We start from the raw sequence: 72,089 nt of genomic DNA, 5'->3' as shown, positions 1-72,089 counted from the left end.
GCATCCCGTCTCAGAGGTTACTTCTGCGACTATTGCGCCACTACCGCCGCATAACTTTGGAGAGCCCATTCCTGCGTATGCTAGCGCAGCGCAGTTCAACCCTTTTGAGCCGACTTTTCCTCCCGGTTATGATTATACGGGAGATCCCTACTGGTTAGCTTCGGGCTACAACCCTCTCAATCAGGAGAGTACTTTTGGAGGTCCCTGGGGTACGGGACCATCAGCTTTTGGATTCCCACCACAGGGATACCAGCAGCCGCCTCCTCCACAACCACAGCAGTATCAGCCACCGCCGCCGGCGCCAATGATGTCGCCACCGCAAGTCCAAGAAATCCTGCAAGGGATACACGACGTGCGACGGGAGTTGCAAAATGATCGCCGACACAACCGCGGTATGTTCAAGAAGATGGTTGACTTGATTAAGGGTAAGAGAAAGAAGGATTATTAAATCCTTTGTTGTCAGCTCTTTTACTCATGTCCCTGCGTGGACATTTATTCCTGTATTCTACCCCTGCGTGGGTATATTTCTCTTATTCTACCCCTGCGTGGGTATGTTGTTCTGTTAACCCCTACGTGGGTTTGTTTTATTTTTATTGTTGTTATTGTTATTGGTTTAGCCCCTGCGCGGGCATGTTATTCATGTTATTTGGATTAAAGTCCCGTTTAGGGCAAAGATGTACTAGTTACTTTATTTAAAATTTGAAATGGTTAATTTGAATTTCTCATTTTATTTATGTGCATGAATATAGTATTCAAATAAATGGAAAATATCAATTATTATTTGATTTGCCATTTTAATAAGAATCTTAGTAAGGTAGAACCTAGCTTGAGTGCCTTATTTACAGGCCTAGCCAATATGGTAAAACCTGGTTGAAAAGATTCAAATCTCTGTTAACATCTGTAAACATGTTAACATTCCTGGCTAAACGTGATCTGTGGAATCACACAAGCCACCCTTTTTAATAAAATTATCTACAGATTATATCTGTACACAAGTCTGTTTATGACTTGATACCTACGGGTTATGACTATGTCATATAGTGGCAGTTGTGGTTTATGACTCTCTGTCTAGTAAAGGATTATTTGTTTAAATTATACAATGCTAATCCTATAAAAATCTAAATTTATAATTTAGTAAGTTGTCCGAAGTGACTAGGCCTATTGTGCCAATATATATATTTCATTCTATAATATAGTTGCTAATAAAAGCCTTGAATGAAATTAAATAAAATTAACTATTATGATTCTTAATATCATGGTTAATAAATCGTCTAGAACGATAATACTGTTAGGTTTCTAAATAAGACCTTGTCCTTTTATGTAGCTTAAAGCTACATGGCCAAATCGGAGGAGACCAACAGTCATTCTGGAGAACACCCAGATAATACCAGGATTCACGTCACTGGTGAGGAATTGCAAGCACTGATAGATAACGCTGTTGCCAAAGCTATGGATAGGCAATTCAGGGAATCTAGCGGTACTCGGAGTAGGACCCGAACAGTATCGCACGTAAAGCCCAAGACTCATTCTGAGGCTCACAGTAAGCCACCTTCTAAAAAGAGTGAGCCGAAGAAGGATGAAGAGGATATTCACTCCTCCAACCACAGCAGCATCCCAAAGCAAGAAGTCAAGCTGAAACATGATACGCACAGCAAGTCCTGTACGTACAAGTATTTCGTTTCTTGCAAACCCAGAGATTTTACTGGGGAAAAAGGAGCAGTTGATTGCATGACGTGGATTGATGAGATGGATACTGTGGTTGATATCAGCGGGTGTGCTGATAGGGACGTCGTGAAGTACGTGTCCCAGTCGTTCAAGGGAGATGCGTTAGCATGGTGGAAGTCACTCCTACAAGCTGCCGGTAAGGCCACACTGTACGGTTTGTCATGGGAACAGTTTGTGGCCCTGATCAAAGAGAATTTCTGCCCGCAGCATGAGGTCGAAAGAATTGAATCGGATTTCGTATCTCTGGTTATGAAGAATCTCGATTGTCAAGCGTATCTTACTACGTTCAACACTTTATCTCGGTTAGTGCCTTATCTGGTGACCCCAGAGCCGCGAAGGATTGCTCGATTTATTGGGGGTCTGGCACCGGAGATAAAGGCTAGCGTCAAGGCTTCAAGGCCTACGACATTTAGATCCGTAGCTGATCTATCCCTCTCCCTCACTCAAGATGTAGTCAGACTGAGAGCTATGAAGAGCTCAGAGGAGAACAAAAGGAAACGTGAGGATGACACCTCACGAAGATCTGAGAAACGACACCGAGGGAATAACGACCATAAGAAAGGGTCGGGGTTCAAGAAAGGAGATCAGTCGGGTGAAAAACCCAGATGCAAGAACTGCAAGAGACACCATTTTGGGAAATGTCGTTTGGAAGCAAAATCCCAGTCTTCCGAGAAACGCTGTGGAATCTGCAAGTCCACAGACCATAAGGCTTTAGATTGCAAGAAGATGAAGGATGCAACTTGCTTTGGTTGCAACGAGAAAGGGCATATCCGGCCAAATTGCCCAAAGAATGCGAAGAAGGCTGATGAAGGAAAGAAGACTAATGCGAGAGTCTTCAGAATGGACGCCAAGGAGGCAGTTCTTGACGACAACGTCATTACAGGTACGTTTCTTGTAAATGATGTTTTTGCTAGAGTCCTATTTGATTCAGGAGCTGATAAGTCGTTTGTAGATGATAAGTTTTGTAAATTGTTGAACCTTCCTGTTAAAACCTTAAGTGTGAAATATGAGGTGGAATTAGCCGATGGAACCATAGAAACCGCCTCGACTGTTCTAGATGGATGTGTTATATCCATTAGGAATCATTCTTTCCCGTTATCCTTGCTTCCCTTTAAGCTAGCTGGATTCGACATAGTGATAGGCATGGATTGGTTATCGAGTAACCAAGCCCAGATTCTGTGCAATAGAAAGCAAGTAATAGTTAAGACTCCGTCTGGTGAGTCACTTACTATTCAAGGAGACACCCAGCATGGATTGCCGGAGCAAGTGTCCATGCTCAAGGCATCCAGGTGCATGCAGAAAGGATGTGTCATTTATATGGCACAGGTTACCATTGATGAGTCGAAGCCGAAGATTGAAGATATCCCTGTTATCTCGGAATATCTTGAGGTTTTCCCTGAAGAGCTACCCGGTCTGCCACCGGATAGGCAAGTAGAGTTTCGGATAGACATCATTCCAGGCGCTGCGCCTGTAGCAAGAGCACCATACAGATTGGCACCAACGGAGATGAAGGAGTTGAGGACGCAGTTGGATGATTTGTTAGCTAAAGGTTTTATTAGACCTAGCTCATCTCCTTGGGGAGCACCAATCTTGTTCGTTAAAAAGAAGGATGGGTCGATGCGTCTGTGCATCGATTACCGTGAGCTTAACAAGGTCACTATCAAGAATAGATATCCGTTACCCAGGATCGACGATCTGTTCGATCAGTTGCAAGGAGCAAGCTATTTCTCCAAGATCGACCTGAGGTCCGGTTATCATCAGTTGAAGGTCAAATACGAAGATGTGCACAAGACAGCGTTTAGGACTCGTTATGGACATTACGAGTTCCTAGTGATGCCGTTCGGGCTCACTAATGCACCAGCCGCGTTCATGGATCTCATGAATCGCGTCTGCAAGCCTTATTTAGATAAGTTCGTCATCGTCTTTATTGATGACATCCTTATTTACTCGAAGAGCCAAACTGACCATGAGAAACACCTTCGTTGTATTCTCAAACTTCTGCATCAGGAGAAACTTTATGCCAAATTTACGAAGTGTGAATTTTGGCTTCGAGAAGTCCAATTCCTTGGACATGTAGTAAGTGAGCGTGGTATCCAAGTAGATCCATCTAAAGTAGAAGCAGTCATGAACTGGCAGGAGCCGAAGACTCCTACCGAGATTCGCAGTTTCCTTGGATTGGCAGGATACTATAGGCGATTTATTGAGAACTTTTCAAGAATTGTTGCGCCCCTAACTTCGTTGACTCGTAAGAAGATTAAGTTTGATTGGGGCCTTAAGCAGCAGGAATCCTTCGACATCCTGAAGAAGAAGTTGAGCAACGCGCCAGTGTTGACACTGCCCGATGGCATAGAAGATTTCATAGTGTATTGCGATGCATCGCACACTGGTATGGGCTGTGTACTCATGCAGAGAGGCAAAGTCATTGCCTACGCTTCTCGACAGCTAAAGGTGCACGAGAAGAACTACACCACCCACGATTTGGAATTGGGTGCAGTCGTATTTGCTTTGAAGCTATGGAGACATTACTTGTATGGAACCAAGTGTATAATTTATTCGGATCACAAGAGTCTTCAACACTTGTTCAATCAGAAGGAATTGAACATGCGTCAAAGGCGATGGATGGAAACTTTAAATGATTATGACTGCGAGATAAGATACCATCCCGGCAAGGCAAATGTAGTTGCCGACGCCTTAAGCAGAAAGGAAAGGGTGAAACCGATCAGAATCAATGCCAAGCGCATTGAGATAAGAAATAATTTGAATGAAAGGGTGTTAGCTGCACAGAAGGAAGCTGTGTTGGAAGCTAACTATCCTGCAGAGAAGTTAGGAGTAACTGAGGAGCAGTTATCCTACGAAAAAGATGGAATGCTACGACTAAACGGACGAATATGGGTTCCAGTTTATGGAGGACTTCGGGATGTTATCCTCCAGGAAGCCCACAGCTCTAAATATTCCGTTCATCCTGGAGCTGATAAGATGTACCAGGATTTGAAAGCAAACTACTGGTGGATTGGTTTGAAAAAGTCAGTAGCTGAGCATGTAGCTAAATGTTTGACTTGTGCGCAAGTCAAGGCTGAGCATCAGAAGCCGTCAGGTTTGCTTCAGCAACCTGAAATTCCCAAGTGGAAATGGGAAATGGTGACAATGGATTTCATCACCAAGTTGCCGAAGACGAAAAAGGGAAATGATACCATATGGGTCATAGTAGATAGACTGACTAAGTCAGCTCATTTTCTACCCATCAAGGAGACGTATAGCTCCGATATGTTGGCCCAATTATACGTCGATAAGATTGTAGCGTTACATGGTATACCTATATCTATTATCTCCGATAGAGATACTAGATATACGTCGCATTTTTGGAAAAGCTTCCAACAATCATTGGGCACTCGTTTGAACTTTAGTACGGCTTATCATCCTCAGACCGATGGTCAGAGCGAGCGTACTATTCAAACTTTGGAAGACATGCTTCGTGCATGTGCGATCGACTTGGGTGGTAGTTGGGATAAGAACCTACCACTGATTGAATTCTCCTACAACAATAGCTACCATTCCAGCATAAAGGCTGCGCCTTTTGAGGCCCTATACGGTAGAAAGTGTAGATCGCCCATTTGTTGGGCAGAAGTTGGAGATGTCCAGTTGTCAGGACCAGATATCGTTTTTGAAACGACAGACAAGATCGTTCAGATTCGCGATCGTTTGAAAGCTGCCAGGGATAGGCAGAAAAGTTATGCGGATCCTAAGCGCAAAGATTTTCACTTCGATGTAGGTGATAAGGTATTGCTTAAAGTATCGCCCTGGAAGGGTGTGATGCGATTTGGAAAGAAAGGCAAGCTAAGCCCGAGATACATAGGACCTTTCGAGATTATCGAACGTGTCGGGTCAGTTGCTTATAAGTTAAACTTGCCTGAAGAACTTAGCGCTATTCATAATGTGTTCCACATCTGTAACTTGAAGAAGTGTTTCGCTGACGAATCACTGGTTATACCGCATACGGATATACACATAGATGAGAGTTTGAAGTTCGTGGAAAAACCTTTGTCGATTGAGGATCGACAGGTGAAAAAGCTTCGAAGGAAGTACATACCTATTGTAAAGGTCAAATGGGATGCCCGTAGAGGCCCCGAATACACGTGGGAAGTGGAATCCACGATGCAAGAAAAATACCCTCATTTGTTTCAGTAAATCTCGAGGGCGAGATTTCTTTTAAGGGGGTGAGGATGTAACACCTCGAAAAATTTCGTCCAATAATGTCTTGACACGTGTCATAAGGTTCCGGTATGTGAAAACAAACTTTAGAGGGACTAAAAGTGACAAACAGTGAAAACTATGGAACGTAAGGGTCCAAAGTGTCAACAATGGATAGATAGACTCTATGATAACCCTACATAATGTTCATAACCTTAAACGGGTGGTTCATGGATCATACGACGCGGAAATTGCACAAAAGTGAGGAATTGCAAACTATAGGGGCCAAAAGTGTCAACATGTTTAATTTATACCTCTGAGTGAACTTTTGGCAGACCCGAAGCTTTGAGAAGCTAAAATATACTCACTAGAATATGTGGTTAAAATTTCGTGAAGTTTCGTCAACGTATGAGAAAGTTATGGCCAAAACCGTACTTGAGGGGTTAAAAGCGTCAACGTCGAATTTCATGGCTTTTCGGTTGAGCGCAAAGTTATCCGAGGACATTACCATGTTGGTAAATGTCCTAAGGTTCTTAGAAACCAAATTTGGGGGTTTACGAGTCAAAATAAGCAGCCGAAACATCGCGTGCAAGACCAGGGACCAAAGCTGCCAAGTTTGAAAGTGTTTGGCTGATCAGCAGGTCAGGCGACCCGCCTGGACAGACCCAAGCGGGCCGCGTGGGACTACCAGCATCAGAATTTCGCGAATTTTGCATTTCTGGCCCGAATTTGAAGTGTGTAACAGCTCATTCCACCTCCCTTTGCTCCAATAAAATCCCATGCATGCCTATGGTAACAGTAACCTCCTTCCAACCTCTGAATTCAGCTTTAAATCAGATCAAAGTTCATTTTCTTGGGCATTTGCATTTAGTAACAAGAGCTCTCAACTCTCAAGAACTCTCTCAAGACTTCTGGAGCTAATCTGAACGACAAGGCCACCTCCTAGTGTTAGATAAGCTTCAATAGGACCTTTGTAAGCTTCTAATTCAGTCTCTAATTCGTTCTTGCTTTGATTATTGCTAAAAGTCAAACTGATTGTTCTTATACTTTGACTTTCTGATTAAACGAGTTTTTCTCAGTCATTTCTCAAATTGAAACCACATATATGTTGGTATTTATGTGGGAAACAAACCCTCAAAAGGGTATTCTCTGATTCCCACTTTATGCATGCTAATTGTCGAGTCAAACTTGGTTCTAAAAAGTCAACAGAAGTTGTTTTTGCAAAAATAAGCTTAGATGGTAATGTAAAGGACATGCAATCTGTTTGATCATCATAAACAACTTATAATACATGTAAGAATATGTTTTATCATAATAAACTCGACAAATCTTTAGTATAAACACGAATCGGAACCGAAAGTCTTGTAAAACGACTATTTCGTAGACTATCAATTCGGATTCGTACATGCATGTTTGAGATCTGTATTGGAGAGTATTTTTGACCATTTTTATTTTGGTAAAACTCTCTGGAATTTTGTTGCTTGAGTCTATACTTAGCCGATTCATTTGCATGTTTCCGATTATGCTTAAAGTTGACTATTTTGCCCTTTTTGATATAAAACCTGATTTTTGGGAAAGTGAAAGAGTAGAAATCGTTATTTCTAATATATAAACTTGCACCGAAAATTTCGGATCAGTTGGTGGTCCAGATTTTGAGTTATGGCCATTAGCGTAAAACTATGTTCTTAAGTTACATAAACGGCACATTTCGCATATAACCCATTTCAGGCCACGTTTTGATACAAAACTTTTTACCCACTGATGTTATATAATGTTTTGGGATTTTAGATGATTTTTATTTAATTTTTGGCTGATCGTATCTTAGATCGCTTAGTTATTTCGGTTTATGTCGGTTTTGACCGTTTAAGCCATAAAATGAGTTTTATGCATTCTTTTGACCCGAAACCTTTTCCTACTGATTTTATATGTTAAATAAATTATTTTAAGTATTCTGGAAATATAAAAATCCCAGATTTATTTCGAAAACCCGGAAACGGTGTTAAATCGCATTTTAAGCATTTTTAGCGCATAGTAAGCGTTATACTCATTTTAAACATATAAGACTTATACCTACTGGTGTAATTAGCATATTTTCATATAATAACAGTAAGTATAAGTATATGAACTCAGATTTCCAGTTTTGGCATTTTAGCCCTTGTGAATTTACTAAAATACCCCTACGGTACATAGTTTGATTTTAAACACTAAGTTTAGTATATGGGTCATACCCTACTGTTATAACATGTTAAATTAAGTATATTTTCTGTATAAACCAGACCCGAAACTCAGATTCCTAATTTTACTCTTTTATAATCTTTTAAATGACCAAAATGCCCTTCTAAGGCATAAATTGAGTTTAAAATTATTCCGGGCAATCTAGATCATAACTTACTGATATTATATCATAATTTAAGCATATTATCTCAGGGAACTTGCATTTGACTCTTTTGGCTACCCGTAACGCCCTTCTAGCGTTCGGTTCGGTTTACGTAACTAGTTTGCGTAAATTGACCGAAACGGGTCAAACGTTATCATTTTTATCTCAAAATCCAGAATGTATTTAGTATACCCATATTATACAAGTATTCAAACTTGTCGGGTCTAAATCACATTCTATCCGGTCTTTCGCTTAACCGTGCGCTTGTACCGTATCGTCCTTAAAACTAACCGGTCAAAGCTTAGGCTTAAATAAAAGACCCGTTAGGAATCTAATAGGTTAATTATAAACCTTTGTTCCAGATTAGGAGGCCCAGTAAAAGCTACCAACACTTATCATTTGTGACTTATACTTGCTCAGGTAAATACATTTTGACTTATTTTCCCTATACGGGCTTGGGGTACGGTATTTAAAATACCGCTTGATCGGGCGCACAAGTCCTGCACCTTATGGGTGTACAGTCTTGAATAGCTTGTGCGACCCGTTTAAACAGTCTTGTCTTACTTTAGGCTTTGGGGGGTTATTGACCGTGTCCCGGATATCCTTGGCATTATCCTACGAGATGGCCACGACCAGAGCACGGGGTGTAGGCGTACACCCGGCGTGTATAACTCTTTAATGTGGTGTGTCATTTAATCTTTAGCCCGGACAGCAGATCCCGGGCCACCATAAGTACGGGTACATGTAAATCGTTCACAAGTTTATATTGCATAAATATCCCAAGTTAATAAAAATATTTATGCCTTGTGCATTTAAATCAATTTTCAATCATTTTCAAAATGAGTCAGTCGATTTGTATTTACCAGTGTAAACTGACGTATTTTTCCCAAAAGGTTAAGTGTAGGTACTATACGAAATAGGCTGGCTGTTTCCTAAGAGCGTCCACTATAGTCTCGCAAGCTCGGACGACAAATAACTGTTGAACAATTTATTCTTATTTTTATTTGATCCGCCTGTGGATCCGTTTCAACTACTTATGATGTTTATTATGTCATTTTAATTAAAGTTGAAATGCATCTATTCTGCTTCCGCTGTGCATTATTATATTGTGTTGTTTGTCTATGACGATGCCAACTACGTCACTGTTCCCCACACCGGGCCCACCGGTGACACGTGGAAATCGGGGTGTGACATACATATTGGCATGAAATCGGAATTCTGTTGCATAGTACAATTCGGGCAGAAGCATCAGAATCAGCAGGTAAACGACTCGAGACCAACGGTTGCGCCTCAAGACCAGGAAGCTGCAACTCGAGACCGCAACGGTTGCGACTCGAGACCTGTTCAAAACGGACTTCAGGGACTCGAGACCATCAAGGTCTCGACTCGAGACCACATCGTGACAACTCGATACGGGACTCGAGATCTCCGGGGTTGCGAGTCATGCCTGCACCACTCGAGACCAACCATTACAAGCCGAGACCTCCTGGTTGCGACTCGAGACCGCATGTTCTCGAGTCGAGACCACCTTGTCTCGACTGGGCTGCTCACTTTGGTTATTGGGCCACAACGTGATTTGTTTGGGCTGCCTGTTTAACTGAACTATGTGCTAGTTGATACTGTTGACTGATCCACTAGTAGAACATGCCCAATAACTCAACATGTAACTGTATGAATGTTATGTGTTAGATTATGTGTAAATATACGTGACATTCTCTGTACCCAAACCTGACCTATACTGGTAACCATGTTAGGACATGGTGACCAGCGTGTTTGACAAGTAACCTAACCTGCCGAGCAACCCAAGGTGAGTTCACACACTAAAAGCATGTGTCCCAAGGAGGGACACGGACAAACTGCCAACTTTGGGAAAAATACTTTTGAACTATTATTTCCGAGGGAAATCCGAATGGGTATTTACTATCTCCGGGAGAGATACGTTTGGATATTATTTATAAATCACAACTAGCCAAGCTAAACGAAACTCTATCACCTTAAGTCCCTGCTTACAGTACCGATTAATCGCCGGGGGCGAACGGGTTATTAGTTGATAGCGCTATTAGGTTTGACAACCTCACACCGTGACCGGGGGAGATCGGGCGTGAACTAGTAGACCTTGCATCTTGGTCAATGACGATAGACATTGACTCGGGGCACAACAACTTTCCGTCAACAGTTTCGGTATCTACAGTTTAGTGAGCTTACAGATGGGGTAGCTCCCCACAACGTGATTATAAATGCTTTATCTAAACAACTTATGTTTTCGAAAACTAAAACTGGACAACTAGTGAACTCGCTCAACATCATGTTGATACCCTACTGCATGCTTTGCAGGTACCCAGTGATTCAGGAGCTTGCAGCTGCGGATGTGTAGTGGTCGTCTAACTCGTGTGTTGGGTTCTAAACAAACTTGAACTAAGAATCTTGTTCTAAACTATTTTGTCTATGCTTCCGCTACTTATCTGAACTATTACTTAAACTTAAATACTTTTGAACTTGATTATGATATTTGCCAACCTTATGGTTGGTGAGTATTACTTTTGTTATTAATTAAATTGCTCAGTATGATTGGTGGTTGGATCCTGGTCAGTCACGCCCTCAAGCGGATGATACTCCGCAGGTGGAATTTGGGGGTGTGACAGATTGGTATCAGAGCCATTGGTTATAGTGAACTTGGTTTTTAAAAGGGGAAAATCTTTTTGAGAAAAACCAGACTATAACCCGTGACTCGCGACGACACTACACTCCAAGTGCAAGACTCAACACATTAGACCTCATAGCTCGGACTAGTGTTTACTTGCTTTATGTTTTCTGTTTTTCTATACGTACTAGTGTGCCTAGTTAGATAGATACACCTCCCTCTTCTATCTCATTCTCGCTACATTACAACATCACACTCATACTATGTTTTCTAATTATGAAGACAATGAGTGGACGTGGAAGAGGAAACATCAACATGACTCAGGCTCAATTCACTAACCTGCTTAACACGGTGGCTGCAGCTTTCGCAACTCACCCTGGAGGTAAACTCGTTATCCTAGGATGTTTAGATCCTACCGCCGCATCGTCTTTTACCCCTAAACCTATACGCTTCGCTTCTCACAACAGGTCAGCATGCACCTGCGCAACCACATGTGTGTACTTTCAAAACTTTCATGGACTGCAAGCCTCTCCATTTCAACGGCACTGAGGGTGCCATAGGTCTTCTGCACTGGATTGAGAAAGTCGAAGCCGTCTTTGCTGTCTGTGAGTGTCCCCCTGCGAATTGGGTAAAGTTTGCTACTGGTACGCTTGAAGGGAACGCGCTTTCCTGGTGGAAGGCGCAAATTCAGATGTTTGGTTTGGAAACTGCTAATGCTACTGCGTGGGAGGATTTCAAGGACATGATTAAGAAGGAGTATTGTCACAGGGATGACATCCACAAGCTCGAAAACGAGTACTATGAGCTCAAGATGGTTGGATCAGAGATCGAGGCATACACCAAACAGTCCAACGACTATGCTGCTCTTTGCCCAAACATGTATCGACCCATGTATCGAAGAATCGAGTTGTACATCAAGGGTTGGCTCCAGAAATTCGAAGCCATGTGACTGCAGCCAACCTCACTACCATTCAGCCGGTCGTTCGTCTTGCTCACAAACTCACTGATCAGGCCGTGGAACAGGGCAAGCTGCCCAAAAGGATCAGTGCTACTGCTGGAACTTCTAATGACAACAAGCGTAAGTGGGAAGGAAATCAAAGCAAGGATGCTAACCCCACTCAGGCCCCAACCCAGCAAAGGAAAACTGACAACAACAAGGGCCCTCAACAACAGGGTGGCTATCGCGGAAACCACCCCAAGTGCAACGAGTGCAATCGACATCACAGTGGGCCTTGTGGGAAAAGTCAGTGTCAGTGATGTAACAAGATGGGGCATGAGGCCAAGGACTGTAGGAGCCCACGTCCCGCGGGGCAGAACCAGCAGCAGCAGCAGCAGCATCATGGGAACGTTAAGGGTTGTTTCCAGTGTGGAGCTGAGGGGCACTTTAAGAAGAATTGCCCTGAACTGAACCAGAACCGCAACAACAATCAGGGAGCTGGAAACAACGATCAAAACAACAACGCTGGGAATGGTGCAAGGGGAAGGGCTTTTGTGATTGGAGCTGGAGAAGCGAGGAATGACCCCAACGTCGTGGCGGGTAAGTTCCTACTCGATGATCGTTATGTTTCTGTATTATTTGATTCCGGAGCCGATGCTAGTTATGTGTCCTTACGTATTAGTAAGAAGCTTAAGCACCCGCCTTCGTTACTAAGTTCTAAACATATCGTCGAGCTAGCTAATGGTAGAAACATCGAGGCCTCACATGTTATCAGCAACTGCAAACTAGTACTGTCTGGTCAGACCTATAGCATCGATCTTTTCCCTATCGTTCTTGGAAGCTTCGACGTCGTCATCGGTATGGATTGGTTATCCAAACATCGCGCGGAAATCCTCTGTCAAGAGAAAATGGTTCGCATTCCCCGCCGTTCTCGCAAACCCCTCATCTTGCAAGGTGACAAAGGCGGAGAAGTCACAGGCATCATCTCGTTCTTGAAAGGCCAGAAATGTTCACGAAAAGGGCACACCGCTATCTTAGCACTTGTCACCAACACGCAGGAAAAGGAAAAGAGGATTGGAGATTTTCCAGTGGTACGCGACTACCCCGAGGTATTTCCTGAAGAACTACCTGGACTCCCTCCCCACCGTCAGGTCGAATTCCAAATCGAGCTAGCTCCCGGAGCAGCGCCTATAGCTCGTGCGCCTTATCGACTAGCCCCCGCAGAACTAAAGGAACTCTCTACGCAACTACAGGAACTATTGGATAAAGGATTTATCCGCCCTAGTTCGTCACCCTGGGGAGCACCAGTACTCTTTGTTAAGAAGAAGGATGGCACTTTCCGAATGTGCATCGACTATCGTGAGCTGAACAAGGTTACCATCAAGAATCGCTACCCTCTCCCGCGTATCGACGACCTATTCGATCAGTTGCAGGGATCGAGCTACTACTCTAAGATTGACCTACGATCGGGCTACCATCAGCTAAGAGTCCGTAATGAAGACATCTCCAAAACTGCATTCAGAACTCGTTATGGTCATTACGAATTCCTGGTCATGCCCTTTGGAATGACTAACGCGCCTGCGGTTTTCATGGACCTCATGAACCGAGTGTGCAAGCCTTACCTCGACAAATTCGTGATTGTGTTTATCGACGACATCCTGATCTACTCGAAAAGTCAAGAAGAGCATGAACAGCACCTACGCCTTATCCTCGAACTCCATCGCAATGAGCAACTGTACGCCAGGTTCTCGAAATGCGACTTCTGGCTTCGAGAAGTCCATTTCCTTGGGCACGTGGTTAATAAGGACGGGATTCACGTCGACCCAGCTAAGATCGACTCTATAAAGAATTGGCCTACGCCCAAAACCCCGACCGAAGTTCGCCAATTCTTGGGATTGGCAGGGTACTATCGTAGATTTATCAAGGGGTTCTCAAAGATCGCTCAGCCTCTCACGGCTCTCACTCAGAAGGGTATTGCTTATAAATGGAATGAAGCTCAGGAATCCGCATTTCAGAAGCTAAAGGATAACCTCTGTAGTGCTCCTATTCTCTCGTTACCTGAAGGTACCGGCGACTTTGTGGTTTACTGCGATGCGTCCATTCACGGGCTCGGTTGCGTGTTAATGCAACGCGAGAAAGTTATTGCCTACGCCTCTCGACAACTTAAGACTCACGAAAGGAACTACACTACACACGACTTGGAGCTGGGAGCAGTGGTTTTTGCGCTTAAGATATGGAAACATTACCTGTACGGTACGAAGTGCACTATTTACACCGATCACAGGAGTCTCGAGCATATCTTCAAGCAAAAGGAATTAAACATGCGACAACGCCGATGGGTCGAACTCTTGAATGATTATGAATGCGCAATCAAGTAACATCCAGGCAAGGCCAATGTCGTGGCAGACGCCCTCAGCCGAAAAGACACTACACCCAAGCGCGTGCGAGCGCTACAACTTACCATCCAGTCTAACCTCCCCACTCAGATTCAAAATGCTCAAGTCGAAGCTCTGAAACCAGAAAACATCAGGGCAGAGTACCTGCGAGGATCGAGACAGCAATTAGAACAAAAAGAAGATGGCGCTTACTATGTGACAGGGCGCATTTGGGTTCCACTCTATGGAGATCTATGTGAACTTGTGATGGACGAAGCCCATAAGTCCCGTTACTCAGTACATCCTGGGTCGGATAAGATGTACCACGATTTGAGGACCACCTATTGGTGGCCTGGCATGAAAGCCCACATAGCAACATATGTCAGCAAATGTTTGACCTGCGCGAGAGTCAAAACTGAGTATAAGAAACCAGCAGGCCTACTTCAACAACCAGAAATCCCGAAATGGAAATGGGAGCAAATTTCCATGGATTTCGTTACTGGCCTACCTAGATCCCAACGCGGGAATGATACTATTTGGGTGATAGTGGATCGATTGACCAAGTCCGCACATTTCTTGGCCATTAAGGAAACGGACAAGTTTTCTACCTTGGAGGAGGTTTACTTAAAGGAAGTAGTCTCGAGGCACGGGGTGCCAACCTCCATTATTTCCGATCGAGACGCACGATTTACTTCCGAGTTGTGGCAAGCTATGCACAAATCCTTTGGCTCACGCTTGGACATGAGCACCGCTTATCACCCGCAAACGGATGGGCAGTCTGAACGCACCATCCAAACCCTGGAAGACATGCTTAGAGCATGTGTGATCGATTTTGGCAAGAATTGGGAGAAGCATCTACCGCTAGTGGAATTCTCCTACAATAACAGCTACCACACCAGCATTCAGGCAGCACCCTTCGAGGCATTGTACGGTCGTAAATGCCGATCACCTCTTTGCTGGGCGAAAGTTGGTGACAGCCAGGTCACAGGCCCAGAACTGGTGGTAGACACAACGGAGAAGATTGCCCAGATTAGACAACGCATGGCGGCAGCTCGTGACCGTCAGAAAAGCTACGCTGATAAGCGTAGGAAACCGCTAGAATTCCAGGTCGGGGACCGGGTTCTACTTAAAGTCTCACCCTGGAAGGGTGTGGTTCGTTTCGGTAAACGGGGCAAGCTTAATCCGCGATATGTTGGACCATTCGAAATTACCGAGAAAATCGGTAAGGTTGCTTATAGATTGAATCTGCCTGAAGAGCTGAGTGCGGTGCACAATGTCTTTCACGTGTCTAATCTGAAGAAGTGTCTGTCAGATGAAACACTCATAATCCCCTTCAAGGAACTCACTATTGATGAACAGCTACACTTTACTGAGGAACCGATTGAGATCACGGATCGAGAAACCAAAACCCTCAAACGTAGCCAGATACCTCTCGTGCGAGTTCGTTGGAACTCGCGACGTGGCCCAGAGTTTACCTGGGAGCGGGAAGACCAGATGAAGTGCAAGTATCCCCAGTTGTTCCCAAACGAAACCCCCAGCACTGAAGCTACAACCGAACTTCGGGACGAAATTCCAAACTAACGGGGGGATGATGTGACACCCCGTTGAAACACTCTCACACGTACTAGCTTGACAGTGGCTGCCTTAACTTTCAGGACGAAAGTTCTTAAAACTTGGGGATAATGTGACACTCTAGGTTTTCCCGAATAACCCTTTTGTATTAACATTGTGTGTATATACATTATTAAATGAAAGTGCGTGTTACCTTGATGTTCTATGTGATCCTTTTGCTATGTATGAATATGTAATATATATATATATATAAATACTAGTGAACCGAGACCACGAACCCGACTCGAGACCATTCTCGGTCTCGAGTAAACAGTAAACAGATGGGCCGGTTGGGCCGCAAACCCCCCCTTTGAGCCCACTCGAAACCCTTGTAGGGTGCACCACCCACCGAGTATAAAACCCCTCATCCACCTTCTCCCTTACACTCTCACACACTCTCTCCCTCACTAAAACTCTAGCAACACCACTCTCTCCTCTTACCTCGGATCAAGTGTAGCGAAGATCAAGCCCTTGTCCTAGCTCGAAGGTCCTCCTTTCGGTTGATTCCGTGCCATTCTCACACGAAACACCATTCGGTTAGTATTTCACACTTTTAGAATTTGTGAAGCTTGATTGATAAATGATATGCATGCTTTGCTTAAATGTTTTCCATGAATAATTTGTATAAGTAAATAATGTAGATGATCGGTTAAGGATGTCGAGTGATTATATGTTCTTGGTTGAAAATAATCTACATGTTGGTTATGTGTTAAATTGATTATGAATGTTGTTAATAATGGTGTGCAAGATTCATCTGACAAATGCATAAATACACTTGAATCTAAGGATAAAAATCGGTGGCTATGTGCTAGATTAGGACCGATGTTGATGATTGAATTGTGACCCGGTTTGGGGTTATGTTGGAATGAATGAACATAGGTTGATAAGATGAACATGTTTAACTTAAAATGATCAACTGTTTGAATGTGATATGAATATGATATGAAGATTTGAATTGTTGTGTTTGATCCATTTTGGTTAAGTGTTAGACAAGGGAACATGTTTGTGAAACCTTATTGGGTAGTACATATTGGCATGAAATCAGAATTCTGTTGCATAGTACAATTCGGGCAGAAGCATCAGAATCAGCAGGTAAACGACTCGAGACCAACGGTTGCGACTCGAGACCAGTAAGCTGCAACTCGAGACCGCAACGGTTGCAACTCGAGACCTGTTCAAAACGGACTTCAGGGACTCGAGACCATCAAGGTCTCGACTCGAGACCACATCGTGACAACTCGAGACGGGACTCGAGATCTCCGGGGTTGCGAGTCATGCCTGCACCACTCGAGACCAACCATTACAAGCCGAGACCTCCTGGTTGCGACTCGAGACCGCATGTTCTCGAGTCGAGACCACCTTGTCTCGACTGGGCTGCTCACTTTGGTTATTGGGCCACAACGTGATTTGTTTGGGCTGCCTGTTTAACTGAACTATGTGCTAGTTGATACTGTTGACTGATCCAATAGTAGAACAGGCCCAATAACTCAACATGTAACTGTATGAATGCTATGTGTTAGATTATGTGTAAATATACGTGACATTCTCTGTACCCAAACCTGACCTATACTGGTAACCATGTTAGGACGTGGTGACCAGCGTGTTTGACAAGTAACCTAACCTGCCGAGCAACCCAAGGTGAGTTCACACACTAAAAGCATGCGTCCCAAGGAGGGACACGGACAAACTGCCAACTTTGGGAAAAATACTTTTGAACTATTATTTCCGAGGGAAATCCGAATGGGTATTTACTATCTCCGGGGGAGATACGTTTGGATATTATTTATAAATCACAACTAGCCAAGCTAAACGAAACTCTATCACCTTAAGTCCCTGCTTACAGTACCGATTAATCGCCGGGGGAGAACGGGTTATTAGTTGATAGCGCTATTAGGTTTGACAACCTCACACCGTGACCGGGGGAGATCGGGCGTGAACTAGTAGACCTTGCATCTTGGTCAATGACGATAGACATTGACTCGGGGCACAACAACTTTTCGTCAACAGTTTCGGTATCTACAGTTTAGTGAGCTTACAGATGGGGTAGCTCCCCACAACGTGATTATAAATGCTTTATCTAAACAACTTATGTTTTCGAAAACTAAAACTGGACAACTAGTGAACTCGCTCAACATCATGTTGATACCCTACTGCATGCTTTGCAGGTACCCAGTGATTTAGGAGCTTGCAGCTGCGGATGTGTAGTGGTCGTCTAACCCGTGTGTTGGGTTCTAAACAAACTTGAACTAAGAATCTTGTTCTAAACTATTTTGTCTATGCTTCCGCTACTTATCTGAACTATTACTTAAACTTAAATACTTTTGAACTTGATTATGATATTTGCCAACCTTGTGGTTGGTGAGTATTACTTTTGTTATTAATTAAATTGCTCAGTATGATTGGTGGCTGGATCCTGGTCAATCACGCCCTCAAGCGGATGATACTCCGCAGGTGGAATTTGGGGGTGTGACACCGTCGGGTTTCTACCGGGTAAATACCCATCGGGTATACCCGCGGGTTTCGGGTATACCCGCGGGTTTCGGGTAAACCCGTTAAAGATTACTCGTTAGGTATACTCATCTCAAAACCCATTGGGTATCTATTGGGTAACTATTAACCGGTTACATTTTGTATTGGTATTATAAAAATATATATCAAATAACTACAATGTATACGGAATAGAATACCTATATGTGTAAAAAATGGATGTATCATATATATACATATCTATACTATATAATAAAATAAACCATTTTTGGGACACTTGTCATCATATTAGGCCATGTTTTATGGATAATTATTATTTTATTTTAATCTCTTCTAACTAATTATAGATAATTCTCCTAATAAATATTATTTAGTTTAATTATTAATTTTATATTTATCTATTTACATCAAATTCAAACCTAGTTATCTAATTTGATATTAGAGTAAATTACGACTTTAGCCCTTGTAATTATATCACTTTTACCATTTTAGCCCAAAAATGAATTTTTTAACATCTGAGCCCTCAACGTCTTTTTTCTAAGCCTTTTGAACCCCAACGCCATTTTTTCTAACTCTTTTGGCCCCTAAAATTAAATGGATGGGGTTAGTGTTTGGGGAGCAAAAACATTAGAAAAAAAGACATTGGAGGCTCAAATGTTAAAAAATTCATTTTCTGGCTAAAAAGGTAAAAATGATATAACCACAGAGGCCAAAATCGCAATTTACTCTTGATATTAACTATATATTTGAATGTTTTGTTTAGTTTGGTATCAAATAGATTTTACGAAACTTAAAATAAAATTAACTAATATTATATTTCATTTCTACATTTACAAGTTTTAAATAAATGGTTAAATTTATTGAGACTTCGTTACATTACAAGTTTTAAATAAATGGTTAAATTTATTAAGACTTTGTTAACAAATTTTTACTACAATATAATAATCTATTTATATCAATCTAAATATATATCTATACTATACTATATAATAAAACATTAATGTGTGACACCTATCATTCATTGTAAGCATTTATTTTAAGATTTTCTCGGTTCACTTCCAAACTTATCTTATATTAATTAAATAAATAAATGAATAATGAGCTAATATTAAATTTCATCCTACTTTAAATTTTGAATACCAATCTTCTATTTTTCTAATAAAATATTATTCTAAAATTTAAATTATTAATTTAAGATATTTTTAAATAAAACAAATCATTTATCACGAAAACCAAACTTTGTATTAATATATCAAATATTTTTATTTTCATTACTAAAAAAATTATTATATCAATTTTATTACATAATTTATAAATCAATTTGTCGGAATTGGTACCAACATTTTATCACTCAAATAGTTGCTGATTTGCTTCTTGAATAACATATCTTCTTTTCAAGAATCATCTTCACAATCACCATATCCATCGTGTATCGAGTATTATCTATTAGCATATTGAAAGATATAACTTTTATTATTGGTATATAAAATTAGATTTATTAAACCCGTGTAATACACGTAGTTTTTTTTAAGGATATACCTCTTTTATTATTTACTATACAAAATTACATTTATTCGATCCATGTAATACATGAGGTTTTTAAGATATAACTTTTTATTATTTGATATATAAAATTAGATTTATTCGATTCGTACAATACACGGGGTTTTTTAAAGATATATATTTTTTATTATTTAGTATAGAAAATTATATTTATTCAACCCGTGTAATACACATATTTTTAAAGATGCAACTTTTTTATTATTTGGTATATAAAATTATATTTATTCAACCCGTGTAATAAATGAGGTTTTTTAAATATGTATTATTTTATTATTTGCTAAACAATATTACATTTATTCAACCCGTGTAATACACATGGTTTTAAAGATATAACTTTTTTTTGGTATATAAAATTATATTTATTTAACTCGTGCAATAAATGAGGTTTTTAAAGATATATTATTTTATTATTTAGTATATAAAATTCATTTATTCGACCCGTGTAATACACGGGGTTATAACCTACTTTAATAATATAAAAGAAATTATATCGGGTATACAATCAGGTAAACGGGTATACTTTATCGGGTAATTGGGTCAGGTAAACGGGTATATCACTAAATCCCAAACCCGTCCCAAACCCGCGAAAAAAATAAAAACTATTCCCAAACCCGTCCCAAACCTGATTAACCGACCCCAAACCCGTCCCAAATGTGTCGGGTTTCGCGTTTACCCAGCGGGTTCGGGTTTGATTGCCATCCCTACTTACATGAGTTGCAATGATATGACTTAATGTTTAAAATTAACCAAGTTAGGGCAAAAGGATGTAACATGTAATGTTTTTTAACAAAAAAGAAATGTGATTGTAATTATTGAAGTTAAAGGGCATTCATTGCAATCTTATACAAACATAAAGAACAAACGAAATGTGTAATTTACCCTTTATTTTATTTTTTGAAAAGCTGAAACCAATATTATAACAAGTCTGACAAGAAGCCGGACTCAAAGAAAAGAGTTTACATCAAAATGAGAGGGTTATTGTTATTGTTTTAGTTTTAATATTTTATGAGTTTTTAAGGCCAATGCAGTGCATTGCGGTAGACCATCAAATTTTCAAACTGAACCAAATGTAGATGTAAAAATGTTGAACCATCCACGCACATTACGAGCTATAACTCACAAAATTTAGACTAAAACATAAAACATTGTCGTAGAAAAGAATAAGACGTTTCAATATCAAACAATAAGAGATAAATTATCCGATGTGTGTCCTTTTTGAACTTTTGCATTAAATGAAAGCAAATTGAATAATCTATTATTTTTTAGTTTACTTTTAGCTCCTTTAATTACTTTATTTATTTACTATTATTTTACTTAATGTTGCTAGTTTTAAAAGGGTGCACCACACATTCAAACCTTATTATATTGCAGGTGAGATTTAAACACAAGACCTCTAAACCAAAGTATACCTAAATGTTTTGTCTTTGCCAATAGCTCTCTCTCTCTCTCTCTCTCTCTCTCTCTCTCTCTCTCTCTCTCTCTCTCTAGTATCTCCATAATAGTTTTTTTTCTCTCTACATATCCTTTACCTCTTGCGAAGCACCACCACCCCATATTAAAAATATATGTATTCTCTCTCTAATTATCCCACTTTTCCTATCATTCATACACAAACCTTAAAGTTTCAGAAGATAGAGGAATCTTTTCCTATTTTTTTCTACCACCAAAACCCCCCTTTAAAATCCAACGAGGCGCCACCGCCACCACCTAAATAGTATGACCAACCACCACCATCACTAACCTACAGCACCTTAACCGTCACCTCCACCACCATCACCTCAACTAAACAATTGTTGTTGCCACCTCCATAACACCACAACACCACCACCTAATCGTCGCCATTTGTCTTCTTATCCGGTTCTCTCTCTCTCTCTCTATATATATATATATATATATATACACACACTACCTTATTAAGTAAACTAAGTTTTCTACCCTTATGGTAATTACACATTGTGTACATATTTTGAAGCAACGTGTACAATGGATCCAAGTTATTATAGAGGGGGTAAACTTGCACATTATCTAAAAATTTAAGATACTTTAGGGGCATTTTAGGGATTTCGGCACATTTGTAACCTATAATTAAGATGACATGTGAAGAGTCTTGTAAATTGATTAAATTTATGCATTGTTTTAATTAAATAAAAATTCAATCACAATTAATTAGGTGGTGAATGTTTATAAAAGGTTTATCATTTATAAGGTACTAATTTTGCTTTTCTAATAGTAGTTTTTGTATAAGGATTTTAATTTTGTTTTTTAATAAAAGTTTTGGTGTTTTTGGTAATTAATATTCTTTCAATGTCAAGAGAGCGTATCAAGACAATTTCATGTTTTTACATTTTAATTTTGGTACTATTTAATAAAAAAATTGGTATATTATTAAATCCTTTTAATGTCGACAAAGGTTACAACTTGGGTTGCTGCTCCAGTGCAAGGCAAAGCCTTTCACACTTAAGTGTGAAGTCTTGAATTCAAGTCTCACAAGAAGCAAGAAATTCTCCGTAAAAAAAGATCGACAAAGGGTGTACTATAGTTTTGAAGAGTAGAAAAGGAGACTAATATGTAGGCATTTATATATAATCTCTGCAACCTTTTATATAAAACCAAGTTTTATAAAACTATTTTACAAACATACTGAAGGGGTTGTTTCACCAAATCATCAAACCTCGATCATCTCATGAGTTCACACCCAGTCACGGCTTCTTGCCTACCATCATCGGTTTCAATCGTTGCAATCAAAGAGCAATCCACACGGCCATTTAATGGGATGAATGCGACATTCAATCTCTGCTCTACCATATCATACAGTAGTTTGATATGGTTTTTAGTCCCGCTGCAACGCGCGGGCATTCTCACTAGTATATATATATATATATATATATATATATATATATATATATATATATATATATATATATATATATATATATATATATATATATATATATATATATATATATATACGTTTAACTTTTTCTTTCTCTCTCTAGGAAACCAACTTTGACCGAATCCACCACTCCCCACCGTCGTCTCTGTCCACCAAACAAATTCACCTTTGCCGTAAATTAGAACAGACAATCGATTTGATCTGAAAACTCATTGTGCAAAAGAGAAGATGTTTGAGGAAGAGAAACAACGGGGAGAATATTTTTATGGTGGTGTGAGATCTGGAAACAGTGTTTTAGTCTTCTTCCACGAACAATGGATTCAACAAAAGAAGAGTGACGTAAACCAATAGGAAATTGACATGTGGATGGCGCATTTTAGAGAACTCACATTATTCCTTTAGTTGCTTTTTAAATAGTTAGATAATTTTGTTTAAAACATATTAACTTCAATTTAACAAATTGTCCCACTTACCTATTAACATGTTTGATCCATTTAAATAAATAGGTTACACACTATATTCGAGTTACACGGTTTTAGATATGTTAGGATTAGGGGTGTGCATGGGTCGGTTTGGTTCAGTTTTTAGCATTAACCATAACCAAACACCTGTTACAGCTAATCGGTTACAAAGTCGGTTATGGTTCGTTTCAGTTAATTTCAGTTAGGTAACCAAGCAAGGTTTAAAATAAACAAGGGTGTACATTAGGGGCGTGCACAGTTTGGACTTAGCTTAGACCTTTTTATAAGATAACCAAGACTACACTTTTTATGCAAACTAGTTACAAAAGCCGATCCGAACGCGAAAAGGGCGTAACGGGTAACCACAAGAGTCATGAACAGGTTTCCTAAGTTAATATGCCTTAAATATGTTGTGATATCAGCAGGATACCTTCCATTATGCCCAAAACGAATTTAAAACCAATTTATGCCCCGTAGGGGTATTTTGGTCATTTTAAAGGTTATAAGAGAGATTAGATATTATTCTGAGTTACAGGTCTGATTTAATCAGTAAATATACTTAATTTAATAAGTTATAACAGTAGGGTATCATATATATGTGAAATTTATTAATTATAACCATACTATGCACCGTAGGGGCATTTTGGTAATTTCACATAGGCATAAAAGGTCAAAACTGAAAACCTGAGTTTATAACTTTTTCTTACTGTTAAAATATAAAAATTTACTAAATATATCAGTAGGTATCAACCCATATATGTTTAAAATAGTTTTGATACATACTATGCGTTAAAAACGCTTAAAAGGGCGATTTGGAGCCATTTCCAGGTTTTCAAAGGAAAGCTGATGTTTTTATTATTCCAGAAGGCTTAAAGTATTTTATTTATCGTATTAGATCAGTAGAAAAAGGTTTGGCATCAAAAGGATTCGTAAAACTCATTTTATAGCCCGAAAGGGCAAAACCGGCAATTACCGAATTAATGCTATAACGCTAAGTTATGCTCAGCCTAAAAATAAATAAAAATCTTCAAAAATCCCAAAATATTATTTTATATCAGTGGGTAAAAATTTTAGTATTAAAAATTGGGTTTAGATAGGCTATACGCTAATTATGCTGTTTAATTAATAAAAAGGTTTTCATTTACGCTAATGAGCATAACTCCTAATCTAGACCTCAAACTGATGTCAAATTTTAGGGACAAGTTTATAATTCAGTAGTGAAGGTTTCTATCCTCTCACATTTTCAAAAAATATCGTTTTAAGGTCAAAAGGGCATAACGGTCAACATTTAGGCACTTAACGGAAACCTGCATGAACTAGGATTTCTATGGAACCAAGTTGTATAACTTTAGAGAGTTATACTAACCTATAATATGGTCCTAATGGAATCCAAAGGCATATCTAAACTAAGCTAAATCGTGTCAGAACTGAAAGTCAAAGCAAAAGTCAACTTTTGCGACTTTCGGTTCCGAACCGAGCCTATACTTAGAATTGTCGGGTTGAACCATGCTTAGGCATGTTCAACTAATATTTACCAAGTTATTAAAGTGAGAAAACTGATTTTTATGACTTTTGTATTAATAGTTATATATTTTATTTAAAACTAACCCGTTTGACTTTTATTTGACCCGACAATTAAACTAAGTAAACGTGGTAATTAGGAGGTGCCCTTTTGAGGGTTTAACACCTACCTAATTACGATCACGTAGCCATGTTCGTTGCGAACCATGGCTTGACCATACAAGGTCTAGCTAAAAGTCAAAGCGTTTATCGAAACGTTTGACTTTTCGGCTTTAAGAACCGAATAAAATGAACAATGCAAGGAAGGACACTTACAAAAGGTCCAAGGGACAGAAAATAGTTCAATGGTTTGCTCCTTATAGCTCATGAGCTCCCAATGAGAGCAGAATAGGAGATTATGAGAAAGGTGCAAGTTTTCAACAAAGAACTCACCCCTATTTATAGTGTTTGAGGGATCCATGGATGATCAACAAGTGTTGGAATGGGTTAACAAGATCATTACAGGTGTAAAACCACCTTTCCCAAACCATCAAAGCCCCTGGAATCGAATATGTGAGACATAGAAGCAAAACCAAAGCTGGTTTTCAGTTTCTGTGTAACACCTCGAATTTTGTGTCCAATGATGTGTTAACACGTGTCATTTGATTACACGTGGCATCCATAATAAAATAAAGGACTAATTTTGACAAACCTTGAAAGTATATAAATTCGAGGGTTATAAATGTCAACAAGGGTAAATATACTGTATAGTAACCCTAAATAAATGCTTGTACCTTCAAACGAATAAATCATAGATCGTACGGAGGCGAAACGCGGAAGAAAGTGAGAGATTTCGAGCTACAGGGGTTAACTGTGTCAACATGTTTAATTATACCTCTGAGTGACCCTTTAACGTTCCCAAGGCTTCGTAACAGTATTATACGCTCACTAGAATATACTGTATAAATTCCGCGAAGTTCCGTCTTAAAACGAGAAAGTTATACTCGAATTCGTATGAGAAGGGTTAAAAGCGTCAACAGTGAAAGTTAAGGCTTTCCAAATAATTAATAAATTAACCAGGGACTTTATAATGCGGGTAAATAACACGAGGCCCCTATCGGTAAATAACTGAGGGCCAAACCGCAAAGTTACCCCTTCAAACCCGAAAGGTCAGGTAAATCATTACGAAAGATTTCGTTATTAATTACCGGATTCTGATAATCATTACAAAAGATTTAGAATTTCTGGAAATCTGACCTCTCGCGACCCGCGTTGTGTTATGGGTTAAGTTGAGGCGGGTCGCGAGCCTCCTAAAATACGCGCCTGATATTTGAATATCAGGCGACCCGCGTTAAACAAGCATGGGACTCCCATGCGGGTCGCGTAAAGTGCCCAGATGCAGAAAGTTGTAACTTCTTGCCTTTTGGAGCTTTTGAACGATCAAACAACCAATTAATGGAGCATGGGTGCCCCCTACTCGACCCATACCACTTAGGGACACCTGCCCATGATCCATGATCAAGTGTAGCATGTGTTGTAATGATCTTGAAGGTTTTTGAACACTATAAATAGCCACATTGGTTCATAACATTCACCACAACACAAACACTTCTATCTGATCATTCTAAGAGCTCTCTGGCATCCATCTCTGCTCTATAAGCAAGAACACACTTCTGTAAGTCGTTCATAACCATTTTGGTCATACATTTCCATAGTTTTAGCCTATAAACACAACCGTCGTAACTAACGGTTGTCATTACAATAACTTGCAAATGGTTCAGTCTTATGACGGATCAAAAGTAGTTTTGAGTTGGTATTTATGTGGGTAATAAACCTCTAAAAGGGTTCCCCCTGATCACCACTCTAACTATGTCAAATATCGAGTCAAACGTGCGGTTAAAAAGTCAACAGAAAGCTATTTTAGCGATTTATGCATAATCTGTAATATATATGTTATGAAACCTGTTTTGACACTTATAAAACATGATATTAAGTATATAAACTTGTTTGCGCTCGTTTGAATCGACCATTTGCTATATTGAACCGGTTCGGAGCCGAATGTCGCAAAAGTTTGACTTTTGCTTTGACTTCAGTTCTGACCCGTTTTAGTGAGGTATAGATATGCCTTAGAACTCTCTTAGGACCAGGTCACATGTTGGTATAAACCTCTGTGATCGGTTCATGAGTTATCCGAGTCTTTTGCGCATTTCCGTCATTCGCCTAAAAGTTGACCGTAACGACCTTTTGAAATTAAAACGAGTATTCCGGACACTTGAACGGACCAGAACCTTGCTGATTAAATTATAAGCATGTCCTTAAAGTTTCACGTCAATCCGAGGTCTAAAATGATAGTTATGCTAAATGGCGCATTTAAAGTAAACTTTTGTAATTAACGGCGCAATTAGCATAACACCTATCTAAACCAAGATTTCATCATCAAAACTTTTACCCACTGTATTAAAATAATATTTTGGGAATTTTAAAGATTTTTAATAATTTTTACCTCGCTCATAACCTGCGGTTATGGCTACGGTTCGGTAAATACCGAATATGCCCTTTTCGGCCAAAACATGAGTTCTACAAGGTCTTTTGACCCGATTCCAATTGCTACTGGTTTTAAATAATAAATAGAGTATTTTAAGCTTTATAAGCTGTTCGGGAAACTCAGATTTCCTGTAGAACTCGAAAAGCTCTTTAAAAATCTTTAAAATGACCGAAAAGCCCCTACGGGGCATAATATTAACTTAAACTCGTTACGGGCGTCACGGAAGGTATCCTACTGATACCACAACCCATTTAAGGCATATTGACTTAGGAAATAAGCGTACGACTCTCATGGTTAACCGTTTCGTCTATTGCGCGCACGGTTCGGCTTATGAAACTAGTTTTCATAAATTAGTCGATACGGGTCAAATTATACTATTTGAACCCCAAAATCCAGAGTGTGAACCATAAACCCGTATAAAACAAGTCTCTGAACTTGTTGGGTCAGAATCACACTCCATTCTCGGTTTTCGCCTTTCACGCGATTAAACCATATCTAAATATATCGGAACCAACCAGTCTAGGCTACGGCCATTATAACGACTCGTTAGGATTCTAAGAGGTTAATTAAAACCTTCGTTCCAGATTAGGAGCCCCAGTAAAAGCTATCGGTGATTTAATCCAAATTAAGGAAATATACTTGCAAAGGTAAATACTTTAACTTATTTCCCCTATATGGGCTTGGGTTACGGTATATTAATACCGCTTGATTGAGCATTGTATTCTTCCATCGCTTAGGTGGTTAAATTAAATAATATGATCGGCTCATTTAAACAGTTTTGTTTCTTATAAGCCTTTGGGGGGTTTAATGACCGTTGTCCCGGATATCCTTGGCATCATTTTACGAAATGGCCACGACCATCGACATCCCGGTGTAGGCGTACACCCGGTATAAAGTGTCGACATTAAATTAAAAGACGTAGCCGTTGGTTTTTATACTACGGTTTTACGCAATGTGGTGTGTCTATAAATCTTTAACCCGGCACGACCCGGGCTACTGAACGCATAAAAGAACATGTAAAACATTCACAAGATTTTATTATAATTTTCCCAAGTTATAAAAGAGTTTGTGCCTTGTGCATTCAAATCAATTTTAATAAACATTTTCAAATGTGTCAGTTGAATGTATTTACCAGTGTAAACTGACGTATTTTCCCCAAAAAGATTAAGTGCAGGTACTATACGAAATGGGCTGGTATTAGCTTCCTAAGCATCACGAATAGTCTCGCAAACTCGATGCCGTATCTGAATGAACAATATTTATTTATTTTGATCCGCTGTGGATATATTCAACTTCTGTAATACATTTGATATTACAACCAGAGGTTGAAGTTTATATATTTATCTTTAAAGCTTCCGCTGTGCATTTATATAATTGTGTGGTTTGACTATATTGTTGCCAACATCGTCACGGTAATCCCCCACCGGGCCCACCGGTGAGACACGTGGAAATCGGGGTGTGACATTCTGGTACTGGGCATGGCATACGGACCGCAAGGGTCCAGCCATAAGGTCCGTAAGGACCAGGCCAGCTCACCAGAACTTTCACAAGTTGACATATTTGGCCCCTACACTTGCTAATTGCCATTTCCGACACATGTAAGGCCCGCTAAACCATTTTTAAGGTTATAAAATGATGCCTCAACATAGGGAACATGAAACATTCTCAAAAACATGCCGGATGTCAGTTCGTTTGGTCGTACGGTCACGTTGTTCGGCTAATTACGACGAAACACGGACGGATGCGAAAAACGAACCAAATTACGCGACGAATGGAATTTTATCAAATCAAACACTAAAATAAAATATTTTAGTGCTTACATAAATTTTGGGTGTCCGTGGATATTCAGAATGCAAGATATGCGCGAAAATGCAAACTTGTGCGCTTTTTGACACTTTTAGTCCCTGCATGACGTAAAAGTTTATTTTTGCGCACCAAACACCTCTAAGCCTATATCTAAGCTATATAAAGAATAAATAGGGTATGTTTAACTCATGTCCATATTCCGGAAGGTCCGAGACCCTACGAATCGACATACTTTTGCAGTTTGACGCAATTAGTCCTTTAATTGCGCAAAGTAGCGCGAAATGTTGTTTAATTATGTCCAAGCCTTCCATGGCCCATAATGGGCATTCCTAAGCATATACTTAAATATTACTACGCTCCCGTTCCCTTAAAAGATCACCGAAAGGCATAGATTCAAAAGTTGACGCTTTAGGCCCCTCTATTGCGAAAACTTGTGCATCTCAACATTTATTAGCATTGAAGCCTCATATAATCCATATTAGGTATTCTTGAAAGTATTATTGAACATCACGATGCTTCGGGTTTGCTAAAAGGTCATTCAGAGGTATAATTAAACATATTGACACTTTTAGTCCCTCTAACTTGCAAAGTTGCGCATAACTTTACTTATAGGCATAAAAACCTTAGATGGCCATTATTTGGCATTCCCGAGAGTATAATCAAATATCATGAAGCACCCGGTTTGTTAAAAAGTCGCTCAGAGGTAAGAATTAACATGTTGACGCTTTTAACCCTTCATTGCGCAAACTTTCAATTAATCACGCAAACGGCTACACTCGATCAACAAGTGGCTCATTTGTGAATATAACATCATGAGAGGTTATTTAGAAACTTATTTTAGGTATGCTAACACTTCCAGTCCTTTCATAATCAAAGTTTTCGAATTTTCAAAAAATTAATCCCTTAAATTCAATGTTTGACTTTATTAGGGTTCATTACACGTGTCAATACATCATTGGTCGTGATTTTACGAGGTGTTACAACTAACTAGGTTAGAAACCTATGTATTAACGGGTTGAATTAATAAAGTTGTTAAAACTATAAGTTTAGGCAAAGAATTTGTATTTTGGATGTCATCAATTTGATAAAACAAAAATAATAAATATTTAACAATTATAAATAAAAAATAATAAAGATTTAAGAATTATAAAATTATATTTTAAAATAAACATAATTGAAATCTTATGGGTGAGTAAATTTTAATAAATTATTAAAATAAGAAGATTTAGTTTTTAGATATTTAACTAGAATTAAATCCCGCGCATTGCGACGGGTGGTGTCACGGTATGGTAAAAAATCAAAATGAAAAGCCAAAAAATACGAAAGATATCGTTGGTTGCATAATAATATAGTACAAAAACTACAATTAACAACTACAGTTTATTACATATAAAATCCTATTCTACTTTTTCAACATCCTGGAGGTCTACATAACGTGCGCTAAGTGTGTCTAGGGCACCTGCAACTCCGCATGTTTCTTCCTAATATTCGCCACCCTTTCGGTCAATTCATTTAGCTTGTCAGTCATTGTCATATGCAATACGCAGATCTCATACCACAACATCCTCCAACACCTTCCTTAGACGCTCGAAAACCCACCGATTATCCTCCGAAGTAGACATCCTTATACGTACAAAATTCAATTAAATAGGAGAATAAGCCAACTAATAACCAAAAGTAAAGTAAGCTACCAATGAAAATGTAGTAAAGAGGCTCATAAATATTGGTGCAACTGGAAGCTCATTTCAATCTGCATTAGCCACGACAACCATTGTCAAATCTCATTTATCATCGAATTTCAACTTGTAGAACTTGTAAATCTGAATTGAAATAAGAATCAACAAAATACTAAAGAAAATATCTTTACTGAGGCACAGAAAACTTAGTTGCAACCAATTGCCTCTTGAAGGCCATCTCAGTTGCCTTGCCGAAGAACAACATCATCATCATCACCTACACAACTTAAAACACAGGTCAACAGTATAATACAACCATGCATAACATCATAATGGGCGACGCTATGAGACAGATGTAAGGCCTTGCACAAATGAGGGTTTAACCTTATATACACAACAAATGTACAACAAAACAATAAGCAAGTACAACACCCTAATGCAAAAAACACAAATAAAGTAAAAAAAGTAGAGCACAACAATCCTAAAGCCACTTACAAATTAAGTCGTGGTTTACAAGAGTAAACCATAGGCTGACAATAATTAACATGTAAATCACAGCCTGATTCACAAACCAAAACCCAATACCATTCCAAAGGTTACAACTCTGCCATGGTTACAATAAAAGTCGCCCATCCTTACGACAAAACACCGTCACAATTGCAATAGACATGTCGTATGTAAACTTAAACTGAATGATAATCATTTAGGTATCTCGGATGAAGCCATGCCTATCTTCACAAACACCCGAGCCCACTTTAAACACCTTTAAGGAATATATACGATATAAAATTAAAAAGAAATTTAAGGAATATATACGATATAAAATTAAAAAGAAATGAATGTTTAAAACATGTCACACATTACTAATCACATAATAGAATATTGTGTATTGAAAAAAAAAAAGGTCACAAAGAAGAAACAAGAAAACAATAATCGGAAAAGCTGGTCAGTGTTCTTCAACCTCCCCTTTCGTCGTCCCCAATAATCTCATTTGCGATTTCAATTGAATCCAAGATTTCCATTGCAGAATTCCTGCAATCAATTGCATATCTCCTCACTCCAATCACTTCAAACATATCTCCAAAATCATCCAATTCCATATATAATAAACCTGTACGTGATCGCCATATTCCTATCCAAAAATTACGATTCCCCTTAAAAAACCCTAACAATCTTGCTGTCACTAAATTCTTCCTGAAACCTAAATTACGTTATTATCATAATCATAATCACCTTACGTCACATAATTATTAAAATTCCCCCCTATTCTTGTAATTGAATTGGTGAATGAAGTTTGGAGGCGTTGATTGCATTGAGATTATTGAAAACAGGAAATTGAAAATCTGGTTGATCGATTTGTTGATGAGATGGTCGATATTATTGGACAGAAGGCATAGGGAATCAACATTTGGGATCCGGTTGGGACGGTGGTAACAGCGCCATTCAATGGCGCTGTTCAAACGTTTCTTCTATCGTAATCCGCCGGATCGCCTCCTTGAGATCAACGATAGGGTTTTTGGTACGTAACCTATTTTGCATGCATGCATGCACATGTTTCATCATCTTAATAATAATTGCACTTCCCTTGTGTCTTTTTTTCTTTATTAATCATAGTGGTCTGTTTTTCTATTGGACTATGTTTATTTGGTAGCCTTCTATCTCTACAGTGTTAGGCTGTTTGTTTGTTCGTATGTTTTTGTAGCCGTGGGATATCTCCACCGGTAGAAGTAAGGTTTGTCTGCATCCCACCCGAGACCCTACGTACCAATAGCTACATTAACATTTTTAAGTTCAGCTACCATTTTAGCTCCTAATGATTTATTAGGGTGATGTTATAGTAACGTGACACCATCCCCAGTAGTGTACGCTAGCTTGCCTGTCACATCATAGGTGTTGTATAATATTAAATCAAGTCTGCACTCTAGAGCTTGTCACATCATACGGGCTATATGGTATGGTCATATATGTTACAACCCAAACTTGAGCGAGTACGTTTGGTATATAAACCCCACATTTAATGCCCACACAGCCGGTGTTGGACTTGGAAAATCCCCATACCTTGCAATGGTTTCAGTCTGTAACAATATATGTCGTATGATTTTGTCAGTGGTCAAATCATTCATTTCTATGCAAGTCAAACCCCATACGGGCCATATGATTTGGCTCCATACAACCCATATGACCAATTTCGCCCTACCATATCATGTCGTATGACATGTAAGCAGGGATATTGTGTCACTGGTGTTTGTTTAGCACTGGCTGTTTATTATCAAGTTGTTTTGGTTCTAGGCTGCAAAAAGAGTAGAATCAGAGAACCAAAACAAATGGCATTCATTGAGAAAAAATATGATTACGCTCTTAAAGATATTAATCATCTAACATCTGTTTCATTGATGTTACAGTCTTCGATTGGTGCTACAAAAATGATGCACCAGAGGCAGATGCATACAAATCCTACGTGGATGGCATGGTACCTCAGCTTCAAGTCTACTATCCCGAGTGTTCTGCAATGGTTGTTAATTTCAAACAAGGCGGTGATGGGAAGACCGCAATTGCCGATGCAGTATCCACATATGATATGAAACTCACCGAATACTCTTGGCAATATGACGGGTGTCCCTTGTTACCACTAGAAACTGTTGATAACTTTTTGCAGTCTTGTGATAGCTGGCTATCGGTTTCAACTCAAAAAAACGTGCTCTTGCTGCATTGTGAAAGAGGAGGCTTACCCATTCTCGCCTTTATGCTTGCTGGGCTTTTTTTAGTTAGAAAAATTTATAATGGCGAGCAAAGAACACTTGATTTGATATATAAACAATCTTCTCGTGACGCAGTTTATATTTTGTCACCCTTAAATCCTCAACCGTCACAAATAAGGTATCTTCAATATGTGACAAAAAGAAATTTAGGGATTGACTGGCCACCTGAAGTATCACCTTTGGCTTTGGATTGTCTTATACTTCGGGTCCTTCCGGTAATTGATGGAAAGGGTTGTCGCCCCATCATCCGTATATACGGTCATGACTCGTTTTCAACAGAATCCAATAAAAGCTGTAAGCTTTTATTTTCAACGTTAACCTCAAAGAACAAGAAACATGCGCGCTATTATCGAATGGTAAACATATTTGGATCCATGTTTATTAAAACTAGAGGTGGCAAAACGGGCTGGTTGGGTAACGGGTCACAACGGGAAGTTTTTCTATGGTTCCACGGAAAAAAAACTCTCCATAATTTTGATAGGTTTTTCATAAATTGTTAGTGTGTTTTTATGACTACAAAAGTTAAACCGATTCCATGGTAAATAGTATTCTAATCTTTGAATAATGATAACACATTTGCACCCATTTGACCCGTTTCCTTTTAAGCAATATTTGCTCATTAGATATAATATATAACTTGAATCAGTCCATTCATTAGTAAGTGGTCTGAATTGCCACGTCTAGTGGAAACGTTATAAGAATACAAGTTGGTCTGTTATATAATCCTGTAGCTTATGGTTGCAGGACGAATGCCATCTGGCAAAAATCGATATTCATTTTCGTGTTCAAGGGGACGTTGTTCTTGAATGCATTCATTTAGATGATGATCTTGTAAAGGAGGAGATGCTATTCAGAGTAGTATTCCATACTGCTTTTATCCGAGGGTATGTATTGATGTTGGGTCGTGATGAAGTTGACAGTGTCTGGGATGCCCGGGATCAGATTCCAAAAGACTTTAAAGCGGAGGTAGGCCTTTGACTTTGACTTTGACTTTGACTTTGACTTTTTCTATACCAGATTAAATGCATATTCATATCTGTGTCAGGTACTTTTTGTGGACGCTGATCCTCTACCATCTATTATCACCACAGACCGAGCATCGTCGTCTGACGGTAGTGAGACAAGTGGCTATGGTTCAGCTGATGAGTTCTTCGAGGTTGAGGATATATTTAGTAATCACGATCATGACATAGAGTCTACAAATTTATTTGAAGACGATATTCCAGATTTTGAAGTAGAACCACATTCATCACAAGATCATATATCATATGACGCAAATAACAATCGTCATGTTAAGGATGATCCGAGTTTCCAGTTGGTTGAAAACGCTGACTTGAATAACAAAAGTGTCAAAGACGTTGACTTGAAGAATACAATAGTCAATGAAGTTGACCTAAAGAATACAGTAGTCAAAGATGTTAATTTGAAGCCTGCAATAGCGAACGACGTTGATTTGAAGGATAAGGTGGATTCCCTTGAAGCGAAATTTGAGAGTTTCGTACATGAATGGATGATGAAAAAGTTGAAAGAAGATATGGAAAAGGCGAATAGTTTAAAAAAAGAAAGCCTAACAAGTGGAAGAAAGGAAAAACCATATGATATGTCACGGTGGACTCTTTTTGATAAACGGTTATATAAGAAATCAAGACATTGGAGTGCACCACCACTAATGAAGAATTCTCAGTTATTAGAGAATAAAAAGGGATCAAAGAAACGAGCTTCTTGTCCGCCATCTTTAGATTTGAAACGAGTGCCAAAAACTTATGATGCGGCTCTAAAGAAATTTGGAATTAAATCTATTAAGGTCCCTGCACCACCTCCACAACCACCACCAGTAGAGAATAACAAGGTGGAAACACCAGCTCCACCTCCAGTTCTGCCTCCTGCGACCCAATCACTTGGCGATGTGTCTACAATTAAAAAACCTGTACAAGATGGTTTGGAAGTTCCACCTATTCCATCTGTGCCACAACAACAAAGTAAACAAGCTTCACCGCCACCTGCACCACCTGAATCAAAAGCTCCTCAACCTGTGTGTAAACCTGCATCTCCACCTCCACCTCCACCTCCAGTGCATGTAGCCCCGTCTCCTTCTCTCCCACCTCCACCTCCACCACCACCACCGCCGCCGCCAGTGTATGAAGCCCCTGCTCCATCTATAACACCCACACTTCCTATGCAAGGTGCTCCAACTCCACCACCTCCTCCTCCTCCACCACCACCCCCACCAATGCATGAATCCCCCCCTCCACCTACCCCACCCTCAATCTCTAAGGCACCGCCTCCTCCACCTCCTCCCCCATTGCCTGGCGGAGAGCCACCTCCACCTCCTCCATCGATTCCTGGACCACCACCTCCACCACCGATGCCTGGAGCACCACCTCCACCGCCTCCGCCAATGTATGGACCACCTGCACCTCCCCCACCGCCTGGAGTTCCACCTCCACCACCGATGCCTGGAGCACCACCTCCGCCGCCTCCACCGCCTGGAGGAGCACCTCCACCTCCCCCACTGCCTGGAGGAGCACCTCCACCTCCCCCACCGCCGGGAGGAGCACCTCCACCTCCCCCACCGCCGGGAGGAGCACCTCCACCTCCCCCACTGCCTGGAGGAGCACCTCCACCTCCCCCGCCGCCTGGAGGAGCACGAGGACCACCCGGACCTCCACCACCACCGGGAGCTCCCGGACCTCCACCACCACCTGGTGCACCTGGACCTCCAGGTGGTCCTCCACCTCCACCTGGTCGACTAGGTGGTGGCCCAGGTAGAGGGCGTGGACGTGGTGCCGCAGTGAAAAGATCTAACTTAAAGCCATTGCACTGGAACAAGGTAACCAGGGCTCTGCAAGGAAGCTTGTGGGAGGAACTGCAAAGACAAAGGTAGCCATCATTCGTCGTGTGTAGAGTGCAATATATATTTATATGAATGCATGTATATATATATAGAGGCCAGTTAACGTACAATACGGCTTAACGTACAATCACGTACGACAGATAATTACGCACGTCCATTTGAAAATCACGCACGTTATAAACTAAAAAACCCAAATCACGCATGTTGGAAAACATTAATCACGCATGATGAAAACATTAATCACGCACGTTATACACATAATCACGCACGTTGTCGTACGTGATGTACGTTAAGCCGTATTGTATTTTACACTTTTCCTATATATATATCATTTCTTCTAACTGCTGATGTTATGCTATTGAATTCTAGTCCGCCAGATGTTGACGTATCAGAACTTGAGACGCTTTTCTCCAACGCACCGCCGAAAAAAGCTGCTCCTAAAGCAGCAGATAAAAAAGCTGCTAGTTCAAAACCGGAAAAAATCCAATTGGTAATGCAATGTAAATTGAGTACTCATCCTTTAAATTTCCTTTTACTTTTTTTTATACTCTATGATAGAAGTAGCTCATTAATTTTGAATTCAGTAATTACCTTTTTTTTCCGATTGTGTTCTTGATTCTAGATTGATCTGAGGAGGGCCAATAACACGGAAATCATGCTTACAAAGGTTAAAATGCCGCTGCCTGAAATCGTGGTACGTGCGGATATCATGTTGTAACACGTCTTGATACGTATATTAGGAATTTTTATATATATGTTTATAGTTTCTTGAACTTCTACGAGGATTAATGATAACAACTTTCTCTGCCATCTGCAGGAAGCAGCTTTAGCTATGGATGAGACACTTTTAGATGTTGATCAAGTAGAAAATATTCTCAAATTTTGTCCTACAAAAGAAGAGATGGATCAACTCAAGGTGAAACCACAACTTTTTAGACGTATTTACTCGATATTATAATTCTAGATATGAACCTTTCTTGATTCTTTCATATAAGTATTGATTTTCTGCATTGTGACTGTTCAGAATTTTAAAGGTGACATAGAGAAATTGGGCAAGTGTGAGCATGTGAGTATCAAGATCATAATAGTTTATTCTTTTAATAATTATCCATATATGAACAACTTATTTAGTTATTTCTAACTACATGGATGCAATAACTAAACTCAAGATTTGAACTATATTGCAGTTTTTTCTGGAGCTAATGAAGGTGCCACGTATGGAGACAAAACTAAATATATTTTTGTTCAAAATTCAATTTAATTCTCAGGTTTGTGATCATGGGTTGAATGCCTGCTAGTTCTTAACTTCTTATATGTTCTGATCTTTGTATATTTTATTATCTCATTTTGACTTTTCTTTCAGCTTGCAGATTTTAAGAAGAGTTTAAACCTCGTACACTCTGCTTGTGACGAGGTGGTCCGTTATTATAAACACTATACTCCTGTTTTTTTGTTTTTGTTTTTAGGTACCTGATTTAATTCTGTTATTTGTTTATTAGGTCCGGAAGTCTGTCAAATTGAAGGAAGTTATGAAGAGAATCTTATATTTAGGGAATACATTAAATCAAGGAACTGCTAGAGGTAATACCTTCATTAAGATAGAGATCATATATTTTTATTTATAAGTTTCTTCATGCTATCCAACGATTGCAGGTTCGGCAGTTGGTTTCAAGCTGGATAGTCTTTTGAAATTGACAGATACACGCGCATCAAACAGCCGGATGACCTTAATGCATTATCTCTGCAAGGTAGAACAAGCCCTTACACTCTTTAACATTTTCTAGATTTGATTACTACTAAATCAATATTCTACTGTCCACACTAGGGATGAGATCGGTACAGTACCCATACCTGTACCGGTGCCAGTACCGAATTTGAACAAAACTGGGTACCGAATACCGTATCGAATATATTGGTACTGTGCGGGTACACGTATCTGTACGGGCATTTCAGTATGGTACCAAATAGGTAAAAATCGATACGAGTATCATAAATACCATAATACAAAATAAGACATGATATAAAAAATTATACTCTTAAAGTTGTACATAAAATTCGGTACCAGTACCATTTTTTACCCGTACGGATACAAAAGTACTTAATACCGAAATCAATAAAACTGGGTACCGATACAGTACATGTACTGAATACCTAAAATCGATAGGGTACCGGTATGGGGTATATGGGAAGAAAATCTCATCCCTAGTCCACACTCTCGAAAAGCGTTAACATGGTTTCACTTTTTTTCATGGTACAGCTTCTTGCTACGAAATCACCAACTCTTTTAGATTTCCCAGACGATCTTGTTAGCCTCGAAGCTGCAACAAAGGTTTATGTTAATCTTTTTTCGCGAAGATTTATTATTAAAAGCTTTAGTATATTACTTATTAATGCTTTAACTTGCAGATACAACTGAAAGCTTTAGCAGAAGAAATGCTTTCTCTTAGCAGTGGACTGAAAAAAGTCCGGAATGAACTAGAAGCATGCGCAAATGATGGTCCTGTATCCGCAGGTTTTCATAAGGTAGGTAAACATCCTATGGAGTTTCTCGTGAGATGTGTTTTAGCGTGAACTTTCGTACTGCACGTAAATAAAACTTTACATTGTTCTCTACTTTTACACTATTTATAAAAGTTATTGTTTTATTAAAACTAATATTTAGAACACTCATGTTCAATACAGTGTTCTTAGTTTATTTTAGAAATTTAAAAATTTAATGTAGTTCAAGCTTTGAGTTTTTTTATTAAAACTAATGTTATTGAAGATTACTAATGTTTAGAACACTGATTAAGTATTTCTGGCATTGTCAGACATTGCAAGAGTTCATCGGCTATGCTGAGGCAGAAGTTACAAATGTTACAAATTTCTATACCGTTGTGGTAAATCTCAATAAATTTTTCTGTTATTCTAGGACAAACTGGACCTTAAAGGAACATACTTAATAGTCGATTTCTATTTCATTTCCATTTTAGGGAACATACTTTCAATAAGCTTAACTCTTAACGTGTAACCAGGCCCTCGTTCTTTTATAAGATTATAAAATAGGCTCTTAAATGTTGCTTTTGTAATCGTGTTCCCTAAAACAGAAAACGAATGAAATCGAGCTCCTATATGTATGATTTGCCATTTATTGTAAGAAAGTTGCTATTTGGATTATTTCATTTAATTGTTTCTGTTACAGGGTAAAAGTGCTGATGGGTTGGCCCTATATTTTGGTGAAGACCCTGCCCGTTGCCCTTTCGAACAAGGTAACTTTCATGCAACTATTTAGAGTGAAACCAAAGTTAGATGTGACAGTGTCGACCCATTTACTTATGAATGAGTCGATTCATGACTTATTTTATCTCCAACGGGTCAAAAGAGAAAAATAAAAACACTTAGCTTATAAGGAAATGGGCCAAAGTGTACTTTTTATGCATAGAACCTCCAGCTTGGATTGTTATTGAAATTATATAAGTTTTGTAATCATATTTAGCACAATAGTTAGTTGCAGAAAAACTAAAGAATTCAGAAAAAAAAATTTCATGTCAACACAACCTGGACCAAAAAGTAGGGCTGTAATCGAACCAAACGTTCAGCGAACAGTTCGTGAACCGTCCGGCGGGAAGTTCGTTTGTGTTCGTTCGTTTATTAAACAAACGAACACGAACAAGAAATTCCGTTCGTTTGATCGTTTAGTCAAACGAACGAACATGAACAACGGCCACGCTCGTTCATTTATGTTCGTGAACATTTGGTAACGTGTTCGTTTATGTTCGATAGTTCATTAGTGGTTTTAGTTTTTATATTTTATTTAAATACTTCAAAATTCCGACAAATAAAATATCTAATAAGTGTCAGTGTATTATATATTTTGTCCATGAACACTTGTTGGTGTTCGTTTGTTTCCATTTGTGTTCATGAACATTAGTTTGTGTTCATTTGTGTTCATCAACGTTCATTTTCGTTTGTTGCCTAAAATTAACACACGAACACGGACACGTTCATTTTCTTAACAAACAAACGCGAACAATTCGGCTCACTTGCAGCTCTACCAAAAAGTACCCATCTTGGTACAAACTTGTTTTGACTTGTTACCCAACCGGCTTGACCCAGCCCGTTTGCCACCGTTAATCCAAACAGTTATTGATTTATTACGTCTGCCTATTTTTGGGCAGCTACTCAAACCCTTTGCAACTTTGTGAGGCTATTTCTAAAATGCCATGAGGAGAACCTTAAACAGGCTGAACTCGAAAGAAAGAAAGCCGAAAAGGAGGCTGAGATGGAGAAAGCAAAAGCCGGAAAGTAAACAAACAACACTCATATTATATTAAAAAAAATCCTTAAATATGGATTTCTACGTGTTCTTCATAAGATCATGCGAAAGTCAAACCTGTCTTGGTCAATGAAGAATTCACAAGCCTGCTGCCAACCAGACCAGGGACCCAAATGTAAGTAATGATGAAAAAAGTCAAATAGTCTGGTCAATGAAGATTTTATGGGCTCTTCATAAGAGGCTTGCAAAAATCCTGCAAACAGCTGTAAATACATATATGCTGGGCACAGTGAAGAAGATCTGTCCACCATTGAAGATTATGTGAAGGATTGTAAATACAGTCTTCATGAAACCATGGATGATCATTGGTGTCTGTGTTCTCGGAGATCACACGGCCCCATCTGGCCATAAGTTCAGGATTCAAATGGCGGCTCGTGGGGTCGAGCCAGGACAGCATATTGCATAACCATGTACAGATGTTTCTAACCCAACTAGCTTAGCCATATTCGTTTATTCATCATTGTATTATACCACAGTTTGTTGTATATAAAACTAGGAATAGAATAGAAAATAGAATATAGAGTATAGAATATAGAAAAATAGGCTATGGAATGTAATTTTTGTTAACCATGAGATATAGGCTGTAGATTTTTTAGATTCAAAATGAGGAATTTGTTAGTTTTCCATTATCAAATACCGGGTTTTGAATGAGGTTTTAGTTGAGACTTTGATTATATTGGTTTCTAGCATTTGTGTACATTGTAACATATGTTACCTCAGAAGTTAGAAAATAGTTGTTTGTGTACATATGAACACAACTAACATAACTTTGTCTGAAAATCGTTGTTTGTGTACATCAAAAAATACTTTCGAGAATGATTATTGGTTATGTACATGAATTCTGTTTCATATTTGAATCCATGTCATTAAAGAATCGAAGTGATTTATCCATCATGTGACTCTTATAATAAAACATGACAATTGAAGTATTTACTCGTATGTATTAAGCATAACTTTATGTCAGAAAAATGTTCTTGTACGTTAAAACATAGCTTTATGTCAAGAAAATGTTGTTAAGTGTACAATCAGATGTTGTACATAGGAACATAACTTCATTTTTGAAAGACATTGTTTGTGAAATCTAATATTGAGAGGGGAAAAAAAGTCTAAAACTTTCTGTAATTTGTACATGTAATGTGTTTATTCAAACAAGGAATAGAGGTTAGTTAGCCACTCCTAATTGTTACAAAGTAGTGACAACTGTGACGCTAATAGTCTAACACCCCTTGCACGCTAAACGGTGGTAGAGACGTGAAACTTGCACCGGAGAGAAGCAAGCCAAGGCACAACTAAGCCAAATGTTGATATGTCATCCAACTGACTACTGTAGAAACATGTGAGACACGAAGTATTTGTGCTAAAACCATGTCACGAATAAAGTACAAAACAATTTTAAAATGTATGATATGCTAATGAGACAACGTATAAACGTTTATATACGTATAGCCAATGTTGTCCCACCTCAAAATATGAGTACAAGGATGTGACAAAATGTAACCATGAAGCACATCCATGTTAAACCAAAGGGTTCGATTTTATTGACTGGATAGAGAGGTTACAATCAGGCAAATATAAAGACTAAAATATTACACATTCAACTCTTTAACAATAATAAACATGACAAACTTTTTGTTTAACATCCCCCTGCAAGTTGAGGGCGAGGAAACCATAGAGATGGTAAGGGCTTTGTGAAAACATCCGCAATCTGATCACTTGTAGAGATAAACTGGACATTTAATTGACTTTGAGCCACTTGTTCACGAACAAAGTGAAAATCTACGTCTAGAACATGAAATATAGGATTCGCTGAGAGATAAGGGACCCCTAGATTGTCACACCAAAGTGTAGGGGATGTGTTTACTGAAACACCTAGTTCATGTAGGAGAGACTGTAACCAGATTAATTATGCCGTTGTATTAGCAAGGGCACTCATACTCGGTTGAAGATCTTGAAATAGTTTGTTGTTTACGGGAAAACCAGGAGATGAGATTGGATCCAAGATATATGGCGAACCCTCCTGTGGATAACGGTCAACTGGGCAACTTGCCCAATCTGAGTTAGAATAGGCATGAACCGGTGAAGTGACTACATTTTGCCAGTTGACATCTGTAAAGGCTTGCAAGACGGAACCCGAAGAATGGCGTATAAAGAGACCCAAATATGCGGTCCCCTTTAGGTACCAGAGTATACGTTTAACTGCCGACCAATGATTTTCTGTTGGAGCATGCATGAATTGACATACACGGTTAACAACAAAAGCAATATTCGAGCGAGATAGAGTAGCATACTCTAAGGCACCAATGACTTGACGATATTTCACCAAATCAGAGAGAAGTGGGCCAAAACGATGAATGGTCAACACTTGGGACGTGCGCATTAGAGTATTTACCGGCTTGCAAGCAGAGAGGCCGAAACGATGAAGGACATCTAGAATATATTTTTGTTGTGATAGGACGGTGTCTTTCTTGTGATGAACCACTTCAATTCCCAAAAACTAATGAAGCTTTCCAAGGTCTTTAATGGCAAATATGGAACTGAGGCGATGAACAAGGCCATTAATAGCAGAGTCATTGTTGCCCGTAATGATAATGTCATCTACATAAACAAGAGTGCCACCATAGTTAACAATAAACAGTGAGTGACCAGTTTTTTATCCATAAAAGCCAAGTTCAACTAGAGCTCCTGATAAGCGATTAAACCAGACCCGAGGAGCTTGCTTGAGCCAATAGAGAGATTTGTGAAGAAGGCACACATGATTTTGGTTTTTGTGGATCAATAAAACCAGGTGGTTGTTTCATGTAGACATTTTCTTTTAAATCCCATGTAAGAAAGTATTTTGCACGTCAGTTGCTTGTCACGGCAAGAGACAAGAGAACCCGAAGAGTAGTTGCCTTTATTACCAGACTAAATGTCTCATGATAATCAAGACCGAGTTGTTGCGTAAACCCCTTTGCAACAAGGCATGCTTTCTGATGGGTGACATTGCCTTGTGCATCTTTCTTTAACCTGTACACCCACTTACAACCAATAACATTAGTGTTGTTGACAAAAGGAACTAAAGACCATGTCTCGTTCTTATGTAAAGCTTGAAACTCATCAGACATGGCATGATGCCACTCCGGGGATTTGTTGGCAACGGTAAAGGATCAAGGCACAATGGAAGACGGAGAACATGTAGCCGTAAAGGCCAATGGATCATATTGAGTGGTTTGTTTAGGATTTTGTCGAATGTGAGAAGGCCAAGGCCGAGTAGGGGGGAGAGGGGATAGGAGTTGAGTGGGGGGAAGATGTTTGTAATGGTGATGACGGGAAGGAGGTTGTAACATCCGCCAAAAAAACGGATCCTAGAAATCTTACTGGTTTTGTAAATTGGATCCGAACCGTATTTTTTTTTATTATTTAGTTAAATAAAAGTTCGATTTGTTTTTAATTATTATTATTATTATTATTATTATTATTATTATTATTATTATTATTTAAAGACCTCAAGACTATAAGATTTAAATTATAAAATTTAACAAACATATATAAAACTACAGGGGGACCATTATTGCTATTTCTGAAAAGAAAATGGTGTGTATGATAATTAGCTACCAAAATTAAAAACCTTACATATCTAGAGGGGCTATTTGTAGCAATTTTCAAACTTAAATGCAGAATTTGCGCCTAACAGTGATTTTTTTGGATGATCAATAACCTTCCAAATCTTGATTGTGTTACCAAAATCTGCACCATGAACCTAGCCTCTAAGGTGAACCATATGCACTCGAAATTACCAGCCAAATCATTTATAATTGAACCATATCACCTAATCTTGTGAAACCGAATAAAACTCAATCTAACCTTGTTAATAATCAAATTTCATATAAATAAACAACACAACCGACCTTTTACACCAAATCAATTAACAAAATCTTGACGAAACTTTGTTCTGCAGATCGTCGAAGCCCCGACCATCACCACGGTCAATGCCATAACAACCACCAACACCTTTCACTTCAACTCCGCCATTGCCACCACCGCCCCTAAGCAGTCGCGAATCAGTCCTTGACTAATCAAAATTTTCCCCGTTGACTTTTTAAAATATTAATATGTTGACTCGTCAATTGACCAAGCAAACCTGATTCTTAGGAGGTGCCCTTTTGAGGGATTAACACCTACCTAATTACGATCACGTAGCCATGTTCGTTGCGAACAATGGCTAAACCATTAAGGTCTAAACCGAAAGTCAAAGCGTTTATCGAAAATGATTGACTTTCGGCTTTAAAAGCCTAATAAACGAATAAACAATGAAAGGAACACTTACAAGTGATCCAAGGAAGTGATTAAAACTCAAGCGGAAGCTCCCAATTGCTCAGGAACCTCAAGAGGAGAAGTATAGAATGATTTCAAGAATAGGTGCAAGTTCAAAATGAAACATGCACCTATTTATAGTGTTTGGAGGATTTCTAGGATGATTCCAAGTGTTATGAGGCTTCATGAGATGATTACAAGTGCCCCTAACGTGTCCTAAACAAGAAACAAGTCCATATTTCCGTTTGTGAGGTGTATAGGAGCTTTGAGTGGTGAACAAGCAAAAATTTTGAACTAGTGAAGGTATGGCTACCCGCAACGGAAAAGCCTTAGCCCTTCGCGCCCCTCCGCGGCCTCAAATAAGTTCCCAAAGTTGGCAGTTTTAGTCCTTATGCTCTAAAACTCAATATAACTTTCATAATTTGCACTTTTAACCCCTCAAGACCAATTTTAGGCATACCCGGGAGTATAACCGAACATCGTAAGGCTCCCGGTTCGTTAAAAGGTCACTCAGAGGTAAGTTAACATGTTGACGCTTTTAACCCTTTAATTAACAAACTTCCAATTAAAATTACAAACGGTATCGTTCGTCCAACAAGTGGCTCGTTTGAGAATACGAACACCGTAAGGGTCACTCAGAGGCATAGTTTAAGCATGTTGACACTTTTAATCCCTCCACATTCATAGTTTTCAATTTTGGCAAAAATAGTCCCTCCTAGCCAACTTTTGGCACTATTAGGATTAGGGACACATGTAAATACATTTTTGTCAATACATTACCGTAGCATCATTGTGATAGATATACATCAAAAGCGAAGTAATCGGGTAATTCATTTCATTGTGTTGTGTATGATTCCGTCGGTTAGGTTATTATCCTCAACCGAAGCCGAAACCAAAGTCATCGGTTAGTCTATATTATTTACCGATCGGTTTTCAGTTAATCACTTCGATTTATTCGGTTATATTAATCTAGAATGTTACGCGAGGTTCACGAATCATTGGTCAACTATTACAATATGTCGTTCTAACACTACTAGCAGGATGCCCGCGCAATGCGGCAGGAGCGACAAGTCGCATTGCGATATTCGGTTTTGGTAGTTTTCTTATTCATATGATATTTACTGTAGCATCATTGTGATAGTTATACATCAAAATCAAAGTAATCGGGTAATTCATTTCATTATGTTGTGTATGGCTAGGTCGGTTCGGTTATTATCCTCAACCGAAGCCGAAACCAAAGTAATCGGTTAGTCTATATTATTTACCAATCATTTTTTGGCTTATTCGGTTATATTGACGATTTTTGGTTTGGTTTATTTAATTTCAGTTAATAGCAAAAACCAAACTTGGGCTAAAACTTTTGCTTATAAATATATGAAATTAAGATATAAATACATGAAATAAAAGTATAAATATATGAAATGGAGATATAAAATATGAAATATATGAACTGGAGGTATAAAAGCTAGAAAATATTTGGAAATATGAATGATTCGGTTCGGTTCAGCTAATTTTGGTTAAACGAGAGTACAAAAAAATTGATAACCGTTTTTTGGTTGATTCGGTTTTTAGTTAATTCAGTTTTAGGTTGATTTCAGTTCAGTTTCGTCTATTTTCGGTTTGGTTTGGTTTGGTTTAGGTTAACAATTTAGTTATTGCTCACCGATAATCAGTTTTGTTAAATAACTGATAGGTGTGCGCGCGATGCAACGTGAAACATAGACATTGCCACGGTGTGCATTGTTCGGTTGGTTAGATTATTATCCTCAACTGAAATCAAGGTCATCGATTAGTCTATTTTATTAACCAATCCGTTTTTAGTTAATCGGTTTGGTTTATTCAGTTAGATTGACGATTTTTTATTTGATTCATTTAATTTCGGTTAATAGCCAAAATCAAACTTTGGCTAAAACTTTTGATTAGAAATACATAAAATTTAGGTATAAATACATGAAATGGATGTATAGGTACACGAAATGGAGGTATAAATACATAAAATGGGGGTAAAAATATGAAATACATGAAGTGAAGGTATAAAAGCTAGAAATATATGAAATATGAATGGTTCGGTTTAGTTAATTTTGGTTAAATGAGGGTACAAAAAATCGATAACCGTTTTTGGTTAATTCGAGTTTTGGTTAATTAGTTTTCACTTAATTCGGTTTTGGTTGATTTCGGTTAACGATTCAGTTATTACTCACCCTTAGACATTATTAATCACGTAACATATCAACTTTTTTAATTAAAAAATATAGCAATACTATATTCAAAGTAAAGAGAATAAAATACTCATTTATATGGTGTAATTTAAAAAAAAAATATTAGCGTACCAAAAAGTTATAACCGTTTAAAAATCAGGGAAGGTTAGTTTTTTATAAGAGGATAAAGTATAACTACTAACTAATTATCTATAATTTTGTTAAAGATGAGAGATTAAAGTGTAATCTAGATAAGAGGATTAAATTTACGATATTACTTGACATTCTGTAGCTATTAAACATTCTGTGATAATGACTAAGTACGTTGGGCTTTAGTCAATTGTACACTAAGGCATCTTCTACTTGTATCTTTTAATCCACACATCAATACTAACCAAGACAGCTATTGAAATGTTAACAAAAATGATTAGGTCTTCACGATACTTGTGGTTTTTTTAAACATTATAGTTTATAAGATATGAGAAGAATACATAAAAGAATTAAGTTTGTTGTGGAGGAAGAAAAGTGTAACTAATTACCCATAATTATGTTAAAACTCAAGGATTTACGTGTAATAAGATAAGGGCTAAAATATAATTATTATATAAAAGATCAATTTACCCTCATTAGATATATTTATAAATTAAAAGGAAAAAAAAAACTTATTTTTAATCTTAAAATACCCTTCTCGTATATTATAACTAGGTTATAACCCCGTGTGTTACACGGGTTGAGTAAGTAAATTTATATACTAAATAATAAAACATTATATCTTTAAAAACTTCCTTTATTGCACGGGTTGAATAAATATAATTTTATATATTAAATAATAAAAAGTTATATATATATATATATATAAGAACCATATTGTACGGGTTGATTTAATGTAATTTTATATATCAAATAAAAAAATTATACTTTAAAACCACATGTATTACATGGGTTGAATAAATGTAATATTGTTTACCAAATAATAAAATAATACATCTTTAAAAAACCTCATTTATTACACGAGTTAAATAAATGTAATTTTATATACCAAATAATAAAAAAAGTTAGTAAATTTAATTTTGTATAGTGAAAATAAAAATATTTAATATATTAATACAAAGTTTGGTTAACGTGATAAATAATTTGTTTTATTTAAAATGTTTTAAATTAACAATTTACAATTTCGGATAATATTTTATTAGAAAAATAGAAGAATGGTATTCAAAATTTAAAGTAGGATAAAATTTAATATTAGCTCATCATTCATTCATTTATTTAATTAATATAAGATAAGTATGGAAGTGAGGCGAGAAAATCTAATCTAACTTATAATAAAAGACTCCAAATAATGACACATGACATTTTCTCCTTCAACCTCATAAATTTTATATATATTTGTTTAATAAATTTCTTTTAATATTAATTAATTAATTAATAACCAATATATAGATATCACCTATTTTTATTCTTATCTTTATCTAAAATTAAATAATAACTTTAATTTTGCAATTTAGACCATTTGTTTTTTTTACTTTTAACCCAAAGTTTTTCATCTTTTGCAATTTAATCCCAACTCTTTTTTGTTTTTAATTTTGGACCGCCATACTTTTCATCTTTCCAAAGTTTTTCGTTTCGTTCTAAATTTTGTGAGTTAACGCACCACAACGTGCGTGTGGGGTTCAACATTTTTTCGTATATTTTTTCCCGTTTGAAAGGCCCGTCACGTCACATCTATTTTTCTGCGTTTAACAAGTTCGTCCAACATGCGGGTCCTGGATGGACTTAGTTATTTTTTTCTATGTTTTACGTTTTGGTTTAATTTCTCAGCAACGAGCGTGCGTGATTCAAAGATATAACGTCTGCTTTTCGCTCGTCGTTATTTTTTTCCTTTTTTTTATTTTGTTTTTACGAGCTTTTCCGGTGTTGGTGGTCGCTGACAATGGTATATATAGTATTGCTACTACTTAACAGAGAATCACAAAATAAATACCTACAATGAACGACATGTGTCACACATTAATGTTTTATTACATAGTATAGTATAGATAAAAATTTAGATTGATATAAATAGATTATTATGTTGTAGCAAAATTTGTTAACGAAGTCTCAATAAATTTAACTCATTATTTAAAACTCCGTAAATGTATAAATGATAAATAATATTAGTTAGAGTAAATTGCAATTTTGGCCCCTGTGGCTATATCACTTTTACTATTTTAGCCTACAAAATAATTTTTTAACATCTGAGCCCCCAACGTCTTTGTTTTCTAACCCTTTTGGCCCCTAACACTAACCTCATCCATTAAATGTTAGGGGCCAAAAGAGTTAGAAAAAGGATGTTAGGGACCAGAAAGATTAAAAAAGCGTTGGGAGTTCAGATGTTAAAAATTTTTTTTGGCCTAAAAGAGTAAAAGTGATATAACCACAGGGCCAAAATCGTATTTACTCTATTAGTTAAATAAATAATATTATAAATGAGAATGAGATTAAACTAAATAATAATTATCCATAAGAAATTAAACTAAATAATATTTAGTAGGAGGATTATATATAATTAATTAGAAAAGATTAAACTAAAATAATACTTATCTATAAAACATGTCCTAATATTATGACAAGTGTTTAAAAAATAGTTTTTTTTATTATATAGTATAGATATAGATATAGATATAGTATTGATAATTTTATTATGTTCATTGATATAACTTAGTTTATATAGTTAGTTATGATCTAAAGATTTTATTTTCCACTCGTAGAAGGCATTTGAAATTTTAGATTTTTTTTTCTTCGTGCTTTTATTCATTCGTTTACCCTCACCACGTTCCAATAAATTAAGATTCATAAAAGCATAATAACACTAGGGACCAAACTCGTCATCACCAAAACTTCAGGGCACATATTGCCTCTTCCTCTAAACTTCAGGGGCTGTTACAGAAACTCTGGATCGCGGCGTATGTATATCCGTTTGCAATGCTGACTCAGAGTTGAAAATAAAATAAATCTTGAAAATTAAAGTTGAAACCTTTCCATCATTTGCACCTTGAACTCTTCTTCGGATGTGATCTTACCCTATTCTTGTTAGGTATCTTTAATTTATTTTTATGTTTTTTCCCTTTTCACAAATTGTTTATGAGATCATAATTGTTGTATTCTACTTCAAGTTTGAATTTTTTAATTGGTTGATTCAGTTTCTTGGATCTTTTTATTGTGTGTATAATTAGGGTTTTAATCTGGGTATTTGATTTGAACAGGTTATGTTAATCCGGGTTAAAAATAAAGATGACCCGATATAGGATCCGGATTCTTTATTGTTTTCCCCAAATTTAGGAGCAGTTTCTAGTTACTATGATGCATTCATCCATGGTTAGCTAATTTATATGGAATTTTGACTGTTTATGGTCAACAAGTATTAGAGAGTTTAGTAGTCTTTAAGGATCTTTTAATTTGCTGAATGAAATATGAATTTCAGTGATCTTGGTTTTTTTTTTTTTTTTTTTTTTTTTTTTTTTTTTTTGTGATGGGTTTTTAACATATAATGAACAAAACATGTTTGGGATTACACAATTAACAGAATTCGGTTATTCGGGTTTCTAATCGCGAGACATGAGACATGACCCGTGTCAACATGGTCAACATGTATTAGAAAGTGTTTCGGTAAGATGATACTGATCCGAACACAACCGTTGTTTGTCACACTAATTATTTATAAAAAAAAAAATTAAAAAGATAGGAAATTTTGAGGAAAATGTGTTTCGGGTTAACCCAAATTAACCAACCCCGAACCGTTGCAACCTTGCAGCCCGTACCGAACATGTATCAATTATATGTTGTCGTAATTTTATGACAGGAAAATGGACAGAACAAATAGAGGTGGTACCACCGATGCATTATTACATAACTACAAGCTCGGGAAAACTCTCGGCCATGGTTCTTTTGGTAAAGTCAAAATCGCTGAACATACGTTGACCGGCTACAAAGTGGCCGTCAAGATTCTTAACCGCCGTAAACTTAAGAATCCCGAAATGGAGGAGAAAGGTATTATGATCATATCTCATTAGATTTGTTTTATTTCATCGGTTAGATATTTCATCTGAGAATCATTCTTTCATGTGTTACGTGTTTGCAGTGAGACGGGAAATCAAAATCTGTAGATTATTTGTGCATCCTCATATTATAAGACTTTATGAGGTGATAGAGACACCCCTTGATATATATGTTGTTATGGAGTATGTGAAGTCCGGAGAGCTTTTTGATTATATTGTAGAAAAAGGAAGGCTAAATGAAAATGAAGCCCGCAAAATTTTTCAGCAGGTATGTTTTTGTTCCGACAATTGTAAAAAAAAAAAAAAAAAAAAAAAAAAAAAAAAAAAAAAAAACCCTATTTAAAGAATTTTAAATAGAAGCGGTAAAATGGGAGGATCCGGTAAAGTGTCATGGCGGGTGACTTTTTGGTACATGTCAGATTTGACCTTATTATATGGAACACCTTTTATCCAGTTTTACGTACGTGATTAGCGTGTTAATTATAATTACAAAACCTACATACCACAAGAATAATATGATTTTTTGAATTAAAAATTTAAAATACGCTCCGGGCAACTTTCAACACATTTGACCCGATTCCTTTCTAGCTATAGCTTATAAATTATACCCGTTTGACCCGTTATAGACTAGACTTAACAAGGATTGAACTGTTCATCTGTAAATTGGTTGAAATTGCCACCTCTACTTATAAGCAATTTAAAGACTAACATAATAGGCAATTTTATGCATAATTAAATACAAATAAAGAAGTAATCTTTTTTATCCTATATTTAGAAAAAGGAAGTACGATCCAGGAATACCGAATTTTTCTTAGGGGCTGTTTGTTTACCTCTTAATGAGGCTCTTAATGGTTCAGACCTCTTACTGGTTCAACACTTAATGGTTCAGACTATTTGTTTCATGAGCAGATGTATGAATGGTTCAGACATTTGCCTCTGAATGGTTAAGATTTATACAGAGTCTGAATGTTTAAGTCCTCTAATCTGAATTGGTCAGACTTTTGCCTCTGAACGGTTAAGCATTATACAGGCTCTTAATGGTTCAAACCTCTTACTGGTTCAGCACTAAATGGTTCAGACCTCTTACTGGTTCAGCACTTAACCATTCAGATGTTGCCAAACAGCCCCTTAATGTTAAAGATTCAAATGAGATTGCTTTTAGTTGCAGAAAATGAAAAATCAATCACATATCTTATGTGTTTAATTCAGCAATTTCAAACGTATAAGGTCATTGCTAAAACCTCATTATATCTCATATTTTCAGCAGTCGTAAAATTCTTGGCTGCAATGATATGAAGATACCATATCAATTTCACTATTTATGATGCCTTCAACTTTATTGTTATTTTCAAAACAGATAATCTCCGGAGTAGAATATTGCCACCGGAATATGGTAGTCCACCGGGACCTTAAGCCGGAAAATATTCTCTTGGATTCAAGAGGTAACGTTAAGGTTGCGGACTTCGGGTTGAGTAATATAATGAGAGATGGACATTTTCTCAAAACAAGCTGTGGAAGTCCAAATTATGCTGCTCCAGAGGTCGGTTACGCCATTTTTAATTAATCATATTGGTTATAAAACATAATTTAAAAAGATTCGTACTTGATATGCAGGTTGTTTCTGGTAAACTTTATGCAGGACCCGAGGTAGACGTGTGGAGTTGTGGGGTCATCTTGTATGCCCTTCTATGTGGCACTCTTCCTTTTGACGATGAAAATATTCCCAATCTGTTCAAGAAAATTAAGGTATTGTTTTGTGTTTTATTTAGAAGTGGCGATTTCGACCCGTTGACCCGTGCATTTTACTAAATTTTTTTAGTAAAAAGAGGAACAGATAAAAAAGAGTGAAAGTCGTCCAAAATGTATTTTACATGCACGCAACATCCTAGACCTCTTTGTATGAAGATTTACATCATTATTGTAATCATATTTAAGTATTTAACGAACAAAGACTCGACCCATATTGGCCATAGTTGTTAATAGCGACCATAGCGGTCGCTATAGCGCGCTTTATGGCGATGCGACTATGTGTCGCTATGTTGGTTATGGCGACGAATAGCGAGCTTAGCGACAGTTTGGGTGCCTTTTTTTTGATGTTAATATCAATTAGATATAGCTATAAAATAGCTGGATTTATAGGTTTTTGTTAAATATACATGTAAAATATCATATATACAAGGGTATTTTGATGTAATATACATATCAAAATTTTCAAAATTCTTTTTCTAGTGTAATCGCTATTTATAAAATAGCCATCGCTATTTGTCGCTATTCGCTACGTAGCCTATAGGTGCCTTGTCGCTATTTGTCGCTATTCGCCATCGACAACTATGATATTGGCACGAACCTTTTTGACCGATTACACAACCTTCCCGATCACCCATCTTTCCACCTCTAGTTTTATTTACCGTCAGGTGAAAATCGTAACTTTTGAGTCAATAGATATTTTAAACGCCTCTTAGTAAATGACAAGATTGTGAAACTCTTCCAAAAAATCTACCTAAGATAGTGTAAGTCGGAAACTTTTTGGAAGAAAATGCTACAAGGTGTCGCATTTTTAATTTCTCATTTATTTATTTTCAGGCAGGAATATATACTCTTCCTAGTCATCTATCACCCGGGGCTCGGGATCTAATTCCTAGAATGCTTGTGGTCGATCCTATGAAAAGAATAACAATCACCGAGCTTCGTCAACATCATTGGTTCAAAAGTCAACTTCCTCGTTACTTAGCCGTTCCTGCCCCAGACGCAAAAGAGCACTTAAAAAAGGTATCTACGCGTCATAACCGGCTCTTGTTTTTCTGTCATTTTCGAGTCATCTAACTTTACGCTTCTTTTATCTGTCAGCTTGATGAAGAGATTATCAAAAAAGTGATCAACATGGGTTATGAACGGAACCATCTGATACAATCACTTCAAAGCCGAGCACAAGATGATGTAATAATCTCATTTCTTTTGTTATAGTTTTGCGTAAAGTTGAAATCTTTTGCTGGTTTTAACATCTTAAATTTGTCTTATATCAGGCTACGGTTGCGTATTATTTGATGTTTGATAACCAAACGCGTGTGGTTGGTGGGTATCTTGGAGCTGAAATTTCCGAGTCCCTGGTGCGTTGTTTGTTATTTACAAGTTATTTGATGTTCCAAAGGCAAAAAAGGATGTTGTGATTCATTTAGGTTATTTTTTGTAAAATAATTAATGAGTTGATTATAAATAAAGGGAGTAAATTACAAAAATCATCCTTTATGTATGTCACTTATTGCAAACTGTGTCCTTTGTCTTCAATAATTACAGAAAATGTACTCGATGTTTGCAAACCCTTGCAATTTATGTCCTTTAGCCCTAACTCAGTTAATTTTTTGTGGTTAAATCTGACCAAATGGACCCCACATGAGTGTATTTTGGTCATTTTACTCTCATGTGGGGTCTATTTGGTCAGATTTAACCACAAAAATTAACTGAGTTAGGGCTAAAGGACATAACTTGCAAGGGTTTGGAAATATCGAGTACGTTTTCTGTAATTATTGAAGACAAAGGACACAGTTTGCAATAAGTGACATACATAAAGGACGAATTTTGTAATTTACTCTAAATAAAGGTATACAATGAGCAAAATAATGTTTGACCCATACTAATAAATGAACCGTTTTTGACCCATTTCTCAACCCACCGAGCTTGCCACTTCTAATTTATCTGTAAGGATGGAAAATGCATAATTTTGATGTGGAACTTTTTGGAGGTACAAAAATTTGCAACTTATCAAAAGTCGAGAAAACTAGCATCTTATAAAAAGTTAGTGTATATATTAATTTAACCATTTTTGTGGTATACGTTCACATTATTATATTGCTTAAAGTTTGATAATTTGGGTGTGAAATTTGATATTATTTGGCGTAGGAGGGTGACCTTGCTACTATGCATCTAGACCGTGTCTCGGAGCGGGCCCAAATGGGCAAGCTTACGTGGGAGAACTCTTTGAGAGCCAATATGCCCGGTGAAAGAAAATGGCAAGTCGGGATGCAGGTTTGCTGTTTTAACTTCACTTTAAAATTTAAAGATTTGTCCTTTTGACTTTGAAGGTCAAACTTTACCGCTTGTTTGATGACCAGAGCTTTCTTTTTATATTTACTCGTTGATTGATATGATGTACATGAATTTTTCGTTTTTGGTTTTCAAGATTCCAGCGAATCCGCGTGAGATAATGACGCGTGTTCTTGAAGTTCTGAGAGACCTAAACGTCTGCTGGAAAAAGACCGGGCTTTATAACATTAAGTGCAGATGGGCTTCAAGCATCCCAAATACTGAGCCGATCACAGCCCACCAATTGTACGAGAACCATTACGTCAATTCTGCGATTACAACCAACGATATTCGATCACAAAATGTTGTAAAGTTTGAAATTCAGGTAGAACCCGTCATTTCATATCTGTCTACACTCTTGAATTTTTATATAAACAATTAATATGTCATATATGATTACAACAGTTGTGTGAGGTTCATTGGGGAACACTAAAAAAGTGGGGAACAGTGGGGAACCGACTCAAACGAACTTCGATTAGACTCATTTCAGCGGCGTTGGAACCGGCTCGTCGAACCCTAACTAGGATCTCTTAACCCTAAACCCTAAATCATAACCCCTAAACCCTAAATATATTAGGGTTTGGCTTTTAGGGTTTAGCTTTAGAGTTTAGCTTTAGGGTTTAGGGTTTAGCTTTAGGGTTTAGCTTTAGGTTTAGCCTTTAGGGTTTAGCTTTTAGGGTTTAGGGTTTATAGTTTAGATTTTACGGTTTAGCTTAGGTTTTAGCCTTATTTTTTAGCTTTAGGGTTTAGAGTTTAGGATTTAGGGTTTAGGGTTAAGAGATCCTAGTTAGGGTTTGACGAGCCGGTTCCAACGCCGCTGGAATGAGTCCAATCGGAGTTTGTTTCCCCGCTGTTCCCCACTTTTTTAGTGTTCCCCAATGAACCTTCCCCTACAACAATTAAATATATTTCAATAATAATCTAGTTTTTCATATTTAGGATGTTTTATGTAATAAAAATACATGTTTGACATTCTAGAAATTAAGCATGACCTTGAGCAAGTAACTCATAACTAAACGTGTCGAAATTGCCACTTTTATGTAAATCGAATAATCAATTATCTCATCTTGATTCAACAGCTTTACAAGACTCCAGAGGACAGCTATTTGTTCGACGTCCAGAGGATCAACGGTCCACAGTTGCTATTTCTGGATTTCTGTGCTGCTTTGATACTGCAGCTAGAGACTAGCATCTTCTAAAGCACATAACTGCTTGTAAATACTCTGGTTTTTTTTTTCTAGTACTCTGTTTTCTTGTTGCAAATGATCAACAAATCCTTGTTTTCCGCTACTTTTCTTAGTTTTTATAGATGTACACTTGGTTCTACATACTTGGATAGTTGGACCACTGATTATGTGTTGTTTGGAAACTTTTTTGTAATTAAATAATTTTTTCAGGGCAGATTTTTGTTTCTACTTTTAGGTGAGTTTGCTTTCAATTGTAAGTTAAGCTGTTGTTGAACATTAAACCTTTTGGGGATTCTTTGATTTCTATCTTCTAGATGATAGATTGATACTTGCTACCCAAACGACACAACCCGCCCATTTTTTAAAAGTTTACATAGGCTTTAACTATCCGGTCAGTGAAACCCCGGCAATGGGCACAACCGTTGGACTCCGAGCAAGGTGGTCTCTTTGGGACCTCTAGGTTCGTCGGTTCCATCTTGGACAAGTGTGAACTCCACATGTTTTAACTCGAATTAACTGTTATTTTCGTCCCTATAGTTTATTCAATTATGCCAGTTCAGGCCAAATTTCAAATTTGCACAATTTTCATTCCTGACATTCTTGAAACATGTCAATTACGTCTAAAAAAACATGAGTTAACTGGCATTTTCGTTCTTATGGTTTGTTCAGTTATTCGAATCAACCTTAGTTTTTCGGAACTAGCATGTTTCAAGAATGTCATGGACGAAAATGAAAATTGACCAGAGTATGTGAAAATTTCAATGTGTAAGATATATTTAAAAAAAATTGTTAACAATTTTTCATATACCTTAGTTAATCAATTTCCCTTGATGGGTTTAATAGAAGTTTTACAATCATGCGTGATATATTTAATGACGACTTATAATAGAATTCAATATGGATCATGACACGGTTCATGACAGAGTTTATAACACGAGTGACATCGATTTGAACATATCAAACTAGGAAATGAACCCCCACGCTACAATGATACATGTTTATCTTTGGAACACGATTGTGGGAGTCGGTTCTGGATTGTACAAATTTGAAACTAGCATGTTTCAAGAATGTCAGGGACGAAAATGGTATAAATTTGAAATTTGGTCCGGACTGGCATAACTGGACAAATCACAGAGAAGAAAATGACAGTTAACTCTTTTAACACGTCGAAGTTTATGCTAATGACCTTTTAGGTCTTAAGAAAAAAAAACAAAAACTAAAATGACTTGATGAAACTAGTAACGCTAACATATCATGTGTGAGCGAGTGTATACCAATTAGTGTTTACAAAACCATGCCAGTTATGTGTTTAATCATGTAAAGAGTCAACACTTATGAAGTGTTGTTATTACATCATAATACTTTTGGTCCACCACTGGGGTTCAGCAGGGAGACCCCTTGGGGCCTCTTCTCTTTGCCTTAGTTTTGCATCCCCTCATTCATCAGATACGAGATAGATGCAAGTTACTCTTCCATGCTTGGTACTTGGATGATGGTACGATTATAGGAGATGCTAAAGAGGTGGCTAAAGCTTTAGAAATCATCAGGACTAAGGGGCCTTGTTTGGGGCTTCAACTTAACGTTAAGAAAACAGAAGTTTTTTGGCCATCGTGCAATGGAGTTAAGGCGCAAAAGGGTTTGTTTCCTAGTGGAATTGGAAGGCCGGTGTCGGGTGTCAAACTCCTCGGGGGCGCTGTTAGTCGGGATGCGGGTTTTATTAGTAGGTTGGCCGTGAAAAGGGCATCTTGTGCAGTGGATCTGATGAGCTATCTTCCACATCTGCGGGACCCTCAATGCGAGCTTCTCTTGCTGCGCTCTTGCATGGGTGTTGCTAAGTTGTTGTTCGGCCTCAGAACGTGCCAACCCACGTTTGTTGGGGAGGCTGTTTCGGTTTTTGACAAAGGCCTTCGGAGAGCTATTGAGGATATTGTGGTTTGCGGGGGTCCGTTTTTTGGGGACCTTCAATGGAGGCTTGCATCCCTTCCGACCTGTTTTGGGGGTTTGGGTTTATGTTCGGCTGAGGATGTATCTACGTATGCTTTCGTGGCATCGAGGGCGCAATCTTGGAGTTTGCAGGACCACATTCTTCGGGACTGTGGTATTGCTGGGTTAGATTCTGATTATGTGTGTGCGTTGGATTGCATGCACATGTCCCTTCCGGATTTCGATATTGGCGGTTTCTCTAATAAGGACACCGCCCCCCCTAAAGCCCAAAATGCTTTGGCGAGTGCCCTATTTAGTAGAACTGTCCAGAGTTTGGGAGAGAAGTTTAGTCTATCCCCTCGTCAGAAAGCCGTGTTCGATTGTCTCCGGGCTCCTCATGCTCAAGATTTTCTGACAGTCATCCCCATTGAAGGACTAGGCCAACACATGTCGGCAGTGGAATACCGGGCAATCCTTAAGTACCGACTAATGATCCCTCTGTTTCCGGTTGATGAGCCCTGCCCAGTTTGCCGCAAGGTTTGTTTAGATACTTTTGGCGAGCATGCGATTCATTGTAAGGAGTTGCCTGGTTTTAAATACAGGCATGATTTGGTAAGGGATCTTTTGTTTGATATTTTAAAGCGGGCAGGGATTTCAGCAAAAAAGGAGGCTCCGGTGAACTTTCTGACGGATCCGCTCGATGGGAGGTCTACTCTTCGACCAGCTGATATTCTTGTGTTTGGGTGGGCCAGGGGAAAACACGCTTGTGTGGACCTTACAGGAGTGTCCCCTCTTGTTGGGCTCAGGGATAATGGGTTTGTTGCTGGCCAAGCTGCGTTGAAGGCGGAATCAAGCAAGGTCGCTAAACATGAGAAGGCTTGTTTAGAGAATCAACATGTGTTTATCCCATTCGCTTTTGATACATTTGGTTCCCTAGCCCCAGAGGCTGTGGAATTCCTAAACAGGGTTCAACGGGTTGTGAATAGTAACCTCTCAACCTTTAAGGGTCGTTTCGTCTTTAGCAGGATTGGTTTTGCAATTCAAAAGGGGGTTGCGGCGCAGCTTGTTGCCCGTTTACCTGCCACTTGTTTGTAATTTGTTACTTTGGCATTTTAATGAAAACATCAAGTCATAAAGATGAATAATCATAAATTATCATTGTTTTAAATTCCTTTTTTATAATTCAAAGTGCGTATGGATCTGAAATTACTTATTTGGTATTTCATATTATGGTTTTGCCTGCTAAAGCTTATTTGTTATATGAATTAACTGTTATTTTCGTTCATGTGCTTTGTCCAGTTATGCTAGTCCAGGTCAGATTTCAAATTTGTACTATTTCCATCTCTGATGTTCTTTGAACATGGCAGTTTCGTCCAAAAAAACTAAGGTTGAATCGAATAATTGGACAAACCACAAGGACGAAAATGGCAGTTAACTCGTGTTTTTTTTTTTTGGACGGAGCTAGCATGTTTCAAAAATGTCAGGGACGAAAATGGTACAAATTTAAAATTTGATCTGAACTGATATGATTGGACAAACTGCAGAGACGAAAATTACAATTACCTCTTATTATATTTTTGGTTTCTCATTGTTTACTTGCGAGTAACACAGTTAACTCTTAGGGAATCTTCTAAGTCCGTTGAAATTTTGCCGTAAAATGTTTGATTTAAGCCTGTTATGGTTTAAGACCAACTAGCAATAAGACTCGCCCGCGTTGCGGCGCGAGAACATCGCAAACATCGAAAGGATTAGTCCAAACGTTGTGTGATGCGTTAACCATATGAAAACACACGTTTTGACGTATCCAATTGAACTCGAAATAACCTATTTAAGAATTGCGATTTGATCAAAACGTAAAGTAAATCGAATCAATATGTGATCCGACTCATATATAGAAAAGAAACTACAATTTGACTCCACACGGTTCAAAACAAAATTCATGAAACATACATAAAATACGCACGAACACATATTATATTTGTCCTGACTCATCTCCCAAATCGAAACGTAGACCAACTCAAATTTATAGTACATAAAAATATGCACCTAAAAAATGATTTTTAATATTTGACCTTACTAGTTTCCGGAAAAAGTTTACGTCGAAACGTAGGGCAAATCATATGTATACCGTCATGTAAATAAAAATATGCACGTAAAAAAAGTTTTTTAAGTAAAGGAAGTATAGGAATAAACTCGAAACAAATGATTAGTAAAAAACTTAATATGTTAAAAACGTTTGTAAAACCATGCCAAGTATGTCACACCCCAACTGATGGCGGAAACATCGGGATGAGACGAAGTGTGTATAGATTGCTAGAGACGTCATAACACTATGTGACAATATTTAATTAAATTCAAATTTCATTTCAAAACTAAATGTCATACATAATTCAAAAGGAAATAACAACTTTGTTTCATAACATAACATAACAAACAAAATGATAGATTAATCTAGGTGTGTATCTAGTCCACCCTAACTTGTTTCATCATTCATCCATACTTCAATAATCAACCTGCAACATGTATTAAAATAGAGTTCAATGCAAAAGCAAAGAGCGAGTATACAAGTTTGTTTACATAGCATATTAGAATAAAACTCATATCCAACATGAACATAATAAAATAGTTTCAATCATGCTAGTTTACGTAGTCCAAGTGATAGCCCAAGTTTCCCAATGCGTTAAAGTACCTAACCCAAAGTTTCACGGGAGGTTGATATGTCTCCTCCTAACAATACCCAAAAGACTAACGGGGAGGTGCATTACTCCTATAGCGCTACTATTGTTAAGGCGGAACTACACACAAGAATTAAACGTTCACATAGCACAAAATAGTCTCAAGATTCACAAGTTTCATGTTTCATGTTTAAATGGATAGAGTAAGTTTCAAATAAGTTTCAAGTGTCAAGTGCGTTTAATATAGAATACATGTTGCACCCAAAGTGTTAAAAGTAAAAATGGGTTCGAGTATACTCACGGTTTACAAGTGGTGACTTGAAGTTCCGAGAGCAAGTTTGTAGATGAATTAGTTCGGAGCACCTTATCCTTCTACACAAGGAAACGTAGATGTGTGAGTTTGGCGTATAACGGAAGATTATAGATTCGGAGTTTTTAAAATATATAGAAAGTAACATAGGTGAAATTAATCATCTTGTACACATAACTCTTGTTCTTGACACTATTGAAACTCAAAAGAGTTGGTATGATTTCATGGATTCTAAGATCCATTAGAGTCGTAACAAGGGCATGGTCATAGATGATGTAACGTCCACTTAACAAATAACTATTAAGTCATCATCAAGTCTTAGTTACTTAGATGTATACATATAGAATAACTTAGATATTATATAGTTTACAAGTCTTATGATTCAAGCATGAGGTAGGAGATTAATGTCTCCATTTAGGTACCTCTTTGTGTCATAGAATACATACATGAGGTAGGAAGAACAAGCTTCCATTTAGGCACCTCTATTGTTCACCACTACACTTGTTGTTATAAACAACAAGGAGGGTCATGAACACACAAGTATTAAGGTAATAACAACAACTAATCTATAGAAAAACATCAAGTAATGAGTGGATTCTTATGAAGGGATAGCCTAGGCTAAACCAACCATCACACATACATCAAGTTTCACACTTGAACACCACTTGTGGGTAAAACCCTAATTAAAACAGAAGGTTTGTGAGGTTTTAACCTCTGATTTAAATGTCTCAACCATGTTTTTAAGCTTAACCAACCATAAGAGAGGTTGTAAGCATTAGGACATTGGTGTGAGATGTGTTAGACACAAGTTGGATAAGAAATAACAAGTTGTTGATTAATAATAAACAAAACAGAAAGTTTTAGTCCATTTTAGGGCAAATCCAAGCATGATTCTTCCAAGGAAAAACCAAGGATTCAAACCCAAGAACATAACAAAGCATTAGAAAGAAGAACCAAGTAGTTTGGTTAAGAAATGAGCAAGTTACACTCACTTTTGTGAAGATACAAGAATCTGTCCAAAACTCAGATTTACTGCAGATTAGAGAGTGAATTTGTGAAGATTAGAGAGTTGTGAAAGTGTCAAATGGGTTGGAGAAGGTGGGTATTTATAATGGAAGAGTTAGAAGGTGATTGGAGGTGATTAGAGGTGGATTAAAGGTGATTGGGTGAATTGGATTAATGGGATTTCGTGCATGCAGCTCAAGGAAACACACATTCTGCCGAAACAAGGGGCTCACGTGACGTCTAGGACCCTCGCGTCACGCGGCGCCCTAGTGCCGGCAAGTTCCATAACTTTGCATTTTACCCCCCTGAAGTTTATGCTTGAGTCTATTAGGTGCATTTTTGATAGTTTGGGGACTTGTTTTGATATAAAAGCATAGTATAAGGTGTAGTTAAGCATGATGATCGTAACCAAGTATGTTTAAGCGTATAAATGTCGTAACCAAGTATCGTTCTCGTTCAAAAAACGTTCAATGCATAAGTTTAGATTAATTACAAGTTTCGCACATAGTTTCCAAGAATAACGATTAGACATTGATTGATTCACGAAGTCGAACATACGAGCATACATAGAGTGTGTACAACAATAATGTAACAAAATACAAGTTTCATTAATGATCCAAGTCTCGGTTTGATAATGATTACAACGAAAGGAACGATTACAAGAATACAAGGTTTCCAAAAATAGCAATACGAACAAAACTTTCTATAAATGGAAGGTACAAAAGAGCCGGGCGTTACAGTCTCCCCTCCTTTAGGAAATTTCGTCCCGAAATTTAGGAAGACGTAGGGAAAAGATGAGGATACTTTGACTTCATATCCTTTTTGAGTTCCCAAGTAAATTCGGCGCCACGTTTTCCTTCCCATCTAACCTTGACGATAGGAATCTTACTGCGCCTTAGTAACTTGACTTGCTGGTCCACGATTTCTACCGGTTTTTCCACGAAATGCATAGTATCATTGATTTGAAGATCTTCGAGAGGAACTTGAAGTCCTTCATCAGCGAGACATTTCTTTAGGTTAGAGACGTGGAACGTTGGATGAACATTGCTGAGCTCTTGAGGTAAGTCGAGTCGATAAGCCACCTTACCAATCCTTTCGAGTATCTTGAAAGGACCAACATAGCGAGGGGCAATTTTTCCCTTTTTACCAAAACGAACCACTCCTTTCCAAGGAGACACCTTGAGTAGGACATGGTCCCCAACGTCGAATTCCATAGGTTTGCGTCCCTTGTCTGCGTAGCTCTTTTGACGATTTCGAGCCTTGAGTAGATTGTCACGGATTTGGAGAATCTTATCCGTTGCTTCTTGTATGATCTCAGGGCCAGTAAAATGTTTGTCACCAATCTCGTGCCAGCTTAAAGGAGATCGGCATTTGCGACCATACAATGCCTCGAAAGGAGCCATTTGAATACTGGAGTGGTAGCTATTGTTATACGAGAACTCGATCAAAGGTAAATGCACATCCCAACTACCACCAAAGTCGATGACACAAGAACGGAGCATGTCCTCTAGGGTTTGGATAGTACGTTCAGTCTGTCCATCCGTTTGAGGATGAAAAGCCGTACTAAGATTCAAATGAGTACCCATAGCGGACTGAAAAGTTTGCCAGAGACGCGAAGTGAATCGACCATCACGATCAGAAATGATGTCGAGAGGAACACCATGATGGCGTATGACTTCATTGGTATAGACACGAGCAAGTCGTTCAACCTTGAAATCCTCGCGAATGGGAATGAATTGTGCGGACTTAGTCAAACGATCAATGACTACCCAAATGCTATCGTAACCAGAAGGTGTACGTGGGAGTTTAGTTATGAAGTCCATCGCAATGCTATCCCATTTCCAAACGGGAATTTCGGGTTGTTCGAGTAGACCAGAAGGTCGTTGGTGCTCGGCTTTGACTTTCGAACAGGTAAGACACTTGGAAACGTACACAGCAATATCTCTCTTCATACCAGGCCACCAATAGGATGTACGTAGATTATGGTACATCTTGTCAGCGCCCGGGTGAATTGAGTACCTAGATTTGTGTGCTTCGTTCATGATAAGGTCACGAAGATTGTCACGATCTGGTATCCAAACGCGATCGCAACAATAGAGAAGACCATCAGGTTTTGAAACGAGTTGACTTTCAGATGCTCCACGTATTTCTACAGCCATGGAACCTTCATTGATAGAGGAGTACTGCGCTTCACGAATGCGATTGTGAAGATCGCTCGAGATGTGAAAACAACGAATGACATCTACATGAGCCTTACGACTAAGTGCATCGGCCACGACATTCGCCTTACCAGGATGGTAGCGAATCTCGCAGTCGTAGTCGTTGAGTAATTCCACCCAACGTCGCTGTCGCATGTTGAGTTCTTTTTGGTCAAAGATGTGTTGTAGGCTCTTATGGTCGGTGAAAACCACACACTTAGTACCATATAGGTAGTGTCGCCAAATCTTTAACGCAAAAACAACTGCGCCAAGCTCGAGGTCGTGGGTAGTATAATTCTTCTCATGTATTTTGAGTTGACGAGAGGCGTAAGCGATGACTTTGTCTCGTTGCATGAGCACACAACCAAGACCACGATTTGAGGCATCGCAATACACCACGAAATCGTCATTCCCATCAGGAAGAGCGAGAATAGGAGCGTTGCAAAGCAAGTCCTTGAGAGTTTGAAAAGATTCCTCTTGCTCAGGACCCCAAGCAAAAGGTTTCTCTTTTTGAGTCAACGAAGTGAGTGGAACGACGATTTTTGAAAAATTTGAGATGAATCGACGGTAATAACCCGCCAATCCTAAGAAAGAACGGATTTCAGAAGGTGATTTAGGCGCGGTCCAATTCTTCACGACTTCGATTTTTGAAGGGTCGACATGGATTCCTTTTTCACTAACAACGTGCCCAAGGAATTGAACTTCTTTGATCCAAAACTCGCATTTAGAAAACTTAGCATATAAACGTTCAGCACGCAAAAGTTCAAGTATGAGACGAAGATGACGCTCATGATTGGCTCGAGATTTAGAATAAATGAGAATATCATCAATGAAGACGATCACAAAGCGATCCAAGTATGGTTTACAAATACGATTCATGAGATCCATGAACACAGCGGGTGCGTTGGTTAAGCCAAAGGGCATAACCACGAACTCGTAATGTCCATAGCGAGTGCGAAAAGCAGTTTTGGGAACGTCCTCTTCGAGGACTCGAAGTTGGTGATAGCCAGAACGAAGATCGATTTTGGAGAAACAGGTAGCGCCTTGAAGTTGATCAAAGAGGTCGTCGATACGCGGGAGAGGATAGCGATTCTTAACGGTGAGTTTGTTGAGCTCACGATAGTCGATACACATGCGGAAAGAACCATCTTTCTTTTTAACGAAGAGCACAGGAGAACCCCAAGGAGAGGTACTTGGACGAATGAAACCTTTATCGAGGAGTTCTTGAAGCTGAGAAGACAATTCTTGCATCTCGGAAGGTGCAAGACGATAAGGAGCCTTGGCGACAGGAGTCGCACCAGGTACGAGGTCAATACGAAAGTCAACAGATCGAGGAGGAGGAGGACCGGGCAATTCTTCAGGGAAGACGTCAGGGAAATCACGCACCACTGAAACATCACTTAGGCTCTTTCCCTTGCCTTTTTCTTCCACCACGTGGGCTAAAAAGGCAAAGTACTGTTTGCGTAAGTACTTGTTTGCTTGTGTGCAGGACATCAGCTTTAGTCCCCTTGAAGGTCGGTCTCCATAAACGTGTAAAACATCACCAGAGGGAAGAGGTAAGCGAACGAATTTCTCGTGACAAGCGATTTCGGCATGATTCTTTTGAAGCCAATCCATTCCTATGATGACGTCGAAACTACCCAATTGCATGGGTATGAGATCAATAGAGAAAGCATGCTCGTTAAGAGTAAGACGACAATCGAGGAGAATGGAATCGACTAAGATGGACTTGCCATTGGCGACTTCGACGGAAAACGACTTAGGTAGCTTAGAGCGTGTGCAATTTAACAATGATTCGAATTCTAAGGACACAAAGCTTTTGTCCGCACCAGTATCAAATAGTATCGAAGCATAAAGATGGTTAACAAGAAACGTACCATTAACGACATCATTGTCGTTGCGTGCTTGATTCGCGTTTAGGTTGAAGGCGCGTCCACGAGGAGGTTGCTGCTGCTCTTGGATACATTGAGGGCATTGGGGACGAAGATGATTAACATCCCCACATTTGAAACATGCCCTAGGTGGTCTTGCGTTCTGAGGAGCAGGTGCAGCTTGTGGCGCTTGCTGAGCTTGTGGTGCTTGCTGAGCTGGCTGAGCTTGCTGAACTGGTTGAGCTGGCTGCCCTTGGCAACAATAGTTGATGGTATGACCATAACGGTTGCAATTTTCACAACGACGACACCTAGCATTAGCGGGATGATGGAAGTTACAAGTGGTACACTTGGGGTGAATCCCAGTGTACGGCTTGGGGGCATCAACAGGAGCGATAGGATTTGGGTTAACAGGCGGCACAATCGCGTTACAAACGGGGTTGGATTGCGTTCGCTTCTTTCCCCTATTGTTATTCGATTGTTGGGTAATTTGATGGGCTGGCTTAGAAGAAACGGGGTTTGCGGCTTGCTTATCGCGAACGCGATTGTTGTTCAAGGACGCGGCTAAACGGTAAATGGCTTCGATGCTATCGAGTTTGGCTGCCTCGATGGTGTCTCGCATGGTAGGGGCAAACCATTGATGTACTTGCTATTCTTGCGATCAGGGGTTGAAACAAGGTGAGGGACGATGAAGCTAAGTTGTTTGAAACGGGTGGTGTAAGCTAGGTTGTCATCACCAACTTGCTTTAAAACCCAAAATTCTTCTTCCAACTTTCTTTGCTCATGCGGAGGACAGAACTCATCCATCATTAGGGCCTTAGTCTCCTCCCAGGTCAACACATAAGCCAACTCGTTCGAACGGATGTTTCTTTCATTCGACCACCACTCAAGAGCGCGGGCTTGGAATACCCCGGTTGCGCTACGTGTCTTGAGTTCGTCAGGGCAATCGCTATTGATGAATGTGACCTCTATGCTGTCAAACCACTCGAGCATAGCGGTCACCCCATCATTGCCGGTGAATGGCTTGGGATTGCACGACGAGAAGTGCTTAAAGTTGAACGAGGCGGGGTTGCGAATTTCGACCTTAGAGTCGACGGATGAGTGAGGAGTTTCAGAGGCTCGAATCTCAGAAATGACCTTTGGAACGACACGCGCAAATTGATCGGCCATGAAAGCCATCATCTTCTTGGTGGAGCGAGACTTTGACTTCCTAGACGCGTTGGAGTGACGAGAAGACATCTAAGATTCAAAAGAACGAATAGGTGAGACTTGGTCATAATGCTTGTTTTAGAAAAATGAAATTGATCACATAGCATAAAGGGTTCATGGCACAAAAGACTCATTGCATAAAAGTTTCATAGCACAAATGTTTAAACATCTCATATAGCATAATCATGGATTCCACATAGCATAACATGAATGGATGAAAGCATTGTAAATTTAGTTTGTTCACAAGGGATTATTATTGTTTGTGATTGCGATAGCGTGTGAAATGTTTAAAACGACATTTTGAAATGAATGAACGTTCAAGTATAAAATCACATATAAATTGAGATACATAAAAGAGAGGCTCAATAAAACATCGGATTGTTTCGGGTAGAGAAACGTCGACTATTCCAAAGTGGGTCGAAAGTTCTTTCGTTTTAGAGATATTGTGCTTTGGCCTATAAGTAAGATACTCTCATCGAGAAGCGACTAACGGTATCTTACCCTTCCGGTTACTACACATCTCTAAATGATTGAAACATTCGGGACTTTGGCGAGAATAAAAATCGAGGAATGGGACTTAATCGACAAGATGCGGGTTTCACCCCTAACTTGACAATTTCGTACCCTAAATGTGGTTGGTACTCGTCGGCCAAAATAAAATTTCGACACTTTGACGAGGGTCCACTAGAGTTGAAATGGAAATTACCATTAAGTTGTGGATGTCACTCCTAGCTTAACGGTGAAATTTCGTGCAAAAATAGATTAATGGTAGAGTGAGAGTCGTTTACCAAATTGTGGGTTTCACGCCTATTTTGGTAAATTCTTCTCGTTGGTGTTACAAGATTATAAAAATATCATAAGTGTATTCGTGTTAGCCTTAGGAAAGGCACATAAATTTAATCAAAAGTATAGCTAGGAAGCATGCATGGTAGAGTACAAAGTTTTAAACAACAAATAAGAGGCAAAATTCCTAGAACTATAGATTAGGGCAAAAGCATGACAATTTTCCTAATTCCCTATAGTTATGGCTCTGATACCAATCTGTCACACCCCAACCGATGGCGGAAACATCGGGATGAGACGAAGTGTGTATAGATTGCTAGAGACGTCATAACACTATGTGACAATATTTAATTAAATTCAAATTTCATTTCAAAACTAAATGTCATACATAATTCAAAAGGAAATAACAACTTTGTTTCATAACATAACATAACAAAATGATAGATTAATCTAGGTGTGTATCTAGTCCACCCTAACTTGTTTCATCATTCATCCATACTTCAATAATCAACCTGCAACATGTATTAAAATAGAGTTCAATGCAAAAGCAAAGAGCGAGTATACAAGTTTGTTTACATAGCATATTAGAATAAAACTCATATCCAACATGAACATAATAAAATAGTTTCAATCATGCTAGTTTACGTAGTCCAAGTGATAGCCCAAGTTTCCCAATGCGTTAAAGTACCTAACCCAAAGTTTCACGGGAGGTTGATATGTCTCCTCCTAACAATACCCCAAAGACTAACGGGGAGGTGCATTACTCCTATAGCGCTACTATTGTTAAGGCGGAACTACACACAAGAATTAAACGTTCACATAGCACAAAATAGTCTCAAGATTCACAAGTTTCATGTTTCATGTTTAAATGGATAGAGTAAGTTTCAAATAAGTTTCAAGTGTCAAGTGCGTTTAATATAGAATACATGTTGCACCCAAAGTGTTAAAAGTAAAAATGGGTTCGAGTATACTCACGGTTTACAAGTGGTGACTTGAAGTTCCGAGAGCAAGTTTGTAGATGAATTAGTTCGGAGCACCTTATCCTTCTACACAAGGAAACGTAGGTGTGTGAGTTTGGCGTATAACGGAAGATTATAGATTCGGAGTTTTTAAAATATATAGAAAGTAACATAGGTGAAAATAATCATCTTGTACACATAACTCTTGTTCTTGACACTATTGAAACTCAAAAGAGTTGGTATGATTTCATGGATTCTAAGATCCATTAGAGTCGTAACAAGGGCATGGTCATAGATGATGTAACGTCCACTTAACAAATAACTATTAAGTCATCATCAAGTCTTAGTTACTTAGATGTATACATATAGAATAACTTAGATATTATATAGTTTACAAGTCTTATGATTCAAGCATGAGGTAGGAGATTAATGTCTCCATTTAGGTACCTCTTTGTGTCATAGAATACATACATGAGGTAGGAAGAACAAGCTTCCATTTAGGCACCTCTATTGTTCACCACTACACTTGTTGTTATAAACAACAAGGAGGGTCATGAACATACAAGTATTAAGGTAATAACAACAACTAATCTATAGAAAAAACATCAAGTAATGAGTGGATTCTTATGAAGGGATAGCCTAGGCTAAACCAACCATCACACATACATCAAGTTTCACACTTGAACACCACTTGTGGGTAAAACCCTAATTAAAACAGAAGGTTTGTGAGGTTTTAACCTCTGATTTAAATGTCTCAACCATGTTTTTAAGCTTAACCAACCATAAGAGAGGTTGTAAGCATTAGGACATTGGTGTGAGATGTGTTAGACACAAGTTGGATAAGAAATAACAAGTTGTTGATTAATAATAAACAAAACAGAAAGTTTTAGTCCATTTTAGGGCAAATCCAAGCATGATTCTTCCAAGGAAAAACCAAGGATTCAAACCCAAGAACATAACAAAGCATTAGAAAGAAGAACCAAGTAGTTTGGTTAAGAAATGAGCAAGTTACACTCACTTTTGTGAAGATACAAGAATCTGTCCAAAACTCAGATTTACTGCAGATTAGAGAGTGAATTTGTGAAGATTAGAGAGTTGTGAAAGTGTCAAATGGGTTGGAGAAGGTGGGTATTTATAATGGAAGAGTTAGAAGGTGATTGGAGGTGATTAGAGGTGGATTAAAGGTGATTGGGTGAATTGGATTAATGGGATTTCGTGCATGCAGCTCAAGGAAACACACATTCTGCCGAAACAAGGGGCTCGCGTGACGTCTAGGACCCTCGCGTCACGCTGCGCCCTAGTGCCGGCAAGTTCCATAACTTTGCATTTTACCCCCCTGAAGTTTATGCTTGAGTCTATTAGGTGCATTTTTGATAGTTTAGGGACTTGTTTTGATATAAAAGCATAGTATAAGGTGTAGTTAAGCATGATGATCGTAACCAAGTATATTTAAGCGTATAAATGTCGTAACCAAGTATCGTTCTCGTTCAAAAGACGTTCAATGCATAAGTTTAGATTAATTACAAGTTTCGCACATAGTTTCCAAGAATAACGATTAGACATTGATTGATTCACGAAGTCGAACGTACGAGCATACATAGAATGTGTACAACAATAATGTAACAAAATACAAGTTTCATTAATGATCCAAGTCTCGGTTTGATAATGATTACAACGAAAGGAACGATTACAAGAATACAAGGTTTCCAAAAATAGAAATACGAACAAAACTTTCTATAAATGGAAGGTACAAAAGAGCCGGGCGTTACAAAGTAGCACCAATGCCACATCATTGTTAGCGATCCCAACATTGGAAAAGTTCGTAAAAATAAAATAAATAAAAAAGAAAAAAATAACATTGAACGAAAAGCAAACGTAAAATCGTTAAACCACGCACACCCGTTGCGGTGCGTTAATGCGAAGAATTAGACCGAAACGTAAAATGTAGAAAAAATAACTAAGTTGAACGGGAAAAATAAACGTGTTGCGACGGACTTGTCAAATGGGAAAAAATATAACAAAAAACAGGGAACACCACACGCACGTTGCGGCATGTCTTGCAAAAATTAAAACGAAAGTAAAACGAATAACTTGTGAAAGATGAAAATTATGAGGGGCCAAAGATGAAAATAAAAATATGTTAGGGCTAAATTGTAAAAGATCAAAAACATTAGATTACAAAAGAAATTTTTTTTTTTAAACTCCCACCATGAAGTCCAACTTCATAAAGCAACATTTTGTACAAGAGATATATGGAAAGCTTTGTACAAATAACTTTACACAAAGTACAACAACTATTACAGCAAGTTGTTGGAAATTGATAGTATATAATATATAATTTTTCAGGTTGCCGCGGGCAAACGAGAAGACATGAGGCAGTTGATTTTCTATTGTTATTGGTTATTTCAATCATTTAAAAATTAAAGGATATTGGATTCAAATAACCACAATTTTCATTATTTGGTTAATAGGATTTCAACTTATGAATTGTATCATGTCACTTCCAATTTTTAGATTATTTTTCTCTAGCACTCCCAAACTAACTGAATCATAACCCAGTTAGCTGATGTATGCAACATCACTGAACAAGTGTCATGGCATATGTCACATCACCAAATAAGTGTCACGTCACTAAACAAGTGTCAAATCAG

The 72,089-nt window shown here is 38.2% G+C and overlaps 2 protein-coding genes across 2 annotated transcripts; both read left to right on the top strand.

Annotated features, from left to right (window-relative positions):
• Positions 1 to 31,736: 31,736 nt before the first annotated feature.
• On the top strand, positions 31,737 to 41,346 carry LOC110941888 (formin-like protein 14). Its single transcript, XM_022183579.2, has 17 exons — positions 31,737 to 32,304; positions 33,188 to 33,900; positions 34,289 to 34,510; positions 34,590 to 36,424; positions 36,768 to 36,888; positions 37,021 to 37,092; positions 37,216 to 37,314; positions 37,423 to 37,464; positions 37,586 to 37,666; positions 37,762 to 37,812; positions 37,898 to 37,979; positions 38,052 to 38,146; positions 38,656 to 38,727; positions 38,805 to 38,921; positions 39,209 to 39,277; positions 39,580 to 39,646; positions 40,556 to 41,346. Exons 1-17 carry the CDS (start codon positions 32,232 to 32,234, stop codon positions 40,684 to 40,686), a joined length of 3,942 nt encoding a protein of 1,313 aa, XP_022039271.1. The 5' UTR covers positions 31,737 to 32,231; the 3' UTR covers positions 40,687 to 41,346.
• Positions 41,347 to 50,132: 8,786 nt separating this feature from the next.
• On the top strand, positions 50,133 to 56,733 carry LOC110941884 (SNF1-related protein kinase catalytic subunit alpha KIN10). The gene is made up of 11 exons (XM_022183575.2): positions 50,133 to 50,277; positions 51,043 to 51,230; positions 51,322 to 51,506; positions 52,596 to 52,778; positions 52,853 to 52,984; positions 53,822 to 54,007; positions 54,086 to 54,175; positions 54,262 to 54,345; positions 55,136 to 55,261; positions 55,416 to 55,643; positions 56,398 to 56,733. Exons 2-11 carry the CDS (start codon positions 51,047 to 51,049, stop codon positions 56,515 to 56,517), a joined length of 1,518 nt encoding a protein of 505 aa, XP_022039267.1. The 5' UTR covers positions 50,133 to 50,277; positions 51,043 to 51,046; the 3' UTR covers positions 56,518 to 56,733.
• The last annotated feature ends 15,356 nt before the right edge of the window (positions 56,734 to 72,089 follow it).

Source organism: Helianthus annuus, chromosome 5, assembly GCF_002127325.2.
Source record: "Helianthus annuus cultivar XRQ/B chromosome 5, HanXRQr2.0-SUNRISE, whole genome shotgun sequence".
Lineage (NCBI taxonomy): Eukaryota > Viridiplantae > Streptophyta > Magnoliopsida > Asterales > Asteraceae > Helianthus > Helianthus annuus.
Note: the sequence above shows the minus strand (reverse complement) of the source record. Positions and strands in the feature narration are given on the sequence as shown.

Coding starts and splice junctions, on each gene's coding strand:
- LOC110941888 (XM_022183579.2), top strand. CDS start 32,232: ATGGCGCTGTTCAAACGTTTCTTCTATCGTAATCCGCCGGATCGCCTC. Junction 36,889..37,020: donor AACCGGAAAAAATCCAATTG/GTAATGCAATGT, acceptor TCTTGATTCTAG/ATTGATCTGAGGAGGGCCAA. Junction 37,315..37,422: donor AAGAGATGGATCAACTCAAG/GTGAAACCACAA, acceptor GTGACTGTTCAG/AATTTTAAAGGTGACATAGA.
- LOC110941884 (XM_022183575.2), top strand. CDS start 51,047: ATGGACAGAACAAATAGAGGTGGTACCACCGATGCATTATTACATAAC. Junction 51,507..52,595: donor CCCGCAAAATTTTTCAGCAG/GTATGTTTTTGT, acceptor TTTTCAAAACAG/ATAATCTCCGGAGTAGAATA. Junction 54,346..55,135: donor CTGAAATTTCCGAGTCCCTG/GTGCGTTGTTTG, acceptor TATTTGGCGTAG/GAGGGTGACCTTGCTACTAT.